The following is a 58,371-nucleotide window of genomic DNA, read 5'->3' on the forward strand; positions in this document are numbered from 1 at the left end:
ACCTGAGGGTTTTTTTTCCACAGACTAAGGTTAAGAAACTTTAAGTCCTGCCTCTCCCACATCCACCTTCTTTCCAGCTATGTGCTCCTGTTACTTTATTCTGCATTGACTCTGGCAGTGATTTAATCAACTTTCATGTAATGGACAACAAAACCAGAATTATGCAATAGCTCTTTACTGGGTTAGCAAGTTGAATTGGTATACCACATGAGCTGATGAATGCCAAAGATAGTGCAAAGTAGTAAGATATACCAAAGTAGGAAAAGATAAAGAAGAGCAGTGAGGAAAGATGAAAATGAAGACAAGACACCATCATACATCAACTATTAATTATTCTTTAGCATATTAAGAAATCACATATTTAAGAGGCTCTCTCCTTTGCAGTATCTCTAATATACATACTTCTGAACAATGAGTTACACATTTTGATTTTACAGAGATTTACATCCCTTGAGCACACAAATAAAGTACTACCTAAAGTGCAAGATGACAAGAGACTCAACCAATCAGCAAACTATAGCTATTCTAGTGTAGAGTGTATACAGTAGTTAAAAATCAGTTAGCATGTTCTTGTGGTGGTCGCGGTTTGTTTTTTTCTGGTGACTCTGGACCAACAGAACAGTATCTGCATTTTCTTCTGCTTGAGAGTAGCATTTACTAGCTGCATTTCTTGGCAAAACACAGAACACTGCTTATGACTGAGTATTTGGAGAGAACAGAGTTATCTATGGTGCAAAAAAACCCCAAACCTGACTTAAATGCTCTTCTGACATAAACCACTGTGAAGTCATTTATGATTTTTTGATCAGGGGAAAAGTGACATCAGTTGAACTTTTACTATATTACAGTAATGTTTGTCCCTCAAATTTGCAGCAAGCAAGAATCGAGGAAGTACTAAGATAGTACGAAGTTATCTTTAACTTTCTCCCCTGTGAATGAGGACACAGGAAGTTGAAACTAGCTTCAGAAGATGCCGACTCAAGGATTAAAGTCGGAGGTAGTGTAATAGGCCATGCCCACCAATTCACAGGCAAGCAACAGAGATAAGGGTCATAGCCTGACCAATCGCATCAACCACAAGAGGCGTGGAGGACGCCAGCGCGCTTGGTCCTTGCAAAGAGCATCCTCCTCCCGATCAGCGGACTGAACCGTCAGCAAGGGAGGGAGAACCGCCGCCACCGCCGGCCGTTCCCTCTCCTCTGTCCCCTCCCACAGGGCAGCGAAGCAGTTACCAAAGTGCCAGTACGGCAAGCAGACCCTCCCACTCTTCCTCTTTATTACCCTCTCTCCACCTCCGCCTGGCACACTAGATAAGTACCATACCTCCGTCTAGCCTTCTGCGCACCCGCTTTTCTACAGCCAATCGGAACCTGCCGGAGGCGTGACCAGGGCGGAAGGAGGTGGGTAGTGTACGGGCTTTGCCGCTGCCTCAGCGCCGAGGGTGTAGCGTGGGGGGAGTTGCTGTTTTCGCGGTGTGTGGTTGGGCCTGGGCTCCGCTCCTGGCGGCGGTGGTGGCTGCCCGTTGCCGTCGCAGCTATAGGGGTGGGGCTTTCTTCGCCGTTGCTACTTCCACTCCACCCGGCGTTTGAGGTGGGGGAGCTCCTTGTTCCCTACGCTGAGGGCCTGCGGGGCGGTAGGAGGTGTCGCCAGGCCTGGAGCTGCGGACCAGCTTCTGCAGGCGTCGCTCACGGAAGTAAAGCGGAGTGACGCCGTGAGCCGCGGCGAAGCGTGCTGCAGCCCCAGAGTGACGCGTCAGTTAGTTAGCTGGAGCTGTCGTGCGCTACCGCAAGTATAGGGCCTACGGGGCTGTCCGCGGTAGCGGAGGTGGTGCTCGAAACGGGAGTCGCAGCCCTGATGATGGCCCTGACGATAGAGCTGGGCTGCACTTTCAGGGTGGTCAGCTCGCGCTCGCCGATGTAGAGCGGAGGAGACGTGCGCAGGCGTGCAGCAGGCAGGAGGGTGAAAGGCAGGGCCGTTGGGTTGTGAAAGCGGTAACGGGAAAGGCAGAAAAGGAGAAATGGGTCGCGTGTTTGTATTTCTGTGCATGAAATGTGAACGGTCACGATCTGCACTGACTGAAGATGTCCCTTTAAAGGGAGCTTTAAAGGCCCCTTCCAACCCAAACTATTTTATGATTCTCTGATAATGCCGTTAGTACCTATAAACTATTGCTATCTCCCAGCCAGAGCGGAATTTTTGCTGTTATCTTCCTTTCATCACATGTAGATGCAGCAAAGTTTGTTAAGCAAACTCGTTTGCCACCCTTTGTAAACTATTAACTTTAAATATTTTATTTATTGGTGATGAAAAAGTAATTACATTCTGGCAAAAGTGCATAGAAAATAAAATACATTTTAACTTGCTGGACTTCCTTAATATTTCAGATGGTGTAGGAAGATTTTAAGCTGTAATGTTTATGGGCTGTGAATGCAGCCAATCAGTTTTTACCAAGTTTCAGTTTAAAAGAGCAAGCTTATACTCAAATTTAATAAAGTAGTCCCTAAAGTCCTCTAAATTGTAACCATGTTGCTATATTACAGAAAAGGTATGCATGACCATCTTTAGCCATGAAAGTGTCTTGCCTTTTTACCTGCCTGTACTGCCTGCCTTCTAGAAAAGTGGTTTAAAGACAAACTCTCTTGAGCACTAATTGTCTAGCTGGTTTTATTCCTGTTTGTCTTTCCAAAATATTTGCATTATATTGGCTATGAATCTGATACATTTCCTTTCAGTATCAGTAGGGAGACTTTCTGTTGGTTTTCTGGGACTTGGATTAATGACTAAACCATGATTCAGATTTTTAGCCTCATGACAAAAAAAACCCCCAACAGATAAAAAGCCTGATTCTGAATAGTGGTGAATTTCTTAGAATAAACAGAAAAAAAGAAACTCTTAAACAGAATCTGAGCTTCTCACATTAAGGTCTGCAAAACTAAGCTCATTACAAATCTGTACTGAGAGAGCTAGGTAAGATGAACACAACTTCATATCGGCACTAGCTTAACTGATAATTGTAAAATCTGTGCAGGTACTGTGAAGGGGGACAGATGGTCAGGATGTATATAATTATGTTCATGTGCAGATGTGTTATTATTATGGTATTCCTGAAACATAGGTTTATATAGCATATCTTTGCCTGCTTATGGAATAAGGGATCTTAGCAAGAAGGAAGAAAAGAGAATCAAAGGACAAAGCAGTTGCAACATTCATAGCCATCGTTGTGTTTAACATCTGACTTTTGTGCCTTTTTCTCTTAATTCCTATGCATTAAATAGCACCTTTATTTAGATTATACCCTTGTAATTTGAAATATCTGTACTCTGAATCCAAAATCAGAACCGTAGAATTTCCTGAGTTGGAAGGGACCCATGAGGATCATTGAGTCCACCTCTTAACTCCACACAGAGCAACCTAAAAGTTAAACCATATGTCAAAGAGCATTGTCCAAATGCTTCTTGAACACTGACAGGCTCGGGGCCATGACCACTTCCCTGAGGAGCTTGTTCCAGTGGTTCACCACTCTCTCAGTGACACACTTTTTTCTAATACCAAATCTGAACTTCCCCGACACAGCTTTATGCTATTTCCTCACATTCTGTGTCAGTTTCCTAGTGTTATTTCTGCTTATTATGAGATTTTTTTTTAAAGATTTTTTTCTTCATTTCATTTTTTGTAGTAAACATAATTATTCCTTATATTATAAGAAGTTTTGCAGCTCAAGCATCTTACCTTTTTATTTGATCTACTTTAGACTGTTAACCTGCCATTTTCTATGTTACCTGTTCAGGGCCTAGTTTTTTCGCCATTATAATCTGGCTGATCACCCATGTAAGCTATTTTTCAATTCTTGATCAGTTTTTGGAAATGGAATAATATATTATTGCTAACCTAATATAACTCATCAATCTATTAAAGTCATATCAGTTACTTTGAAATTAACATTAAGTGGTTTAATTTACTTTTTTTAGGGTATAAGAAAAAAGCTCAAAAGTAAAATTTGAAAAGCAGCAAGGCCAAATAAATGGAACCTCCTTTAAAATAACTTCCACAACTGGAGTCGGATTTCTTTTTCCCTGTTATCACCTTCAAAGCAACCAATTTGACACTTTTTGCTAGTAGGTCCAGTAATGTTTTCTTCTTTTTTTCTTATGAAATAAATGGCTTCAATAGGATGACTCAGAATAAATTTCAACTTATTGCAGTAATGGTAAAATTTGGACCTTAGAAACTCTGATGTCCAAATAAGCCATAAGCATGCAATGCTTAATAAATTGAAGCACACCGAGAAGTGTCTAAGATGAGAAGAACATTCCCCAGTCAACAGGATCAATGAAAAAATAGTATGGAACAATTTACATAGATTTCTCCTTACTCAGTCCATTTTTTACCTGTCAAGGGAGGTGTATCAGTCTTATAATGAGTGCAATGAGTAAATTGACAAGGACTAGCAGTTGGTTTTAGCTTGCCTGTAGCATGGAATATGCCAATTTCCTAGGATTATTCAGGACTGTAATGTAATGTATATCTTAAGTAAATCGGAAATACATTGTCTCAATCTTGCCTGCTCCGTTCCTGTGGAACATTATAGTTCTTGCCTTGGTATTTATCTGTAGGTCTTACATTTTTTAATAAAGATTCTGAGTTTTGTTGTGTATGTTCTGTGGACTTTTCTGGACTGGGTACTACTTTCACAGATGCCTATGACTGTGGAGAGCTAGGCTGGAGGAGCCAGTTTGTTTCTTTGGTTATGTCCGTATTGCTAAGTACGGCCAGAGGCTCTTTTCTACGCCTAGTGGCCTAAAATGTTCATATCCACAGTACCTCTGACCACATGTGGTGCTCTGGTAGCTCTAAGACAAAATAGTAATTTTATGGTTCTTTTTTTAGTTTGAAGTGTATGATAGGCTGCAGCACAGTCTTTTTATTATTTCATAGTGGTACTTTCACAAATTGGAAAAAAGAGTATGTTTTTTATGATTAAGTTGTGTCATGACGACATGTAGTGGAGAAGGGAGTGAAACCTTACAATTTTCTCTAGAGTCGCTGTTGGGAGTGGTCCCTGGTGTATGCTATCCCTTGAACTGTGTTCTGGCCTTATGTAGGAGAGTGCAAGTTGGTACAGTTGAAAACTGTAGCAGGAGGTGTGGTAGACTTTAGCTCTCTCCTTGGCCCTGCTTTATTTAGCAGTTTTAGAAGAGTGTTGTAATTAATTTCATAAACTCTGCACAAGCACCATAGCTGTCTGCGTCAAAAGAAGCATGACCAGCAGGTTGAGGGAGGTGATTCTGCCCCTCTACTCTGCTCTCATGAGACTGCCTGTGCAGTACAGTGTTCAGCTGTGAAGTCCTCAGTACAAGAAAGGCATGGAGCTGTTAGAGCATGTCCAAAGAAAGACCACGAAGATGACCAAAGGGCTGGAGGACCTCTCCTGTGAAGAAATGCTGAGAGGGTTGGAGTAGTTCAGCCTGGAGTAGAAAAGGCTCTGGGGAGACCTTATTGCGGCCTTTCAATATATAAAGGGGGCTAATAAGAAAGACTTTTTACCAAGGCCTGTAGTGACAGGACTAGGGCAACGGTTTTAAATTGAAAGATGGTAGATTTAGATAAGACATAAGTAAGAAAATTTTTATGACAAGGGTGGTGAGATGCTGGAACAGGTTGCGTAGAGAAGTTGTGGATGCCCTGTCATTGGAAGTGTTGAAGGTCAGGTTGGACGGGGTTTTGAGCAATCAGATCTAGTGAAAAAAGTGCCTGCCCATGGCAGGGGGGTTTTGGACTGGATGATCTTTGAAGGTTCCATTCAACCCAAATCATTCTATGGTTCTATACACCACTCAGATATATGTAAACATTTGAGATGATCTCCCTTGAGCCTTCTTTTCTAAACTAAGCCCCAGCTCTCTTGGTCTTTCCTCATTTAAGTAGCAGTACATTTCCTTGAACCAACCAATCTAACCTTTCATTTCAATAAAAAGGGATGATTTTGCAGACTGATGATACAAAGACAAAAATAATTTAGAGACCTGAGAAGTCATTTCAGAATTCTAAAATCTTTTCGTTGCAACACCAAGTGTATAGCCTACGGTGTTGTGTTTTGTGTCTAGAGAAAAGAAAAAATCTGGAATGTTGGGGATTTATTTCAGATCTGTATTCTCCATTGCGGTGAAGAATTAGTCAAAAATAAAGGTGAGGGTTTTTTTCCTTTTTTTGTCTTCTCTCTCTTCATTTTGGAGACAACAGAAAATTGGAAGTTGCTGCAGCTATGAAGTTCTGGTTGAGCCCTGTGTAATAGCGGTCAGGAGCGAGTAATGTTAGGACTACTCTATCAGGTTTGGGTCACTGAAAAGCCTCACATACAGTGATTAATTCCAGTGATTGTGTACATTAATTATTCAGCTGTTTTCTTCCACCAGTTAACCAGACACTATATAACTTTTAAAAAATCAATTTGTTCCTTAAAATAAGACCATCCGGACAGTGCAATCTTGCCAAGGCCATTTCTACACTTTTTGCAGGTGGCATTTACCAGCTGTGAATCAGAGTGTACCCTAGGGTCTGGAGCAGAACACTGAAAGATGTAAAACAGTTCAAGTCTTCACTGTCATATTGTGTTAAGCACCTGTACAGATCTGGGGACAGAATTTTCTAAAGAGTCTAGGGAAGGTAAGTGCTAGAATTCTTTTTAATTTCTATGAGTTTCATGTGCCTAATTCCTCTAAAATCTCTTAAAAATCTGAGTTTCATGACTGAAATCATACAATAAATTAGATGCCACTGACTTCCATTAAATTCTGACTTCAGTTTTAGTATTTATATATATTCATATACTTTATGTATATGTATATATACATGTGTGTATATATAAAAATATAAAGCTATAAAGTCCTTATCTTTTCTCATTGTTCTTTTCTCTTCTGAGTTCTTTGGCAATTTCAGTTGCCCACCAAAGAGAATACTTTGCTTTGGTAACCACGAATAAAAGTCTGTATGCTTTAGTGAATATGATTAAGATGAAGTCAGATTTGTTTAAAGGAATGAGTATAAAGAGTGAAGAGTAAATAACTAGAAAGTGATGAGATAACTGGAGTATTTTAACACATTTTTTTCTAAATATTTCTACTAGATAAAAGCCCAAATCAGCAGCATACCACAGTTTTGACTCCCTTTTTTAAGTGATTTGATGGAAGCTGTAGGCTGATTAAGGCTATTCATAACAAACTAAAGCAGGTCATAAGACATTTTGTGCCATGCTGTTTAAAGACAGGATGGGAAGGAAAAATATTTCTTACTGAAATTATGAAATAGCTTGTTAGAAACAAGTGCCACCCTAGAACCAGTTACCATAAAAATGCTTGGATTTTGTGCTCCTTGCAGCAAGGATTATCTGTTGCAAAGTCAGGAATTTGGGCTTGGTGACCACAATTTTTCTTTTGAAAAACTGTGAAATTTAAAAAGTCACATCTGTTCTTTTCATTTCTTAATTCTCAGTGATAAGACTTTACAGGTATCTTGCGTGTGCAGCAGTCAGGGAAGCATATGTGAAACCAATGTGAATACTGATAAATGCTTGTCATAGGTGTCTGCCAAAGCACTTAAAAATCTCTGCATAGAGTTCAGCTAAAATGCTTCATGCGGAGAAGCTTGTTTGTTTTCCGTTTCTTCATGCAAGTTTTACCATTCTATTCTGCAGAACTGACTGCTTACACCTACTTACCAGCAAACACAGATCTAGTCATTTGTGACTAGTGACTGTCTCATCTTCCACGTGAGAAGAATGTTTTTCTAATTTCTACTCAGTCTTAGGCTCATGCTCCAAGTCAACTGGACGCCATATTAAGCTCAGAGTTAACATCATTACTAGGAATGTTAATGCACCTTGCCTGTCTAAATTGGCTTAGTACATGGGCAAAATGATTGTGTGTCAGTCTATGGACATTAATGCTTATCTTCAAATCATTGTCCTTGCTATTACTGGGAGAATTATTTCACTCTTACAGTTTTCAATCATGCGTTTCCAACAGCAAGTTTAATTTCCAACATGAAAAAAAAAAAGCCAGGTGAAATAATGTATTTCTACACAATTTATGAATTTGATTACTTCAAGGACAATTGGGGGTTAATTGCTCTGACATATTAGGATCAGTGGTCTGTTCCAGAATTTCGCAGTGGTAATCAAGGAATTGTTTTCTTGCATGTATTACTACTCAATTTAGCAAAAGAGCCATTCAATAAATATCTGAATCATGTAACTAATTGGTACTCATCATTAAGGCACCTTAGTATTCTTTCATTTACATTCTTAGAATTAAAGTTATGTCTCATTAGGCAATAAGGTAACAAGCAAGAACTAATCTAGTAGTTTCAAGGATTTGAGTATCTCCTGTGTTTCCTAGCTTGCATACTTTACAGGGATACAAGATTAGCTGAAATTCATAGAATCATTTTGGTTGGAAAAGACCTTTAAGATCGTAAAGTCCAACCAATAACCTAACACCGCCAAGTCCACCACTAAACCATGTCCCTAAGCAGCACATCTACACATGTTTTAAATACCTCCAGGGATAGTGACTCAAACACTTCCCTGGGCAGCCTGTTCCAGTGCTTAACAACCCTTTTGGTGAAGGACTTTTTCCTAATATCCAATCTAAACCTCCCCGGCACAACTTCAGGCCATTTCCTCTTGTCCTATTGCTTGTTACTTGGGAGATGGGACCAACACCCACTTCACTACAACCTCCTTGTTGTAGAGAGCAATAAGGTCTCCCCTCAGCCTCCTTTTCTCCAGGCTAAACAACCCCAGTTCCCTCAGCCCCTCCTCATAAGGCTTGTGCTCTAAACCCTTCACCAGCTTAAACAAGTCGTTCTTCTGTGTCTTAAAAGCATATAGCCATTCCAGATGCTCTTCACTGAAAGCAAGCCTTTCATTTTCTAATAGGGTTATTTTTAATTTACCTGTTTCTACTGAGTATTTCCATTCTTTTCATGTCATCTAGAACTCTGCTTTACCTGAGACTCAACTGTCATTAGAAACCACAGAAATGATATTGAGAGCAAGTTTTTACTTATTTGATATTCGTATCTTGTCCTTTTTGTGGTTTTGAACAGGTGAGTGAGAAGTATTCAGTGTTTGAAATGGTGAATGTTGTTACTAATCAAAATGGAAGGAATGGATTTTGCTGCATGAATTAAAAAGAGAGAAAAATGTTTGTTCCTGCTCATTCTTACAGGTCAATGAGTTTAAAGCATATCACTAATAAATACATACATGATAAGAAGTAGGGTGACTAGGCAGGAACTAGCCTATTATAAATATATAAACATATATAAATATATAAACAGCAATCACATTCTTGTTTGTACTTGTGATGATAACTTTTAGTACACTAATGTAATTAATATAAAATGTGTTTGAATTCTGATGAAGCATGAAAAATTACCAATTACATTAATATTCATTACTAATGTGCTTTTTACAATCTCTTCTTCAGGTAGTGGCAGCTAATACATCATCCCTCTTGTATACCAGAATTGTTGGAGTTGGCTTACCTTTAATCTCATTATAGGTACCTGGATGACTTACCATTTTGTTTGTGATAACTCTTTGTATGTTGGATCATTATTATTTGTGTATTTCCATCTTATCTATATGATAAAATTCCTGTATTTTCCCATGTTTTTCATTCACAGTTAGGAGATTGACCTTTCTTTGTTCAGGAACTCACCATTAAACTTTCTTCGGCACACTTAGTGACTGTCACTTTTGTGTTTCTGTTTTTTCTAAGCTGTTGCTCCAGATTGCTGGTTCCCAGAAGCCAAATAAGGGAGCCCCTCTAATGACGTTAGTAGGTTTCAGGGTAAGTGTTCATTTATGGTCCACCTTTATATCAGATTTATAGGTTTCAACTTCCTAACCTTAGAGATTTACATAACATGTTTGTGTGACAGAACTGCAGGATCCTTGTCATGCACTTGCAACAAGTGAATCTAGAAACTCTGGAAGTAACTCGTTTCCAGAAGAGGGTAGCTATTTATCAGAGATCCCAGTGCTTCATTGCAGAACAAAGCTCAGCTGGGCACGCAGCTGACTCCCAGGGGAATCCCCAGTGCTAGTTTCATGAAATTCTGCTGATTCTACTTCTTCTGTAACCAGGGGTTTGGGACTACTTAGCATTCCCTGTCCCTACTTAAAATTGGTTAGTTGAAGTAAGGAGCTACTTTGAAATATTTGATAGCTGCTTGTGGCTCACATTGGCAATTTGGGATGTATAGCTTTTTTGCCAATATAATACCTGTAAGTAGTTTGAGAATTATTCTTAATATTCGATTATGCATTAGCATCTTTCATTTAATCAAATTTGTTTCATTGCAACCCATCACAACAGGTTTGGCAGAGAAGTCAGAATGATACGTGGTTTCAAAGTAATTCTCCCATTCATTCTTGTACTACAGTCAAAATATGTCATCTTCAACCTGATTTTTAAGCTAACATATTCATATTCACTAACATATTCGGTTCTTCTGAGAAGGGTGCAGATTATGTTGTAAGACACATAGTTTCTTTCATGACAGGTACAGTTCAATGTGTAAATGTCTTTAAGGAAATTAATTTGGCTGGTTTGGACTTTCATCTCTAACTTCAAGACAGCAAAAAGTTTAAAAGTTTTGCAACCATCTGAATAGACAAAGTTCTTAAGTCTAGCAGCTAGCAAGTTTTTAGTTCTGGCTCAAATAAATCCATGAGCTGATGTAAAGCTTGGCATTGAAACTTCTATGCTTCCAAGAGGCATGATGAGTTCATCCAATAGCTCACCACTACGAAACTCTTCTCTCCATCCCTGATCATATGATTCTTCCTTCTCATTTGCACAAGCTGTGGCACTAGCTAAATCTTTTTCTGAGCCAGTTCTATTCCTTAGGACTATCCATTTCCTCTTTTCCCTATGCAGAAATGGTCTGAGTGAGCTATAATCATAAGCCTGCACCATTCTGACAGATTTTAGGAAGAATTTCTGAGATTTAGAAGACTGGTGCAAAGAGTGGTGCGGAGAGTTACTTCTTTTCATATTGCTCACTCCCAGAGTAGTTTTGCACGTCATGCACTTACAGATTTTTTTTTTCTTATTACACATTCCAAAAACCTCTGCTTTGCTAAATGATCCATTAAAGTTAACAGGAGAGCAGTACTGCTTGCCAGCTGGTGACTGATATGCCTATGTAAAATGAGCTCCTAATAAATCTTCCAAAGGACAGAAAAAAATATCTAATTGATAAAGTCTTCTTGATAGGCATAGAACTGAAGATACCAGCACGGAAGGAATTGCATTTATTGTTTACTTGTTTCTGTATATGTCAGTGCTTAATGACTGCTTCATTAATGTATTTTCAGAATAAGTATGGAGGAAAAAAAAGTCTGTTTTTTAAATTGAGATCAATCCATTATGGTGAAGTTAAAAGAAACAGCTGAGGCAATCTAGTAACTGCAGCTTCTGAAAAGGCGTGTCCTTGCTCCTACCTGCTTCCAGCAACACATTTCTACCCGCTCCTTTGTACCAGCTTTATTGTTTGCTGGACCTTTCTGTGATTGATTCAACTTACACAAGGGTGTCTACCCAGCTAGAGCCAGGGTTACCTAGGTACCATTGAGTGTACAGCAGGGGCAAACAGCCATTCACCAGTGGTAAGCCTTTAGGTCTCCTGAGTTTGTCTTACATGAGTTCAGTCTGAGGACATTGTTTCTTCTAGACCACTGTGGCTATGCAAAGGCACATGACAAGATCATTTTAGTACTGTAGCCATGAAAATCTTTGTCCTGGATTCAGTTGCTTGGAAGAAGAACTGCATTCTCGGTACACTATTTTGCAAACAAATAGATGGAGTAGCGTGTGGATAGGTGTGGTTCTGTCACACTTCCCATGTTATGATGTGAAAAGTCCCTTTTTGATTCTCAGTTTCTCACTAGGTTCTCTGTTGAGTGATGGTCTAGGACAAAACACAATCTTAATGTTATACTTCCATGGGTGACCCTATTTTACTGGCATAGTAAATAATTATTAATGTTAGAAAATAAGGAAGGAAAACCCATAATGTGGCTTGGATAGATACGGGAATAGAGTATATTGAATAATTCTCATTTGCTTTTATGTTTTTAATTGAATGCAAATTTTAATATTGTGTCATTTTAATACAGACAAATTCCGCAGCATGTTTCTAATTTTATCAGTCCCTGAAATATTATGTCATTAAAATTATTATGAACAATAATAGGTTATTACAATTTATCTTTCCTACTTAATTTATGTCAAAAAGTTTATGTGTAAGAGGAATTATTTTAATCATAACCAATTGCAGATAAGATAATGTAATGAGATATGCTCATAGGTGTAAGTAAACTCCTCCCATTCTGATACATTAACATATAAAAAAAGACATCTCTCTTTCCTCAAAGGAGGTAAAAACCCAGTGGTAAGAAAAAGAGTAGGATAAATCTGGGTTAGAATTCTTACTTCCAGCACTGCATCAAGAAATAAAAGCTTGGGGCTACAGTGTTAAGGAATTTAGAGAAAAAGAACAAGTGGAGTTCAGCCAAAGAAACAGCCCATAGCTCTAAATGTTGTCAAAACTAATTTTTAAAAGGAGAAAGTTTGAGGGGTTTTTTTTAAAAACACGATCAAGATAACTGGAAGTAAAGCTTAGTCATATTGAGCAAAGGCTTATTATTGCACAGAACAGGGGTAACTGTTAACAGGAGAATTGTTGACAACAAAGGCGAGCAAGTTTAAACTGTCATCTGTGCTATTGGCCTTACTTTTGTGCAGTCTGGGGAACTAGCTGGAAGTGTCTTCCCTTGTGCACTTCAGTTAGGATGTTTGAATCATTCCAAGACAGGTTAAATTTCCAGATAGATGAAGCAGAAGTAACAGAAGTGATATTAAACACAAATTAAACATACTTGCTCTCAGTTGATATGACATTCATATACCATGTCACATTTCTCTCTGGATCCTAGTGGCTCTTGGATCTCATCTGGCTAGGGGAACTATTAGGTTCTTCCTTAGTTATTTCGAATACACATTCTTATGACATTGAAAGATTATTTGTAGTAGGTGTGAAACATTGTTTGAGTCAGTTGTTGCATATCAATTTAGAAGTTCTAGAGTAAGCTAGCTTCTCAAAAATGTATTGTATTTCTGCAAGTTCAATAATCTGAATTGGCTTTCCAAGGACTCAGATGAGCCCCAGTGCTGACAACAGGTAGTACATAAATGTGTATGTGACTGTGTGGAAGGAGAACTAAGAATTAGACCTATGTATTTCATCCAGATATACCAAAGCCTGAGATTAAAATGGAAAGGATCTCTTTCTTTGTGTTTCATCCAGTAGCTGTCAGAGGTTTCTTCTTTGGCACTCGCCTGACATCTCATTTTCCTCACGTTAATATGTGGGGCCTTAGTCAAGGGATTCTGAGTGCAGCATGTTAACCCTTACACTCAGTTTCTTCTTTAAAATATTCCTGGAGTTAAAGATTTAATCTTCTGAAATGAAAACTTACTTTCCTCCTTTTTCAAAATGAGCAAGTATCTTTTGCTAGTCCTGGTGTTCTCTTGTACTTGACTGTCCAGTGAACAGCTCCTTTTCTCCCTATGACTCATTGTGCATGTTTCATCATGAAGTGTGCTCTACACTGGATTTTATATTCTGTTACCATGCCTGTATAGAAGCAAACCCAATGGAAACATCTATATGTGACAGATCTGTGTAATCTGCTACTGTTTCCTGACTACACGTAATAATAATGAACCTCTTTGGAGTGATAGTGAGTGTGGTGTGATTGAGTCCTCAACTTCTCTAAAGCGTAATGTAATAAAAGGGAAGTAACCAACTATTTGCCATACAAAAATGAGCTTCCTGTGGCCTGTTCTGACTTGTTTCTTCAAATACTATTCTGAGATACAAGCTTTCCTGAGGAGTTTTCATTTGGAGTGTGACAAGTGGTTTGCTGATGCACAGCAGCCAGCAAAATTAACCTGATGAGCTGTGTTGAATGCCATGTCGGATCAGAGACTGAAAAGTGTGCCTTTTAATATTAAGAATGTTGCACTTCATTACAGACTAATGAGAAAATGAAATTATTGCTATTACATCATCAGAAGATGTATTTGAAACTGAATTGAAAATTGATCCTAAACTTGCTGTTGAAATAAAGTATTTTTTCGTTTTTCAGTCTTTTTATTTTTCCAAATTCAATGTGTGACTCCAAGATACCACTGAATTTGTTCTGATCACTGTTAACATGTCAGTTTCCTGTTAATTAGAATCACTAGATGTTTACTGTATCTCATTTGAATTAATCCAGTTTTGTTCTGCAGCAAACAGATTTGTCATTAATATCAGAGTTTTTCTCTTAGAACCAATCAAAATAACATTTTTTATTGTAATTTTACAGAAAAGAAAGCAATTAGAACTTTTCTTGCGTTCAACAGCTATCTAGATAAAATTATTTAAATTATTGACACAGTATAATGAAATACGAATATACCATTTTGCTATCTATACTTTTTCTAGTTACCATTTTGGAGTTCCATCATCGATCATGTAATACCATGCTCCAGTGACTGTCATCATTACTGTGTTTTTCTATCCTTGACCTTTTATTGATTTAATTGAGTTTAATTCATCATCAAGAACTAAATGTTTTAAAAGTGTTTGGTTTTGTAGATGAATCAGATGAATTCTTTTGGAATACCAACCTGTTCCAAAAAGCCAGCTGCTCAAATTCAGCATGTTCTCCAGTTGATGCTCATAGTGCTCCATCCTCCATGTCATATGTACTGTGCCAATGTATTTACACTGTATAGAAAATTAAGAAATACACACGTGTCCCCCTTACATTCATTCTAGAGGGAAAAATTACAAACTGCTAACCATTGTACTTTTCAGGAGTGCATTCTCAGCAGACAGTAGGGTATGACATAATTAATTTTTTGTGTGTGTGATTTGAGTGTGTTTCTTTTTCAATTAGTAATTAAAAACATGTTTTTTAAAAGGCTGTTTTAATTGACTCTGATACGCTTCTTTACATGTATGTTGTTATGAAATTGAAGAATGCTTAAACCCCATGAGTCTAAAACATAGCACTAAGAGAGAAATATATTTTATTTAAGACTTTTTTTTTTAAAAACGAATATATCACATGTGAATCCAGTGTAGTACTATTGCTTTTGGCTGCAATACATTATTAATCTCTAGTTCAATGATACTTTGAGAATTTTTTAGCTGAAACTGAGATTAGGAGCTATTTCCATCAGGCACATGATATATTTATCAACCTAAAGGAAAGATAATCTTCAGGTTTTTGAATTATTTAGATATGATGGGAATAGTTGCCCCCGTGATAACACTCTGCGTAAGAGAATCTTGCTCTTCAGTGTGCAGATTCAATCGTATGGAACGATTTTAGTGCATATAAGATTGCTTCGTAAGGAGACGAAGTCCTCCGTATCTGTGAAGCATGTGGGTAAAATACATGCTAAGGTATAGTATGTGTTTATTCTGCTCACAAAATACACAGAAGAGATCACTGGTGAGAGAAATTTAGAAATGCCAGTCCTTCATGTCACATGTAAATAAAGAAGCCTTTACTCTGATGTTTTTGCTGAGAGTTGAAGATGATGTTCACTGAGTTAATTATTAAAATAAATTTTAAAAAATCAACTTTTTTTAGAGCATCTTCTCTAGTAAACTTGCAAAATGAAAGTTGAGTTGTAGTATTTTGATATTTTGATACAGTCTGGGAAAGTCAGTATAGAAACTGACTTTCAAATACCTCAGTTTGATTTTTAATGTACTATTTATTCTTCATAGAAAGTACTGATAAGCGAAGTAGTTAAGCATAGGTGTGGCATACTGCCGTGTATAAATACAAGAAGTAGAACATGTTTTAAAACTTGTTCATGTAATATTGCATAACTCAACTCTCTGAGCTATTAAACTATTGCTTTTGTATCGCAATTAAATTTTCCTTGGTTACCTGTTAATATTTATCACATAATAGTTCTGCCCTGAAATGTTTACTTGTGAAAGAATGTGCTAATTTCAACCTTGTTTGAAAACAAAAGAAACTACACTCCACCTTTTTCATATTTACTAAACAAAAGGGGGAAAAGTAGTAACTGATCTGCTTTTTATTGTAGTGTCACTTGAATTGACACTCATAACAAGTATAAACAAACTAGCATTAAATCTGTAATCTGAACAACTAAGAGGCATGCTGTGTTCAGTGTCTTTTGGTTTGCAAATTATTACATGAAATAATTTCATACCATTGTATTTTGCCTTATGGTGTTTCTGGTGTTTATTAGAATAATGAATAAAGATCAGGCAGAATTGGACCTCTGTGAGGAAATCTCCAAATATTCTTAAATGTTACAGCAAGGAGTGGTGGTTACTCAGCAAATGATGCTCTGTTCTTTCAGTTGGTATGCAGTCAGTGTCATGGCGGGACACTTAGCGTTTTTTTCTTAAACAAATCCAAGGTCATGATTAAACCTGATCAGAAAATGGAAAGTATGTTCTGGAAAAAAAAAAAATTAATCAGATTCTTATGTGTACTGCTGACAACTGAAAACTTTCCACTCATCACCAAAAAGAGACCAATTTATGAGTCTCATGCAGCTAGTAAATTAAGTACTTTATTTCCTTGGGATACTGCACACTTCAGGTACTGCAGCATTTCAGTGTATAAATTTACATTCTGAGTGTATTTTTCCAATTTCTGATGATAGTCTCATTGGCTTATAGAGCATAATGTTAAGAACAGTGTGTCTGTAGTGTTTTCTAATTTCCCTACAGAACCTTTAATTATATATATTTGGATTAAACTTTTGAAGTAAAATAGTATTCAACTCAGAAGTGTTACATGTCTGTACAGTACAGACTTAAAATTTGAAAACAAATGGAATTTAAATAACAGGTGTTTGGCCTGTAGAAACCAGTGTTTAGCCAACATTACATTGGAATTTTATAGTGCAAGAGATAGGTACTAACATGTTTAAGATATCTCATTGATTATTTTTTTTGACCATTGGATGTTGGGCTTGTTGGGTCACTATTTTGAACTTCAGTACCAAACTTTTATTACAGCCCTAGAGTAGATGTCAAAAATTACCTCTGTGGAGCTTCCCCTCAGTGATCACCCAAGGTCCAGATGTACTCTTGACAAGTGAGCAACTCAGTGTTACTTTCGGAAAGAGAACCACCAAGCTTACTTGCAGTTTTCTCTGTCCAGTACTTTCTAGATGTGTTACTCTTTGTATACAGATGTCTATTAAGTGTAACATACAGCCTTTAATCTTTTCTCACACTAATTGCTTACATTTCTTATTTAAAAAAATGACAATTGAACTCTAAGTAAAAAGTAACATTTCTCTTCTAGACTGACTTTTTCAAAGGGTTTATGTGAAAACAGATTGTGAATCTCAAGTTTTACAGTTGGCGGAGCTGATCAGATGCTTTCTTGCTCCAGAAGGTAGCATGCCTTACAAGTTTTTTTCTCTTGCCCTGCTTTATTTTGTTCTGCCTTGTCCTAGGTCACATGTCTGTGCAGGTCTGGTGCTTGTCAGACTCCTGTGAACTGTTTTAACTTACTAGCAAGGCAGAAAACTGGCCTCTTTCTTGCTAAGCCAGATTTCTGTTACTTCACTCAGTTAAAGACACTCATGGAAAGGTCAGAAATCCACCACAGACAGAAGACATGAGACATGCTGGAGACAGGAAAATGAGGGGGTTGTAGGGAGAAGGGAGCAGAAACTCACTTGTTGGGAGCAGTGCACATCACTTTACCTTATCTTATATTGAGGCATCTCAAAATTGGATCTTCAAGTCTAAACCGTCATCGTAGACTGTGAAGACAGACCTCTCCACATGATGATTCACCTTGTAAGATAAATATCTAAGACGAGTTGTAGGAATAACTTTTTAAATTTCTTCCTCTTCATAGTTTACAAGGAGATCTTGTAGGCTAATACAGTATTCACATTCTCTCTAAACTTAAGAGAGATTAATCTTATTTTCCTGGCTTTGAATAAGTTTTAGAGTAGGATTTGACATAATGTTTTCTTTCATAATGTATTTTAGGGGAGGCTAAGAGTGCACACATGTTCAGTTACAATGGTTTAGCTGGTGAGTGGTCACTGGCTATGATCTGGTACCTCAGCAGCTTGAGGTCACTAGTCCTTATCCCCAGCCTCTGATGATAATATAGTCTGCATTGGCAGGAAGAACAGTTTCTGAGGTCGGCTGCTGTAAATTTCTTGTTCATTATTGTTGACCCTGGGAACAAGTTTTGATAGGAATAGTATATGACACAAAATAGAACTGTGAGGTGAATTGAGAACTGGCTGAATGGCAGAGCTCAGAGGGTTGTGATAAGCGGTGCAATCTACTTGGAGGCGGTGTGTCCGAAGGGTCAGTGCTTGGTCCAGTCTTATTCAAACGTATTCATCAATGACCTGGACGAGGAAACAGAGTGTACCCTCAACAAGTTTGCTGATGATATAAAACTGGGAGGAGTGGCCAACGCACCAGAAGGCTGCACTGCCATTCAGTGAGACCTGGACAGGCTGGAGAACTGGGTAAAGAGGAACCTAATGAACTTCAACAAGGGCAAGTGTAGGGTCCTGCACCTAGGGAGGAATAACCCCATGCACCAGTACATGTAAGGGGTTGACCTGCTGGGAAGCAGCTCTCTGGAGAAGGACCTGGGAATCTTGGTGGACAAGTTAACCATGAGCCAGCAATGTGACCTTGTGGCCAAGAAGGCCAGTGGTATCCTGGGGTACATTGAGAAGAGTGTGGCCAGCAGGTCGAGGGAGGTTATCCTCCCCCTCTAGTCCGCCCTGGGGAGGCCACATCTGGAGTTCTGTGTCCAGTTCTGGGCTCCCCGGTTCAAGAAAGACAGGGAACTACTGGAGACAGTCCAGCGGACAGCTGTGACGATGATCAGGGGACTGGAGCATCTCTTGTATGAGGAAAGGCTGAGAGAGCTGGGTCTGTTTAGCCTGGAGAAGTCAAGACTGAGAGGGGATCTTTTCAATGCTTATAAATATCTAAAGGGTGGATGTCTAGAGGAGGGGGCTAGGCTCTTCTCAATGGTGCCCAGTGACAGGACAAGGGGCAATGAGCACCGACTGGAACACAGAAAGTTCCATCTGAATATGAGAAAAAACTTCTACACTTTGAGGGTGGCTGAGCACTGGAACAGGCTGCCCAGAGAGGTTGTGGAGTCTCCTTCTCTGGAGATACTGAAACCCTGCCTGGGTGTGATCCTGTGCAACCTGATCTAGGTGATCCTGCTGTAGCAGAGGGGTTGGACTAGATGATCTCTAGAGGTCCCTTCCAACCCCTACCGTTCTGTGATTCTATATTAAAAGACATCTGCAACAGATGTTGTTGTCGTAAAGAGATGTTACAGGTCAAGTGGAAGAGTAGAGATGGTAGGCAGCACAGTAGCAGTCAGCGCAGCTGCATGGTGCAGAGTATGGGCATGAAATTTATTACAATTAACTTGGCATCTTAGAAGCAAGCTTTAACAACAGTTCTGAAATGGAGCTGAGCAAAATTTGTTTTGTTTATACTTCCTTACCTGTAATCTATCTATATCTAAGCTGACAGCCCCTGATAATATTCTTGTAACAGTTTTTGTATGTGATAAGATACTGAGGATTTATTTCCAGAAAGAATATTGTACTCTGGATCCCTTGCTGTCAGTATAATGTAATTTCTGTGTTGTAATAATTTCTCCAATAGATGGCAGTAGCTGCTTATTGGCTGATAAATTAACACCATTCATAGTACAGTATATAAAGCAGTAAAACCCAAATATGTTCATATAGAGGTACTTAACGCATAACTGACACTTAATTATGTATGTTAGAAGTGTCACCTGTTTTCCATATTTGAACATGAAACCTTTCTGAATATTTTCCTTTTGAGTCTCTTGGTTTGCTCAGAATTACGTGATAGTGCAAAACTAATAAAACTATTACAGGGCTAATAAAGGTTAAGGACAAGTGTATCTCAGAGCATGCTTAGTTCTGAGGTCGTTAGGGTTTTTCTACATTTGAAATCTCTTGTGGGTTACTTTGAGTTGGTTCATCTTACAACATCTTACATTCAAATTAGAATGCTTTATTGTAAATTATCTGGCATTAAATTGTGCTTTTATGATTGGAATTTTACTTAAATAATATTACAAGTTTACTTGCACCAAAACCAGTATGGATGATTCTACATTGTGAAACATGCCATGTTGCAAGACTTCCAAAATCTGCCATTGTTTTTCTACCATGTTTTGCTGCTTCTAGTTCTTCCATGTTGCCTCTTCTGTCCTGGAGTCATGGTAGAGAGATGATTGTTGAGCTATTTAAACATTAATCTGAAGACTTTTACAGGATCATGCCTAATTCATTAGGAGTTCACAAACCAGAGCACTTCGTGCTTCATCTGCCATATATGATGTTGGCTGGGGTCATATACTGAGAAGCTTGGAGTGGAGACTTTTTTTCACTGAATGATCTGCATTATTTTAACTGATCTGCAGTTATATAAACAATCACCATTATGCAGATGAAGGAATACATGGAATGAATTCAGGTTTTAGTAAATATCTCATAAGTAGATTTTGGATTAGAATTACCATGGTCTGCTACTTCTATGAAGTCTGATGGTATCTTGCTAACTAGGCTGTGGCAGTCTCAGTAACACAAATACAAGAATGTCAGATACATTGGATCTGATAAACCCTGACAGAGACATGGAGAACTAGAAGACCCTGAAAAACATGAAAAACACTGAAGAATGAACCTGAACGACAAGTAGAGGACAAAACCCGTGCATGGAGCCAAATCCACTAAATAGAAATTGATACAATGGAATATAACTTCAGTGTAGATGGGTAGGGAAGTTTCAATAATTTAATGACACTAACTCATTTTTCCAGTCTGTTTCATGGATTAAGTGCCTTTCTTACCACCTTGCCTACTCCCTAAATGTTATTCACCTGTCCTGCATACTACTTGTTACCACTTCCCTATTTCTGTAGGTACATACAAACAGAAAGTGTCCCACTCTGTCCCCGATCATGGTGCTTCATCTCTTCACTTGTGCCTAGTTGACTCTTAATTCCCTGAAAAGGGTGATATGACTGTTTTAAAGAAAGATGTACAGAGAAAGACTCAGTAAATGATATCTTGGAGAGAATGAAAGAGCACACATAACTCTCAGCTTTTCACTAAGACACTGTCGTTATGTAGCTTTACAATATTCACAGGAACAGCCAGCCACACATTAATTTCTCCAGGTTAGCAAAGCAACCAGCTTTTATTGTGATGCTTCATATGACACCTGGGGAGTAGCAATGCACATGAGGAAGCTAACTTTTTCTGCTTTTTGCCATATAGCTCTAATACCATGAAAAAGAAAGGGTAAGGAGAGGGAAAGGATAGAGAATGATGCTGCAAACAACTTCCTTGAAATATATAGCAAGGTAATCTTTTGAATGTACATAGTGTTATGAAAGCCTAGGCAAGATTTTTGTAAGAATACTGTTAAATTTTTGATACTGCTATGAGTTGAATAAAAAAGAGTTGACTTTTTCTTCTCATTGTTTTGGGTCATGGATCCTCCTTTTATATCATCATCATCATAACGTAGTCAAAGATTCTGAAATAATATGGAAACTTGTTATAAGAACTGAATTACAATCTATGCATGAATGTACAGCAAAAATAACACTAAATGTGATAACACTTATCAAATCTGATTAAACTGTGATACCAGTACACTGAGCCAAGAAGACACGTAACATTCTTAAGACATGTCCTCTATGAAAAAATGTGTACTGATAAAAAGTTGAAATTAGTATCAGTGTATGAGTACAATACATCCCTCATTTTTCGAATTTCTATCATTCCACTGAGTCCTCCTTTCTGACTTACCAAGCTTGCTTTTCCCTGGTCCCTTGTGCAAGATTCTCTCTTGCTTTCCTGAGCTTCTGCAGAACACATCGAGCATCAATCAAAAGGAAATTTATTTTTTTTTACCTTTGGAATCTCTTTCAGTCTTTTAGATGTGCCACTGTATTCTATTTGCGTGTTTTCTATATATCTCATTACTGTGGGTGAACTTTCCATACACAGACCAAACACTGACATGCCATGGAGAAACATTTTTCTCTGTTTAGGAACCTTAGGGTATAGAGTAAAAGAACTCAAATCTTTGTACAATCAATAGCCGCCTTTGCTTTAGAGACTGCCAGCTATGTAAAACCATTTGTAACAATCAATATAGATAAAAGATACAGCTTCGGTTGTTGTACGATTCTTGGATAGATTCACGTCTCTATTATGACAGCCCTAACGTTTGAGCTACTTCTATGCCAAATGAATTCGTAATCACCAGGATGGTAAAATAACCACTGTCATGCTTTTCTGTCTTGAGGTTGTTCTCTTGTATGGGAGGGAATATCTGCAGCTACAGGACAGACTAATCAGGAAGTTCTAAGAAAGTGGGTTTGAGATCCTACAGTTCTGCAGCCATTTTGTGTCTGTTTTTTTGTTGCACTAGTGAGTAGTATTTGACTGAGCCCAAAGCCACTGCCTTCCTTTGCAGGTGATCCTGATTCACAAGTTAATCTCCGCTTTGTATATGTTGGCAACAACTACCTGCGTTCATCACAATTTGCTCCATACTGCCTGCCTTCACTTTGAAAAAGAGATAGGGTTGTGTGGTGGGTTGACCCTGCCTGGAGGCCAGGTGCCCACCAGAGCCGCTCTCTCACTCCCCTCCTTCACTAGACAGGGGAGAAAAAAGGTATAACGAAAAGCTTGTGGGTCGAGATAAGGACAGGGAGAGATCACTCACTAATTATCGTCACGAGCAAAACAGACCGAACTTAGAGAGGGAATACATCTAATTTATTACTAAGCAAAACAGAGTAGAGGAATGAGAAATAAAATCAAATCTTAAAACACCTCCCCCCACCCTCCGATCTGCCCGGGCTCAACTTCACTCCTGGCTTCAACCTCCGCCCCCCTCAGCGGCACAGGGGGACGGGGAGTGGGGGTTACGGTCAGTTCATCACATGTTGTTTCTGCCGCTTCTTCATCCTCAGGGGGAGGACTCCTCTCATCATTCCCCTGCTCCAGCATGGAGTCCCTCTCATGCGAGACAGTCCTTCATGAACTTCTCCAACGTGAGTCTCTCCCATGGGCTACAGTCCTTCATGAACTGCTCCAGTGTGGGTCTCTCCCATGGGGTGCAGACCTTCAGGAGCAAACTGCTCCAGCGTGGGGTCCCCCACGGGGTCACAAGTCCTGCCAGCAAACCTGCTCTGGCGTGGGCTCCTCTCCATGGGTCCACAGGTCCTGCCAGGAGCTTGCTCCAGCGTGGGCTTCCCATGGGCCACAGCCTCCTTCAGGTGCTTCCACCTGCTGTGGCGTGGGGTCCTCCACGGGCTGCAGGTGGAATCTCTACACCCCCTCATCCTTCCTCCATGGGCTGCAGGGGGACAGCCTGCTTCACCATGGCCTTCACCACGGGCTGCAGGGGGATCTCTGCTCTGGCGCCTGGAGCACCTCCTCCCCCTCCTTCTTCACTGACCTTGGTGTCTGCAGAGTTTCTTACATCTTCTCACTCCTCTCTCCGACTGCAAAAGCTCTCTAACTGTTTTTCTCCTTAAATATGTTATCACAGAGGTGCTGATTGGCTTGGCCTTGGCCAGCGGCAGGTCCATCTTAGAGCCGGCTGGCATTGGCTCTGTCAGACACAGGGGAAGCTTCTAGCAGCTTCTCACAGAAGCCACCCCTGTAGCACCCCCGCCCCGCTACCAAAACCTTGCCACGCAAACCCGACACAGGTTGTGAAACCAAGATGGTAATAAGACCAATAGAAGAGAAACTTTGCTAATGACAGAGGGGCTTCAAGGTTGAATGAAGTTGCAACATAAGTACGGTTGGTCAGGCCCACTGGGAAGTGCACAACTAACTTTGTTCCTTATATTCCAAAGATTGACTGTGAGATAAACATTACTTAGTGTGAATCAGAATTAAAAATTCTGCCTTAGTGCAGGAATGCTATAAATGCAACTATGCCATAAGAACATTTCCTTACATAGTAATTTGAAGCTTTAATTCTGGTTCTTTGCCCTTAAAAAATCAATCTATGGCAGCTCTGAGTAGTTTTATGTTATAAAAAGATGGGTTATTTATGTCAATCTCTGTATCCAACTAGCCCCAAGGTGTGTAAACTTAATGAACAGGCTCTAGCAGCAAAAATCTTTGCAAAGTTTTTCAGAGTTTTCCTCTAATATTTTCCACATGAGGAAAAGACATACACATAACAGAGTGCTATGGGGTATAACCAACAAATAATTATGGTCTATGAGTGATTGGAAGGCAGTCAAGGATACCATGCTGAGTCTATCTTCCCAATATTGTCTCTTGCTCCCTGCTATAGCATTTTTCAATAGATTTGAAGCAATTAGTATTGATCATATATGTGTAAATTGTGTCATTTACAGTCCACTGTCAGCATACTGCTACATAGTTATTTAAAAATAGTCAGGCACATTTGGGCCAGTGTGAAAAGTAGTTAAGATGGTATTGTTTCTCCTTCATTGACAGGAAGTCTGGAGGTGCTTATGGTTGGGACAGGAAACTGACAATTTCTATGCCAGAGCAGCTGTCTTGTTCCTATAGCCTTTGCAAATGGAACTGGAGCCTATTTAATCCCAATTTTTTCTTGACCACAGAGAATTCTCTTGGGATAGTTCATAGATCAACATTTGCTTCTGGGACTGTGCCATTCAGCTTGAATGTAGATTCAGCAGGTATTATACAAGTGAAAACAGCTTGGCTGGCAACAGTTGCAGACTGAGTGAAATGACAGGGGGGATGAAGGAACTTTTGCCTCAGTAAAACAAGGTATTTCACTAATCAGCCAATATAACCGTGAGGGCATGGTCTTTAATCAGCAAAGAAACAAATGAGAAATCTTTTGGGGAAATGCTGATTCCTGAAAATAGTAGATTTGACATGTATGAGGAGAAGTCACTAGTATCCTTTCAGGAGTAAGGAAAATTCCTGCTTTTTTTTCACCGATAGAAAAAAAGTTTATTTTATTTGAAAGAAGAATTGTTGAAATAGTTTAGTAATTCAGTTAGTTTGTGAAATCAAAAAGCAGCCAAGGAATACTGCTTGATCAACAAAGTAGTGCTTTTCTTTAATTCCACATCTGACATATTCACAATGGTGCCACACAGATTAGAAGTATATTAGAATTTAAAGATTTAGTCTGTCTACATCTCTATGTGAATGTGAAATGTAAGATTTTGAATTTTGTTTAATTATAAGCAAGATAATAATTCCAAAAACTATACAAGCTTAACAAGACTGATCAAACGTGTTATCAGATTTTTTTCCTGAGAACTTTTGAGGTTTTGACCTTTATTTTTCCATCCTTTAACAAAAGGCAAAGCCTTTTGAGCATTTCTCTGCATAAAATGTCTACTTTTGAAGCAGTTGTTCTTGATTTGGTACTCTGTAAGCAGAAGAGATCCAGCAGCCCAGACATCTCTCCTAGAAAGAAACTTGGGATTCTAATGGAAACATTTCACCTACATTGGGACTTGATGAATTACAGCGTTGGAAATTTGTCACTCAGCTGCAACTGGAAGGCATGAGGTTTGGGGTGGGGGGGAACTGGTAAGTTTGGTATAAGCCATGTTTTCTAAATAAGGTTCTTCCCTACTATGTTGTCTTCTCACAAAATCATGTATTGCGGGAAGTTCTCATTCCCATATACTAAAAGACCTCCTAAAATATACAAATTAGTTCCATTTTAACATGTGTGTTTAACTAGCTTAAAACATAATGCATTTAAAACTTTCTCATGAACTACATCTCATCATTGCTAAATTTGCACAGACTAGCTTCTGCTGATCTACCATCTTTTCTGAGGGTTTCAGTGCAAGCTGTGTGAATTGTTACAGAGTGCAGTCTTGAGACTACAGTATCGATTAAAATATTAAAATGGCTATGTTCTTACATTCTAGAATCAGGAATATAATTTGCTGATGTCTAGTAAGACAATTGGTAACACATTCAGTGATTCAGATTCAGATAGTAAAACTCCCTGCTGCAGAGTTTAATACTTACAAAAAGAAAATACATAAATATCAGTAACAGGAAACTGCTCTTGTGGAAACACTGTTATATCCTCTGCAATAATTAAGAGGTAGGAAATACTTACGATTTTACTCACATGTGCACATACAGACACATCCCCTTGTATGAGAGTTTAAATGTCCCTAGAATTCTTGCAGTTTTGGCTCAATTTGATTCAGTTACAAGCTTTGAATACCCCACCTAACTTGCGGGAAATCCTTTCTCTGTGTTTACAGACTTTTTTTGTGTGTTTACTTCATGCAAACTGAGAACAATGGTGGCGCTTTTTTTAATGCTTTTTATCTTTTGGAATTGTTAGGGGTCCCACCGTTCTGCAGTCACTAGGTCACTTAACAGATAGCTTAGCTTTTCCCAGTTGTGTGTATAGTAATAGAGTAACTCTGCTTTGATACTTAAAGTCAGGCATCTTTAAAGCTGTCGTCTTTTTGGAAAAGATAAAACTAATTTCCTTTTCAAACACAGCTTTTCAGATTATATAACTTTACCAAAACACCCTAGCTAGCTTTACCAAGGTGCATAGTAATGGCAGAGGGATGTGGTTTCAGTCCTTGCATCTGGTCACGCAGTATCCTGGCACGTCCTGTATCCTGCCATGTGTCCTGCATTAAGTTAAATGACAGGGACGTGCGTCTGCATTGACAGCACATAACTGCAAGACCACAAACAGACCCCTATTATAACCATCCCTCCTTAAGGCCTGTAGTTTCATAAGCAATGACTGGGACAGGGGGCAAAGCTGGTCTGGTCTCAGCTCAGTTTTTGAGGTAGTCAGTAAATTTAGGCAAACCACTTTATCTTGATTTTCAAATTATAATGATTAAGACTTCTTTCCACAGCACATTCAAAAATTCCGTGTAAGATCTATGTAAGAGTATTGTTAAGCTTCTCATTTTGTAAAAACCTGAGCTCTAAGTATCCTCATCTGATCTGGCAATCACAAACTCTGTTTATCCCAGGGACTTTGTAGTTTATGTTAGATAAAATATAGGCATAGGAAGAGACAGAAATATATCACTCGGACACCTAGATTTTTTTTCATTTTGATTTTTAATTGAATTGTAAATTAAAATGTAAATTTGGCTAAAAGTTGATGATGTGATGTGTATATATGATGAATGGGGAAATGTTTGTGTTCAGAACTTAACATTGATAAAAGAATGTTTACAAGTCATACCAATAACCTTGCAAGAAAGAATTTGTTCAATTTTAAAAAAAATTATTTATTGCAAGTAGTCATATGTGTAGTGCTAGAACCTAGCTCATGAAACAGAACTTTAAATTCTTTTTCATTCAGGTGTTGATGAGTAGTACTATGAAAATTGTCTAGGAAAATGAAAGATGATCTTAAAGACTTTCTAAACCATTAGTTCTCCGCTAGAAGGTAACTCATGTACTTTGTAGCACAATCCAAATAGCTGGACAGCTAATATGTAAGGGTGACCCATGTCTTTTGCTTGTAGTTCAGTTTAATTATGACAGAAAAGCATCCTTCTGAGAGATATGTTATTTAAAATACAATACAATGTAATGAATATAATATACATTTTTACTGCATAAAAAATAACTTGGTAAATGCTGCTGTTAGATTTCTTAAACCTGATGTGCTACCTACTCAAGTTATACCTTTGTTTGTGTAGTAGTGACCGGGGAAACTTTTTCCTTTATTGATGCTTTTTCCTTTAGATATGATATTATGTGGGTTTAAGTATGTCTTAACTGATTTTGAATCCAATCTGTTATTTCTGCCAGGTTATTTTTCCTCGTTTGTAGCATTTCATAAATGTGCTCGGTAGACCCAAAATCTAGGTCTTGTGTGGTTTTCCACATATGTAGTCTGCTGGTGTTTTTGTTGTTTGTTCAATTCTTCATTACCAAGTCTGAAGCAATGCCAAACAGTAGTGAAGAGATGTAATCCTTTGTCAACCTCGTGATTCCACATGGAAGTATTCTGTTATCTGGTGGTTAAAACTCTACAGGTCACTTTACACATCTGAACATGATGATATTGATGGCCAAACTGGATTTCCATAGAGCTGAAAGTCCACACTGTAGATATTTGCAGGATAATGCCTTCTGAAAAGAAACAGAATAGGTGTTGGGGTTAGCTGACTGTTCTGTGCATACATCTTTAAATATCCTTCGTGTGAATACCTGCTAATACACAATATGTTTAATATGCAGTAAAAAGTATAACAGTATCTCTGTTTTCAACTTTCTGTGAGCTTTGCATGCTGCACATGATGCCTTTGCATCATGCAGCAGAAGGCTCTTTGTGCAACAGGGATTACCAAGATCTCTCTCTAGTTGCAGTCAGTGAAATATCCTTTGCTAGATATTTTATCAAAGGTTACAAGTGTCCTTGAGTGAGCGTTGTGCCCCTTTTTCAGATTTTACTCAACAGTTCTGTCAGTTTTAATGGTAGGGAGGCTGCTTTAAAATCAGTGTTCTGACTTGAGTTTCTCCTTTTGCTTCTCTGTTTATCAGTTTCTTGATTATAGTCTGTATTTCCATTGGACTGATGGTTCGTGTAGTTCAGCAAAATCAAGTAGTGTGCTGTTAGTGGACTGTGAGAATTCCTTTGAAATGCTGTGCCCATCCACTTACCTGCTTTATCTCAATTATGAGTAAGTTGATGCTGACCGAATAATTGGATATTCCCAACACATAAATGCAACCTGACCTCTCTCACATATAATAAGGCCCTGACTCCTTCAAGACTATTTTAAGTGTTTGGGTTATACTGCAAGCAGAGATGCACTTGCAACATGATGCTTTCCATGGCGTGCTTAATAAATGGCTTATTACTTCAGGTAGACTCACCCAGATAATGGTGCAATACAATGGAATCTTACTTTGACTGTAAAGCATATCCTTCTGTCCAAAGCCTGAAACTTTGTATGTGTCTTCATCACAGAGTGCAGCTTTACATAGCAAAGTTGGAGCTAGTTCTGAGTAAGCTGGTAGATCTACAGAGGGCAGCTCAATGCCATACAGAGATACTAGACTTGATTCTCAAAGCAATATAATTACATCATCTCAGACTCCACTCTCAATAGCATATCCTTCTTCCCAGTAAGAGTAATTTAGACAGCAACAGAGCTCTACACTGAGGTGGCCTCAATGATAGTTTTGAATTAGCATAAGTATCTTGATAAGTGTGCCCTGTGCTGCATAGAGGTATTCTATACTGCAATGTTGATATATTGTGTCATCTTGTTTTGTTGAGCATATATAGCAGAGGGATATGGGATAAAAGGGTAAAATTTTCCTAACTAATCCAAGTCTGCTTGTAATTTTGACTTGAATTAAAATGTTTCCTGGAACATGTCTGAAAAGAAACATGCTGCTTCATTTCACTGCTGATAAATTAATAATTAGTCTTTTTCCCAACAAACGACGAGTCAGCTTTCACAACCCTGAAAAGGGCAGAAACCACCTTAATTTTATTAAGGGTGCAACCCGCTATCTCCTCAGTGTTGAGCACAGGTCTGTTCTCTGCTCTTTGCCCTGAAAACAGTATGGTAGTTGTGCTATACTCAGACTATATATAGCACTTAAGAGATATCAAGGGTTGACCTTGACCTCAGAGCCCTTACAGATACTTAAGCTTTAAGGAATCACCTGATGGAACCTAAGAGGCTTTTAGCCCATTTGCTTCTTTCTGAAATTTTTATTATCAATGCTTAAGGAGATACACTTAATGAATATCTTTCTGTAGTATTTTATGTGCATTTATTTAAAAAGTCAGTGGAGACAATGGGTGCTTTGATGGTTATGTGTAACTGTGTTTCTCTGTATTGAATATTTATTTTGACAGTGATCCCCCATTAACAATAAAACCTCTTTCCCTCTCTTTTTCCCCACCTAAGCTCTTTATAATGAGCACAAAAAATTGCAAGTTTTTTCTCCATTTTTTAGGAAAAATTACCAATACAGTCCTGGATTACCTGAAGTACATTACAAAATAAACTGCCAATGGTTGACTTGCATGCTATGGGCATTTGTTGTAAAAGAAAACTAAGCAAAGTTTATGCTATTCTATGTCCACACAAGATTTTGTTATGCAAAAATTATGTAGCCATGATGTGTGATAGTAGAATCGATAACACAGTGCTTTATTCCAGTAATAAGCTTTTCCTACAATAATAAGTTCAGTTACAATAAGCTTTTTTGGGGCGGGGGGAGAGTGTGTGAGAGTGAGAGTGTGTGTGTGTGTGTGAGAAATTGGTGTCACATTGCAGCTGAGACCTCTGTCTCCCTGCTCTCAGTTGTGTAGTTCCCTCTGCCCAGTTTTTTTGTGATACTCCTTTGATCACATGATAAGCTGACTCAATTCACTAACCAAGCAAAAATATGTGTGTGTTTAGCTTAAGTTCACAGTGCAGGCAGACAAGTGCCAAAGTTAACAGAAGGTGAAAACAGTGTTTGATTAGAAAAGGAAGATGGAGGAAAGAGGAAGTGAGATGTCTCCTTTTGAGTGATGAAAAATTATTAATTTGGCTCACTGTAATATAAACCCATATTTAGCTATACAAGTAGACTGCAAGTACAGTGACTGTTCTGCAGAGACAAGGATTATATCAATAAAGAGCATGTTCTAATGCACATTTTTCATTTCTTTAACTTGTGTGCTTGAGAATTTATAAAATACCTTCATTTGCAGAATGGCTCACAGTCATTAATAAGAACAGGCACAGTTTGAATGTAGCTCTTCTTCTGGAGGAAAGTTACACATAACTGTTGAAGTAGTTTGGTTAAAATCTTGTTTTATCATCTACATCTGATATATACAGCAGTGTTTTACATTCACCAATTGCCAGTGAAAAAAGGTGTGAATTAAATGACTCATTAGGCTACATATTGCTAAACTCTGTTTCTAACAAAACTTGAAATAAATGCCAAAATTGTTAGACAAATTTCAGATGACAAATTCTTTGCTTGCAAACAATTTCAGCTCAAAATTCAGTCAAGCTAGTACAGAATATGCTTTAATATCCTAAAGAGTAAATGCAGTTTGTCAGAAAAGAGGAAGAATATCTGCTGAAGTTCTGTTTCTAAAAATTATTTCCAGAATTATTTTTTTTTATTTTATTGTTGTTCACAAATCATTTGCATGTCCAAAGTAGAGAAGACCTTTGTTTGAGTAGCCCTAGCATTGCCAGCAGAATAATCGTAAGAAAATTCTAAGGTGAGTGTGACTGTTCACTCAGCTCCTGTTCAGATTTTGTCTAAGCCAGCCTATGCTATGCCCTGATGTATGCTGGGAGCAGCACCATTAGCGCAAAGTGAGGGCAAAATGTAAGCAGGATACGGAGGCCAGAAATGGCTAAAGGTCATTATGCAGCCACTATCATCTACAGCTTGCAGTCTCCTGCAACCATAATCCTTGTATTAGCAATTGTCTGGCAGTTTCTTCAGAATCTGCTAAAACTGGATGGAAATAAAGTAATCTTCCCAAAATGTTTTTGAGATGGATCCAACAGCAGCTGGACTTCCAAGACTTTCATGCTTCTCGATGGATACGGGGGGATGACCACACCTTGATGAAGGAGAAAGGATGAGCTCTCTCACCATCAGCTAGGTAACTATTTTGTTCATAGGTGCACGAGTTGCAAGTTATGAGCTGCAAGTTCTGAATTAGAGAACTTGTGAGGTAGAAACCTCATGAATTAAGTAATGAATTAATAAATTCATGTGTTAGACTGATCTGTACAAAGGGGATTGGCCCATATTTGTTAGCTTTCTTTCCTCATGAGCTCATAAAATACAGTTTAATTTACAGAGTACATTGACCTGTACATTTGAGAGATTCAAACAGGCAGTGACAGATGAGCCAAGAAGGACACTGGGACATTTGGCCTCACATTAGAAAAATCACTAGCAAATGGGGAAGAGGAGATACATGTTACAGAGGGATATAAATGTTGAAATGTGCTGGACAGATCTGTTCGAGCCTGACCAAGTCCCACTGTGTCCTGGTGTGATACTTGTGTCCTGATAGGACAGATAGCCAGATAGGACTATATAGAGCACCGCTGTTTCAGTCAGTAGAATTACAGATCAAATTCCCAAGCTTATACGTTAATCACTTTAGGGACAACATGGCTGGAAAGTCAGAAACAGAAATTTAGCAAAGAATTTTAGCAAATTTTAGCAAAAAAATTTTTTAGCAAAGTCATCTCATCTTTAAAACACTTAGAGATGCACCTTATCCTAGTCTGATTTCACTTTCTGTGTGAGCCCAGATTCTCAGTATCTTAGATTGGCAAAGCTCTCTTGCCTGCAAAACATTGCTTCCTTTATTTCTGCTTTAATTTGCCATCCCATTGCTTCTCAAGCATAGTCCTTCATTAAGGCATTAAGCTTTCCTGCAGTGTGACAATTGTCAATAATACAGCATATTAATTGTTGCAGACAACCTAATATATATGTTCAGCATAAAATGCAAACTGGCATTTATAATATTATTCAGTTTTTTCTCCCTCTGTCCTAACCTCTTCTAGTCAAAACCATTTTTATAGTTTATTACAAGATGTCTATATGTACTTTCTGAAAGCACTAAATTCTGTCAATTCAGAACACTCAATTTGAATTTTACTTATTATTCAAAAGTATATACTTCAAGTATATAAACATTAAAATAAAAGTAGAGTGATTATTGCCTGACAATACATTTTTTCCTTATACACCTCTATAAGAGAAAAACATTAAAGCAGTACAATAATAGGCTGAATTTTGATGTCTGCTAATCTCAAGATGGCCAATCAATAAAGGAAATGCTGTCTTTTTGGAGTTTGAACAGTGATCTGATGATTTGCCTAATGGAAGAATCTTGTTTTTAAGGTTACCACTCCATTGTATGCTATCAGATCAGACAAAGTTTAACATATTACTTCCTGTCACGCACCAGGTCTGGTATGGGGAAAGGATTTAGGTGCTTATAGGAAGAGAATTAAATGGAATAACATCCCACTCATCCAACTGCTTTTGGTATCTAGATTTATACCTGAAGGGAATCTGAAACCAAAACACAGAGTGTATTGCACTTTTTCTAGTCACTGATACAACCATAATAAAGATATTGCACATGAATAACAATGGCAATGTATTACGTACATTTTGGATTCAGAAAAGGGTCATCTCCCTGTGTTTCATTTTAGAAATTCAGAAGTTTTAGAACTGGTTCGACTGAAGGTGCATTCATCAAGAATGGTCCTACTCTGGGAATGCCCAGGCTTTTAAGTTCTCCCACTTCAGCTGAGTTGGTAAACTCTTGAAAATAAATAACAATGGTGTCGTTCCTCACTTTTTGTCAGTGGAGATCAACAGTCTACAGAAAAACAAAACAATAATCAAAAGGTTTCAAATTATCTAATTATAAAGCCTGTCCTCACCTGTTGGCTGCTGTTCACTTTCTTAACTATTTCAATGCCGTAATTGTCCTAGTTATCCAGTTGCCATGAAGTCTGTGTGATAGATAAGACAGCAGTTTCAATCAATCTAAAATATATTTTGTATTCGCACAAATATATACATACACATATATATAAAAAACAAAACAATGTCAGCTTTTATTCATACCAGTTAGTTCCCTTCTGCTATTCCTTTTACAGATTTAGAAGGAAATTAAATTATAATATCAGACCATGTACTTTTCCATGTATTGTTAGGTCAAAACTTTAACACATCCTGCCACATTGTACTTTAGACTTCATGCCCACACTTCACTATTTAGCTCATCAGCTATTTTCAAGCATCAAAGGACTGTGTAACATAAGAAAAAGAACTGAAAGGATCAGTAAAAAGAACAAGGCAGGCCTAAAACCTTATGTACAATTGTAATAATGAGTCAACATCGTGCATCGTGAAGGGCACTACACCTAGAAAGGACAAGATCAGTATTAAAATATTTGGTGTTTAAATATGTTCCTTAAACATAACCTGTGCTGGGGTGAAGCCTAGAAGTGATGAGGATTTTGGATCCCATTTTATTTGGGCTGAATTTTCCCCAGGAACACATTCTGCAAGTCCATAAAGGAGCTGAGATCAGAATTAGTAGAGAGCAGTTCAGAAGAGTGAGAATGTCTAAAACTAGTGGCAGATACTAACTTCCAACAAAACTTGCTGTAATAGGAACAAGCGAGAGAAAATAGTTCTTCATCTTAGTTTGACCCTGTCAGTCAGCAGAAGTGTGAGAGAAGGAGCCTAAAGTCAGCTTTTTATTCAAGGAAATATTTGTTTATCTGTAAGGCTTATTGCACTAAAACTTTATCCAGTCTGCTCCAGGAGCACAGTATAGAAATCATAGTTCTGCTTTCACTCCTTTTACCTCAAAGATAGCAATGCATGTGGATTATTGCAAATGAAAAAATACAATGAAGGCAAAGTATGTCAGGTTTAATAGAAAAAGAATGTGAAGCACATATACTGTCTTTGTGGTAAAATAGAAGCAATTTTTTTCTTCATCACAGTCTTTGTCCAGGAGAATTTTTAAATGTTGGTTACTTTGAAAGTGAAAACCAAGCAAGGAAGTAAATAAAGTAAAAATACAGGGAAAGCAAATTTTTAGATGCTATGTCTGGCTAAGGTTGGAAAAAATCTTAGTTAAAGAAGGACTTCCAGGATTCAAAATATTTTATACGTTCCAGTGGAATCTGCAACCTTTTATAACCTTTCTCTGTTATTTTTAAATAATTATCTTTTCCTAGGATTTTACAAACTTTTAGCTACTTTTATATATAATTAAAATAAAGTCCAGCATCTAAAGTCTTGGTTTTAAAGTTATTTGTATGAAATAATTTAAATGAGCGCAATAAGTATGCTTTTCTTCCCTCCAGACCTTGTTTGGTCACCCTTTACCATCAGTAAGTACTGCCTTCTATTCTTTTGCCTACAACTAGCTAAAAAATGAATTAGAAGCAGTAAATATAATTCATATACAAAAGATGAGCTAAGCACCAAAAGGAAAGTACCAGGTCTTGTGAAGGCCAGAATGTCTACATAAATTCAGTCAGAGATTCAGTTCTCTGGTGACTTGTCTGGACTAGGTACTCAGAAAAGTAATTGGGAAGAAAGACCCTCTCATACACACTTTCTTTTCTTTCTCTGTGCAGGCTACCTGCCATGTCAACATCCACAACCATCTCAGAGCATGGAGGCAGACAGAAAACATGGAGGAGAAACAGTCTAAGCTTTACATCAGACATGCCCCAAGATGATGGCCAGCATTGATTGAGTAGTAAATTATTACCCCCTTGAAGCAATGAGGAAACGATGTATATGTTTTGTCCCTGAGGTGTGTCTCTAGGACATAGTGCCTTCTGTGACTCCCACTCCCATAATGAAGGTTAAAAACCAACCTTTGCTTAGGGCTGTGCCCAAAGGTATAGTCTACCTTTGGGAAGCAGATTCAGGCTTTTATTTCTGGCCTTCTGTATGTAGTCAGCCAAGATAAGTAGTGTGGGAGAGTGTATGTATCAGTGGAGGCCCTGTCCTCTGTTGTAGTCATGCTAGGCAAAGGCTGACTAGTATTCAGATATTACTGAATCAGCTTTGCATCATTGTACTTGGTTGTGGGTGAAACGTTGAGGCTTCTGGGGCTCTAGTTTCACAGAAATGCAGATGACGTCATAGTTTTGTTGCTGCTTTTGCTTTCCCAGAGGTGAGCTGAGCTTTCAATTTCAATGAGGCAGACAACCAATGCAAAATGATAGTGAGCAGATCAGGCTGCAGAAAACTTTCCGTTTATAAGACTTATTCTGTAAGAGATTGTATGTTCATTAAAGCAGTCATGATTTGGGCGATGGTCTTTCGATCCTGCTCTGCTTCCTGTATGTATGTGGTTGTGGAAGCTATATGTATTTTCATGTCTAGACTTTTCCAATATTCTCTCAGATTTGAATTTGGCTGCTAATGCACATGTAGTAGTATATCTCAGGGCCATTATACAGTGCTGTTGGTTTCTACATAACACGTAGGAAATGCTTCTAGGAGTGTTTCATTGACTCTGTATGTGGCCAAATAAAGCTCTAAGATAATGTGAATACATCTACCAGTACTATTTGTTACTTAGGATATTCAGTAAATATTACTTGTTTGCCATAATTTTCTACAAGGCTTCTGTGCTGTATTCCTACATTATATGAATTTTACAGTGCAATATGTCTGCCTTAAACTAGGAAGTATGTATAGACTTCTCACTTGCTTCAACACTCATTTCATCCTGCTAATTCTGTAGTTCAAGGCTACTGGGTGGCTCGGGGCAGTGTCCTGGTTTTGGCAGGGACAGAGTTAATTTTCTTCCTAGCATAGAATCATAGAATGGTTTGGGTTGGATGGGGCCTCCAAGATCATCTAGTTCCACCCGCCCTGACACGGGCAGGGACACCCTCCACTAGACCAGGCTGTCCAAAGCCCCATCCAACCTGGCCTTGAACACTTCCAGGGAGGGGGCTTCCACAACCTCCCTGGGCAACCTGTTCCAGTGCCTCACCACCCTCACAGGAAAGAGTTTCTTCCTAACATCTAATCTAAATCGACCCTCCTTCAGCTTAAACCCATTACCCCTTGTCCTGTCACTACACTCCCTGATAAACAGTCCCTGACCATCTTTCCTGAAGGCCCCCTGTCAGGTACTGGAAGGCCACAATTAGATCTCCCTGGAGCCTTCTCTTCTCCAGGCTGAGCAACCCCAACTCTCTCAGCCTGTCCTCATAGGAGAGGTGCTCCAGCCCTCTGATCATCTTCGCGGCCCTCCTCTGGACTCGCTCCTACAGCTCAATATCTTTATTTTACTGGGGACCCCAGAAAAGGATGCAGTACTCCAGGTGGGGTCTCACGAGAGCAGAGTAGAGGGGGAGAATCGCCTCCCTTGACCGGCTGGTCATGCTTTTTTTGATGCAGCACAGGACACGGTTGGCTTTCTGGGCTGCAGGCGCATTGCCAGCTCATGTTGAGCTTTTCATCAATCTACACTCCCAAGTCCTTCTCCTCAGGGCTACTCTGAATCCATTCTCCACCCAGCCTGTAGTTGTGCTTGGGATTGTGCCAACCCACGTGCAGGACCTTGCACTTGGCCTTGTTGAACTTCATGTGGTTTGCACAGGCCCACCTCTCCAGCCTGTCAAGGTCCCTCTGGATGGCATCCCTTCCTTCCAGCATGTTGACTGCACCACACAGCTTGGTGTCATCAGCAAGCTTGTTGAGGGTGCACATGATCCCACTGTCCATGTGGCTGACAAAGATGTTAAACCCCTGAGGAGCACCACTCGTCACTGGTCTCCACTTGGACATCGAGTCACGGACCGCAACTCTTTGAGTGTGACCATCCAATCAATTCCTTATCCACTGAGTGGTCCATCCGTCAAATCCAAGTCTCTCCAATTTAGAGACAAGGATGTCGTGTGGGACAGTGTCAAATGCTTTGCACAAGCAGCTGGTATAGTGTTGTGTTTTTGATTTAGGAGGAGAATAATGTTGATAACACACTGATGTTTTTAGTTGTTGCCAAGCAGTCACGGCCTTTTCAGCTTCTCATACAGGCCTGCCAACGAGAAGGTGGGGGGCACCCAAGAAGCTGGGAGGGGACACAGCCAGGGCAGCTGACCCAAACTGACCAAAGGGATATTCCATACCATATGACATCATGCTCCAAATATAACTGCAGGGTTGGCCAGGAGGTGGGGCAGCTCAGGACCTAGCTGAACATCAGCTTTGGGTGATGAGAAATTGTGCTGCTCATCATTTCTTTTGTATATTATTTTATCATGATTGTTGATGTTGTTATTATTATTATCTTCCTTTTCTGTCCTATTAAACTGTCTTTATCTCACCCCATGAGTTTTACTTTTTTTTTTTGCCATTTTCAATTCTCTCCCCCATCCCACTGGGAGTGAGGAGTGTGGGCGAAAGGCTGTGTGGTTGTTTTAGCTGCTGGCTGGGTTAAACCACAACAGGCAGTCATTAGGAAATCCTACATATTATCTGCAGTATCACTAGCAATTTGCTGGACATCCTGAATTAGTGGTCACTGGAGGCAGTAGTGTGATCTTTTTTCAGTTTGCATATCTCCACCAGGATAAGTTGTTAAACTTCAGGGCACATCGTAAGTCTTTTTCTTGAGGAAGTAGAGTGGAGCGGATTTCAGATAACGTCATATCTTCTTGTATTAACAATCAAGGAACTTACAGGATACAAACAGATATGATTAATACTGAAATGAGCAGCCCAGAGCTTCCTGAAAGTGGTTATTAAGCCTCCACACATGTATATTACTTTAGTTTATTCAGAGAGATGCCCAGGTAAGAGCCAAAGGTATTGATGTGGCCCTTTGCTCTCCCTGGTTAATGATAGGCTATGGCTAATAGAACTCCCTGGTTCATCAGAAATACCAATATTCCCGTGTCCTGAAATACAGAAGGTAGTGAAGTGTTAAACAATTATGCACAGTGGTAGATGATAATGCAAGAAGAGAGACATGTTCCTAATGGGTTAATATCCATGCACTAGTCTGTTACAGCAGCTGGAGAGCAATTTCCTATTCTTTTGTCTTGGCTATGGTTACTAATATCCCCATTTTTTATGGTCTATCTCACTTCGAGGTCAAAATAATTATTAAACAACTAAGTAACCCCATTTGGCAAATGCTCTTTATAGGAAGTGTGTCCACAAATATAAAAGGGTGAGAGGGGATGAATAAGTATACCTTGTACCTGTTTGTGCAGATTTGCTGAAATGCCAGCAGAAGCCCACACAAAATTGGGCTGTTAATCATCTGTTAATAGCCCTGTCACAAGGAAGAGTGTGTATGTGTCTACGAAGTGTGAGTAATTTTTTAAAAGTGACCCACTCCACAAGAACCTTCATAACAGTTAAATGTGGTTTAACAACAAAGACACCTGTCTTCCTTTGTCCTCCTTTGGTAAATTACTGACCAATTACTAACATGTCCTGTAAGAACATATTGCGTCTGCCAATCTTTGTTCAGGGGTCTGGGTACTAGCTTTAAGAAAGTCCGTTATGTGTTTTGTCTAGTTTCTGTGTGGTTTTGTTCCTGTAGAATTAATGTGCTGAAGTATTTTTCCTCCTGGGCATAGTGTAAAGACAACCATATATGTTCTGTACAAGTGATTCCAACTTGCTTGTTAATGATTGGTTCACAGGAGTAAGACACACAGGCACTAGAAGTGAAATACAGCACAGAGTCTGAATAAATAGACTCTCTGCTTGTACCAAAGTGCAGTTCTGCTGTCTGCACCACACATTGCTGAAAGCAGATGCGTTGAGGAGCACAATGCAGGGACACACTGAGAATTCTGAATGGCATTAGCTGATCTTGTTTGTTTGGCCTTGGAAGCCAGAAAGTGGCAGTAATAGCCCTGAAGCAATGCAAAGTAAAGGCTCATGGTAGGAAACTGATCCCAGTGAGATGCAGAACATTGGCAGATTTTTTCCAAGTGATGCAAGCAGACTCAGAAACCACAGCCTGAAACTCAGCTGACTGCTACCATGGTGTTCCAAGGCAAGCAGTTGTGTGTCTTCTCTGTCTGATAGAAACTTTTTCTTTTTTTCCTTTTTCTTTTTGCAAATGTATAGGAAAAGCACTCACTGGTATTCCTGTGTATCTGTTCTATAGTTTGAGAAAATACTTCTCCCTCCTAGCTGCAGATTCCCTCAGTCGCTACATATGTCAAGATACTTTTACATTATTACTTTAGGGTAAAGGTTTGAGTGTACATGAACACCAAGATCAATGTGCTTTAAGTCATCTAGGCTTATCAGAGCCAAATGACTTAATTTGAAGTTATTTCAGTCAAAATCTCTGTCCAATTATAGTACTTCTATAATATCCATCTAAAGTTATGTTAAAAGATATATTGACTTAGATTGTGGTCATTTGAGCTTTTATTGTGTTAAAGCAAGACAGGGGAAACATTACCGCTGAAAAGGGTGTAAGTGCATGGTTCTTCGTGTTCACTCATTTCTGTTGTAGCAGACCATCTATGCACCCCTCTTTCTTTAGTGGCAGTATTTTCTTTATCTACTGTTCTGGCTCAAAATTCTGACTTGACTATTCTCTCAGATGAGTAGGAGAGCATCAGAGTTTCAGGAGCAACAAAATTTACCTCTGGAAAAGCAAAAATATACTACAGGAAATTTGAGCTAGTTTTAAAATGAAAAGCTAGTAGACTGAAATGGATAAGTGAACAGTGACTATCATGTAGCTGTACTTAGTATTGTTTATGCTATAAGACCCTTTTGTTGTGATCAATGAGTAATGGAAGGAAAGATAATATTAATTTTCTAATGTTATTGTTTTCATTGCAATATTCAGTTTTAAAATTTTAATGATCATATAAAATTCTTCCTTTCATTGCCTTGATCCTTTTATTACTGATTGCTGTCTTGTTGTTCAAGAAAACAGGAATGTTCTTGTCTAGAAACGCTTTACTCATTTTTTCTGTTTAAAAATGTCTACCTGACAAGATCAGATTGGACAGCTGTGATAGGTATGCAATTTGAACTATTCTAGGAGTGGCAGCTACAAGGAGTTTGAACAACAAAGTCTATTAAAGACAAGTCCTCATGGCTATGACTAAACCAGCTGAGAAATAAAAAATAAAAGTGAACTCTTCACAAAATTCAGCAAAGTGTGCTAACAGGACAGCTGAATTATCTTGCTTTCATTAATAGCTGCTCTTAATGGGCTCCTGAGCCACCATACATGTGAACCACAGCTGTAGAAGACATAGTCAGCAGAGCCGAATTGCTTAATGCTAACAAAAGTAATTCAATTCCAGCTTCTGACATAGATGCAAATTCCCTTTCAGTGTATATCATGGGGGAAGTAGAAGTTCTGCAGTGTCACTCCAGAACTGTGGAGCTTCAGCCTCTAGCATTACAGAATCTACCATCACTGACCTACTGTGAGACGAGATTCATTCCAGGTACAAGAATCAGTATAGACTTGAAAAAGAAGAGCACTTGTTCCCAGTAAGACAACTTCATGAAGAGGCATCAAGACATGAAGTGTGTGCTAGAACCATGGCCCTAGGCTCAGCTTACTACACGCATCTGTTTCTATTTCAGGGCATTTCCTTGCTGTTCCACATAAAAATAACTCATCCAGAGTTTCACTGTGCTCTTCTTTTGCCCTGTGCTCACCATGTCCCTGTTTTTCATCATGGGTGTTTCCAATTTTCTTCATCACTCACACTGCTTATACTGTGGCTTCCCTTAATACCTAAAAACAGGGTCTCTGACTTTCCCTCATTTATATCTTCTCTCATTATTAGAAGTTCTGTAAATGAGCATCCTGTGGTTGCACCTTGATAGTAAAAGCTGGGGCCATTCATACTAAGAATTTTCCCTAAAACTTGGGAAGTGAGAAAGTAAGAATAATTATATTCAGTTAGTCACATATATCCAGGCTGACAAAACCAGAAATGCCAGCAAGTAAGAGCTTGCCAGCTTTTACTATACATGCTGCATAGTTATTTCATTGTTAAATAATGACATTGTGGTCATTTCTGCATCCGTATCTCAGATAGTCACCGTTCACAGCTGACACCCTTTGGTTCTTCAGTATTTGAGGAGATGCAATAGAAGAATAAACTCAGATCCCCACTATCCTTAGCAGGCAGTGTTCTCTTTTCCATAGCAGCAGAGAAGCATGCTGCCATGGCATGCTTTTCCTGGGATCTCTCAGGGAAATTTCACAGATGTTTCTCACTCCCTGGTACAGCCTCTTCACACTACACTTAGTAACATACCTTGCAGTGAAACAAAAATTTGTCAGAAAATATTGACTTCTTGATCCAGAATATCAATACGGTTTTGTTTCTTTGCCACTGAATGTCCTGGGAGTCTAATCTCCCTCTCCACACTGAGGACCTTAAGTCTGAGTATAGGTTTCATTGGTCTGTGGCTTCTGGGTAGCCTGCATACTGGATCTACCCTGAGGACAGTTGATGATTCCCACCCAGGTTGCTGCAGTTGCCCAGAGAAATTGTCATTCCTGTCAATTCTGATTAATAATTTGTTAGAAGAATACTGAAAGCTACATGAACTTTAAATTCCCAGAGCAGCTGCAGGGCACCTGGGGCACTTTCCTTAGAATTTCAGGTTCTGAAAATACAACTAACTAAATAAAATGGCAGACCTTTTCAGACCAAATGTAAACAAGAGTAAGCAAATCCTGTTTTTTGGTGAACTTGTCAACTCCTTGTACTTCACACCTCCTTCAGCACAGACTGCATTTTAGCAGACATAGTCTAGACACCAACATTTTGAAATTAACTCAGTCTCTGATATGATAAACCTTAGCTCACTTCTTTCTTCATATGTTACTGTACCAGAATAACAAGTTGTACTTGAATAGAGACCTATTGTAAATTGGAAGAATTATGGGATGTGCATTAGGAGATTAACATTCTGAATTAATACAATGTAAGCTTGTTTTCCAAATATATCTGTTCCTAATGATCAGTGTAATTTCATTTATTGTCCTGTGTATTACAATTAGTAATAGGAAAACATTTTTTCTACTCTACCCAGTGGAATGATGCTAGAACACTTTGATTCTAAATCAATTATGCTTGCCAAAAATGAAAAATGTTCAGAGCAATCGGCGTCAGACCAATTTATCCCACTCATCCAGTGTTTACAAAAATTAGTGAAAACAGAAATGGAACCTGGGTCCTAGTCAGGTATCACTTTTTATCAGAATCTACCTTATTAATAGTTCAATACTGAAAAGCCAACACTCATGGCAGGAAAAAAAATATAAAACTATTAGTTGTCCTTTAAAACTCTTTTTTAGGGCAAATTATTTCAGCAGTAATAATAGATCAACTCAGAGAATAAAGAAAGGCAATGATTACTTTGCATATGACGACCATTTCCATCTTTGTTATTTATATTTAAATGCAACATGAATTATTTTCAAAGCAAATTCAATAACTATAATTCCAAGAGGACTGAACTGCTTATGAGAAAATGGTTTACTTGAAAAAAAAAAAAAAGTGAGTGATGAAAATGTTAGAATGTCTGAATTACTGATTTTGAACAATTCAGAATTAAATTATTTGTTTTGAAGAGTAATTTTAATTTTGCATTTGTTTTATGCAAAAAACTGAGGCTAAGTAACTTGGAAAGTAAATTTTTAAGGTAATTTTTTTTTCTAGAGTGAAGAATTTCAGTTTTATTGGAAATTTTTTTCAATTTTTTATGATTTTCTGTTGTGATTTCACCCAAACCGACACTTTTTTTACTTTGATTCTAGTGATATAGCCACTGAATGAAAAAAAAAAAATATTTGCACTGCTCTAAGTACATGCTTTCAGAAGCAAGTAGAAAATAAAAATATAAACCACAAATGTGTTTGCTGCAGTTGAATTTCACAAGTTTTTATCACGCCACAAACTGCAGTCAGGTTGAGAAAAAAAAGTAGGACTTTTGAGTTTGAACACAGGGCATAAAAAATATTATGAAGGTGCAGTTTGGCATTACTCCTCTCTACAATGATGGCAGCCCTTAAGTCCTGAAGAAAATTACTTTACAAACCAGTATGGATACCAGAGTATCTGGCCAGATGGGGTTATCTACTTCAAGATCAAATTAGGCTTCTGAACTAACCTCACACTTACGGTTTTGGATTAGGATGATCACTAAATTGTTATGAATTTAGGAAAATTCTGATCAGAGTGGGTTAAAAATTTTTGTGAATTATAAAGATCTGGGCTTGAAATTATACTCATGACAATAATATAGAATGTGGCTAAAGAAATAATCAGACAGGTAATGTGCCCACTGCAAACAGTGCTTTGCATGCACTGTAGTTGTAACCATATAATATAAAATGGAAACTTCCAAGCTAGTAGCTGGGTGATGTGTTGCTATATTGCATTAGAGAACCTAGAAAATGTCTTCTGTCACTCCCAGTAAGTCTGCAAAAGATTCAGTTAAATAAGCCCATATGTCTGTTCCTTATACTCAAGGTCTTATATACAAATTATTTGTCATCAACATGCCAAAGTGCAGACACATAAAACAAATACAAAACATTGCTCAATGATGAGCATCCTATGATAATAGGATAATTTTTGTTTCTCCAACCATAATGTTTGTACTGTTCATATGTATAAAATAAGGTATCTTTCCTTAAAAGCTCTCATTTTGTCTGAGCTTTTGAGGTTATTTCCTTATCTATGCTAAATCAATTAATTTCATGTAGCCCACTTGGTGATTTCAAAGAGTTCCTATACCTTACACTCACTCCTTCATGTATGATTTTAAAATATTGGATCTTTCGCTTATTCTGTTGTGGGATTTTTTTAAATTTTCTTTAGCTATTGGAATTAAATAACTGAAAGCAAAAGCAAACATTTCTTAATAGTTGGATTAAAATAATTCTTTTTCCTTTTCTCAGCTTTCAATTTCATGTTATGTCAATGTTTCATTTGTTCTGTAGTCCTTATAGAATCTTCCCATGTATAGCTATACTGTATGTTAAAAAAAAATAGAAACATAGAAAAACCCTCTCTCAAGTGTATTCAATGCCAATAAGAAAAACAGAAAAAAAAGCTCTAATGTTTAGATACCTTTATGTTCCCAGGCAGAAGACTAGCTAATTCCACAAGTACAAATACTGCTGTCTGCCTTCCCAGAATCCCAGGTGCAGAATAACCATTTGCATTTCTGCCATCAGCTATCAATTTGCATAAAAAAACGTATTTTCTATAGAAAGTATTTTAATGTTCATGTTGGAATGTTTTCGATACAAGAGCAAGTACAATAAAGCAAGTTTTCTGGGAAAAAAACGTAACAGTAAAGTCAAGATCTGTAGTAGTTGGGGCTTTTTTAATGGAATCACGTGGTTTCTGCTAAAACATTTCAAATATGCTAGATAACAATATGACTTCTAAATGATAACATGCAGGAGGCAAAAAAAAATCCTGCAAGTAAACATATCTTTTTGCTAAGTGTGTATTCCCCACTCCTCTGTAATATCTTTGGTGGGTCACTTTATTTGATTTCCTAAAGCAACACAATTTACAAAGGCCCCCAAGAGGGAAAAGAATGACTGAGATTATATTAAGCTTTGCGTTTGATATATGGGAAGTTACTCATAGCTGTAAGGAAGAACAACATGTAGAAGTGGCTTTGTTGTTGTTGCATTTGTTACATTGCCAAGATTAGAGTTTATTGAGGATTATAGTTCAGCTTGCAAACTAAAGCAATGTCTTATTTGATCTAAAATAAGATCATACTGTCATCAGTTCAAAAGAAAATACAAGTCATTTTTATATAACTGTGAAATTGCAAAGAGATTTTAGCTTTTCCAAATAGTGCTTCTGAAAACAAGTTTTCAGCTGATACCTTTTTCTTGGTAGCAATTGATTGAAAACTGTTGAATCAGTAGAAATCAAGCCTTAATCTCCCTCCTTAAGAGAAGTAGATGTGTATACCACTCCCTGGTTAAAGATGCTTTAATTTCAAATGTATCTAAACTTAAATTGTAATAACTTCCAATTTAATACATTTAAAAACATGCAAGTGATTTTATGTTACAGAAACTAGTCAGGGAAAGATAAAACTGTGAGGAACTTCAGAGGAACTGACTTAGCAATGACGAAAGTCAGTGTTGATTAAGGCAAAATATTTGACTGGGGACAGGGGGGATTGAACTACCACTCATAAAATTCTAAACAAATCCTATCATCAGTACAGGTTGTATGTAAATAATTTTTGTGAACTCAAAAAAACCCCCAACCAACTAATAACCCTGGCAAGCATGTAGGAGTAATAAGGATGTTAGAATTTAAAACAAAAAGAAAAAGACATGATGTATGGAAACCAATGAGAAAATGACAGAAGGTAAAATTACAACCTTATTTAGAATATTTTGTTCAGCATCTATAACTTCAGTCCACATTCTTCTTGTTTAATTGTAAGAGTATCATTGAGATGGCTAAATTTTGAAAGTAGTTCCCCTTAACCCTACTTTGAATATACAAGCATAAACAGGCACCTCCACAGGGTAATTAATTTTTGTTTTAGAATTTCCTGAGTTTCCCTTTGGACAGCCTGTATCTTTCTATTGAATACATAATACTGAAGTGAATGTGGTCCTAACTTCAGTGAGGTATATAATGTAAAGTTAAATTAACCTGTATCCATATCTGAAATACCAAAGTGGTAGTTCAGAATGAGGCAACACTGAGAAAGCTGGGAAGCATGGGGGAAAAAAATCTTGCATCTAAGGAACAAGTGGAAAGAATTAAATGGTTGGAGAGGAGAGTGGGTAAGAGAGTATATGGTAATTGCACATGGTAAAATAACACAGGAAATAAGGCGGAATCTTTTGTTCTTCCTATCACATAACAGGAACAAGGAAATATTCTGTGAAATTGTAGGATAATAAATTCAAAAGTCATGAACAGAAAAAAAATCTCTCAGTGCATCATTATAATCATAGAAATCAGAGGTGGGAACAACAAAGATGCTCATGGGTGCCACATTATTTCCAGTAAATAATAAAATCACTGAATGCTCTGTTCTGTAAATCTAATTTCTGTCTTTTTATTTTTTAAGTACTCTCCAGGTGTAAATGCTTACTTATTTTATGACAATGTCTCTTGCTTATATAGATCCTAATAATTCCAAATATTGTGTGAACTCAACCCCTCATGATGATTTTAGATTTTTAAAACTATATTGCTCGTACACTACTGCATTCTATTTCAGAAACTTTCTGACCTTTCAGAAACTTCCCATATAATGAGAAACTGACACTGTTTAGCTTCTTTTTCCTTTGTTAGATTATTTTCTAGATCATGAAGTTTCACACTAAATGTTACTGGTGAGCACCACTGTTAGAGCTAAATGTGATATGACCATAAGAATGTAAGAGAAGTCACCCTGATTCAAACCACTCACCTAGTTCTCTGACAGTGGTAAATACCTGATACCTAGTAAGGAGTTCAAAAACAGGGTAAGTATGCCTCTGGTATGTTTTCCTGGAAGGAAACTGTCAATTTATTGCTGGAATTTTGTTTGAATTTTGGTTTCCAATTCCTATTACAATTCTGACCAACTTGCAGTTTTTGAAGGTGTCTTGGAAGTAGCTAAATGGGACTGACTTCTTTCTCTGTAGATTAGAGAATATCAAAAGTATTTCAGTGACTTCCACTGAAATACTTTTGGGCCTCTTCCTCTTTCCTCTCACCTACAGCCTACAAACCATTATAAACATAGTTCCATTGATAGAACTGAAAAGTAAATAAGATTTTAGGAATAGTGTCTCATATTAATATCATCAGCTAAATTATGAAACACCTATCTACACATAAAGAAAGCAAAATGTAATCTGCCATAATTTATTATGGGAAAGAAAGAAAAGGCATTTGCTCAAGAGAAAAATGAGAAACAGGGATGTTTGTTTACTAATATTTCTTGTAGATCTATCACCATTGATAATCAAGAGTATCAAAACTTATCTAAAGATTATAAATACAAGTATAAATAAGGAGACGATATGACAAGCAATTTGATACATCCTTAAATCTGGTGATCAGCCTGTAGTATTCAAGGATACGTACCCTTATGCAGTATCTAGATCCAAATTAATTAATTAATGCAATTAGATCATTTGATATACAACACAGATACGTTTTTATCTCATGCTGTTTACATTTTGATGACTGCTTTTTAATGCCACTAAGGTTATATATAATGATCTAAAGTGACACAACAGACACATTGTGACGTTTTCCTTTCTTTTAGCAATTTGAGACCTCTGTGCAAGTAGGGACAGAAAGCCAATTTTTTATAACATTTAGTTATAAAAGAAAGTAAAAATGGACATGTAAAAGTAGATTGAGGAAGTTTTCAATTTGTTTAAGAGAAGAAAAAAGTAAAGCATGTAGAATGTTGAGATTATAGTTTAAAATGTTTTCAGAATGAGTAGAAAAAATTATTTTACTGAATCCCAGTAAGGAAAGTATTAGCTGTACTTCTCAGTATATCTTCAAATGAAAAGTATAATAATGCACTGTTTCCTATCCTGTATTAATATTAATATCAAGAGCAGTAAGCTGTAAATTTCTTTGGATCCCTACAATAATGTTTGATGCTTGCTTTGCTAAGCACCTAATAACTCTAGCGGCAGTTTTTGCAGCCAGTGAGAGGAGTGAGAAGATGCGAGAAACTTGGCAGACACCAAAGTCAGTGAAGAAGGAGGGGGAGGAGGTGGGTCCAGGCTCCGGAGCAGAGATCCCCCTGCAGCCCGTGGAGAAGACCATGGTGAAGCAGGCTGTCCCCCTGCAGCCCATGGAGGAAGGATGAGGGGGTGTAGAGATTCCACCCGCAGCCCGTGGAGGACCCCACGCCAGAGCAGGTGGATGCATCTGAAGGAGGCTGTGACCCTGTGGGAAGCCTGCACTGGAGCAAGCTCCTGGCAGGACCTGTGGAGAGAGGAGAGAGGAGCCCAGGCTGGAGCAGGTTTGCTGGCAGGACTTGTGACCCTGTGGGGGGCCCACACTGGAGCAGTCTGGTCCTGAAGGTTTGCACCCCGTGGGAGAGACCCACGCTGGAGCAGTTTGTGAAGAACTGCAGCCAGTGGGAAGGACTCACGTTGGAGAAGTTCATGGAGGACTATCTCCCGTGGTGGGGACCCCACGCTGGAGCAAGGGAAGAGTGTGAGGAGTCCTCCCCTGAGGAGGAAGGAGTGGCAGAGACAGCATGTGATGAACTGACCACAACCACCATTCCCCATCCCCCTGTGCCGCTGAGGGGGGAGTAGGTAGAGAAATTGGGAGTGAAGTTAAGCCCAGGAAGAAGGGAGGGGTGGGGGAAGGTGTTTTAAGATTTGGCTTTATTTCTCATTGCTCTGTTTTGCTCAGCAATAAATTAGATTAATTTTTTTCTAAGTTGAGTCTGTTTTGCCCATGACGTTAATTGGTGAACGATCTCTCCCTGTCCTTATCTCAACCCATGAACCTCTCATTATATTTTGTCTCCCCTGTCCAGCTGAGGAGGGGAGTGATAGAGCAGCTTTGGTAGGTACCTGGCCTTCAGCCAGGATCAACCCACCACAAAGCCCAAGTGTGGTGCTGATTTCCAAAGTGTGGCATCATAAAAAACATTCTCGCAGGGAAAACACTGACGGATGTATTTGTAATTTTTGAGCTACCTTGGCAAAATCTTAGTGCTTTATTTAATATTTTTTTCATTCATAGCAGGCCTACTGTTTATGATTCATTATCAAATATAGTCCTGAGAGGAACACTTTTTGGCAAAAAATCAATAGTAGGCTTCTCCATGTCAAGAAAACTGTGCTTTCAATGAATTAAATGACAGCCTTATATTTTTTTAATGAAAGAATTTTTTTTTTTTTTTAAATTTCTTTTGTAGAAGGTGATTGAAAAGATGGAAGATTAGGGAACACAAGGGAGTAAAAGAATCCTAAGTTATTTGCTTATATTGCAATTCAATTAAACTTCTCACCATTGCCAAAAGGGCTTTGGCTTGCGTCTACTTGTTTCTCTTTTCCCTGCTCTGGGACACATGGCCTTGATTTCTTCTCTTGCCCACACTGTGGAGCTTATTAGACATTCAGTGGACCAGTTCACTTTACTAACTCAGTAGTAAACCATTCTGGTATTTTTTTACTGGTCTATGAGAATGACGTCAGGGATGGTTCTGTTGACTGTTAAAGCCAGCACAAGGTAAGTGGCAAGCTGCAGTAGTGAAGAAGTAGAAACAGATGCAAACTATGAGGCCGTCCCATTCTGATGATATCACAGACTCACAGAATGGTTGAGGTTGGAATGTAACTCTGGAGGTCATGTGGTACAACTCCCCTGCTCAACCAGGGCGACCTACAGCTGGTTGCCCAGGTCTACATCCAGATGACTTTTGAATATCTCCAAGGATGGAGACTCCGCAACCCTTCTGGGCAACCTGTGCCAGTGCTTAGCCACCCTCACAGTGAAAAAGTGTTTCCTGATGTTCAGAGGGAAACTCCCATGTTCCAGTTTGTGACCATTGCCTCTGGTCCTGTCACTGGGCACCACTAAAAAGAGCCTGGCTCCGTCCTCTTTGCACCCTCCCTTCAGCTATTTTATATATGGATGAGGTTCCCCCTTGAGCCTTCTGTTCTTCAGGCTAAACAATCTCAGCTCTCTCAGCTATTCCTTACAGATGAGATGTTCCAGTCCCTTAATGAGTTGAGTCCTAAATGAGTTGTCAAAATTTCTGCTTCTCAATGATGAGATGTTAGGTAAGCTCACCACATCATTTGAAACTGCAGGCTCAGTTCATTGAAGAAGCAAAACAAAGCTTGATGCCTATTCTCAAATCCAACTCCAAACTTTCTCACATATCTTAAAATTTTATAGGAAATCACAGTTCTCCAGCCTAGTTCTTCAACCTGATCATAGCAACTTTTGCTGACTCTGTGGTTTTCCCAAACTGTCATAAACTCTAATTTGGTTTAAGATTCAAGTTTTATGAAAGCCTGTTTTTAGAGTTGCTGGCTCTATATTTAGACAACTAAATATATAAAAATTGAAATAGCTAAAACAATTGAGCTGAAAATTTTCAAAGAATGTGAACCTAATGAAAGCTGATTTTATTTAACTTAGGATAAATGTTTTAGATTTTTTTTAAGCTAATAATCATGGGGCGGAAAATTTGCCTCATTTGTTAATGTATACCATGCTGCAACAGCATTGCATGTTCCTTCAGACCATACATAACTGGAAGTTTGTAATGTATAAGCAGCAGAGTTAGAGGTACAGAGATGGTGTTCATATTTTAGGACATGCAAGTATTTACCACAACTTCATGCAGGAATATCACATTCTCAGTGTTCTGTTTGTCAAGGTGCTAAGCTATTGTTTGTAGACTGCAATGATCTGTGGAGAGAACTACTATTGAAAAAGCGGGGAGAGAATCAGGCTGGAAGGAGGGCAAAAGAGGAATACCTCAAGGTTACACTTTAGGGTCCATCTTGTTTAATGTTTTCATCAATGCTTTTGGCATCCACAACTGATTTACTGATGATCCAAAGTTTGGAATCGCCAGCCATACAGAGGAAGATTGTATTGAAAGGACATGATGACACTGAGGACTCAAGTAATATTAACATAATGAAATTCCACACTGTGAGATGAAAGATTGCAATAGCAACAAAACAATCATCAGTAAACTAGAAGCTCATTCATTGGAAAGCAGTGGAAAACAGTAGGACTTGGATATATTACTTGATTTCAGGATGAGTATTGTGATTGGTTCCAGGATGTAGCCATTAAAAGCAAATACCATTCTGGTGTGTTTCAGGCCATATGTTTCAGAGATGATGAGGAAGTGTTGTTGCCAGCCTACAAGGTTTAGTAAAACCTCACTTGTGTGTTTCCTGGTAAGCTCTGTTCAAGAAGGATTAATTCAATATTCTTTTCAAAGAAGGACTGCTCAGGTGGTTAGGGAAAGGAGACCCTGTTGTATAAATGCAAACTAGCTTAGGTTAACCTAGTTTGGGTTAAAAGAAATACTGAAAGAAAGTATGATTATTTTTATAGGTTAAAAAAGATCAGAAGAAGAAACAATGGTAAAGGACAACACTCACACAAAAATAAATAGGTTGTGAACCTTCTGATGAAATATAGGCTACGAATTATATGAATATTCCTAATCAGCAGAAAGTATTTGAGATAACATTTTCAGGACAATGTGTGGTAAATTTATGCAGGAAATACACAATGTGATGCCTGTAATCTCAGGATTGGTGACCAGGGCAGCCCTCATAGTCTCATAGTCATGTATCTCTCTTCAGCATTATCTGCATTTCCATGCATTCTTCTTCACTTTTTAGGACTAGGACAGTACATAAAGCTTGATGATGTCCTGAACTGAGATTAGGCTGGTGAGGACCTTTCAGAAAAAGTACCTCTGATTTTAGCATCACCTTACTTCAGGACTGCAGTGGACTGAAAGCAGAAATGGCTTATCTAAAGGTTCAGCAAGACAACAGAAGGAAAACAGTAAGATGTGCAACCAAGGGGCAAGTGATAGGATTGAATCCTTAGTCCCAGACACAAATTTTCCACTAACTCCCAAAGATGTGATCCATCCCTATGTCATCATATTGAACAGTGGCTACAGCAGTTAAACTTTAGAAAGGTTTCCCAAATGACTTGTTTACTGTGTGGATTCTTATTTTCATGTAGCAGATAAAATTAACAACTCTCCTCTGCAACTGTGCGGTTTATTTTTCTGTATTTCCAAAAGTGTGACTTTGTAGGAAACAGCAGATTAAAATACATCAGTCTGACAAAACCTGGATCCACTGCATAATTTTATTTGTACAGCTTCATGAGAGTAATGTTCCAATCAGTTTCTTTCTTGTTTTCACTTTAAAGTTATCATGATAAAATTACTTATTTCGATATATTATTTGATTCTAAAAAGAATTCTTCAAAATAACTCTGATGAAGGCTTCCAGGTACCAGAAATTTGTCAAAGCAGATTGATGCAGTTATTAAATAGGATAGTGTCAAATTATTTTGCATGTTTAGAAAATATCCCTCTTCCTGTTTACATATTCATTTACTGATCTTAGTTTATGGCTGCTATTGTGGTTATGTGGAAGTGCATGTCATGTATATGCTGCACCTCATGGCCTTTGGAACTTCAGTGAGATAAGCAGCAATCCAGTTCAGATTCCCTCTACTTCAAAGAATCTCTGTCACTTTTTACAAAAGTCCATCTCTTCCCATTCCACTCCCTACTGTCTAGCTGACTACAAAACATGTACTGCATTCCTTTTAAATTAACATTTGAAATACCACATGCAAACTTCTTCAAATAGACTGTAATGTCTATCACAGTTAGTGCAAAGATTTGTGTACTAATATAAAGTTTTTAAAAGCCCAAACTAGCTTTCAAGTTTTTTTTACTCAAAAATTGAAGTTTCAACAATTGTTTTTGCTTCAGTGTAGAAAAAAATTAAATCAGGACCATCTTAATTTCTTCTGAGTCATGATCAATATCAGGGCATTCACCTGAAATATACGAGATTCAAGATTATGTCTTTGCACTGAATTAGGCAGATTATTGATATTATCATTGGCTCTGAAGGTTTTCCTTCCTCTGTGGCTTTGACCAGGAATAACATTCTGATAATTTGAAAACATCCTAAAGAAAGGTTCATAAAAATATGTATGGTCTGATTAAATGTTTTGATTTTAATAAACTGGAATTATCCAACAAAACTCCCCACCACCTCTAATGCATCATTCTTAAATATCTGCAGGTTTTAAACCATGCATCAACAAGGAAGTACTGACTGTTATTTATGCCTTTTTGTTGATCAAATTGCCATAATCAATACTTTAAGCCATAAATTCTGTTGGCAGATTTTGTTTGCTTCACAATTAATTCAATTATTTGACTCTTTGGTTTATCTATTTTAAGTTCAAAGTAGCTGCTAATTATTACATTATTATTGTTGCACATCAGCCAAGGTTCACTGTTTTATTTATCACAGTTTAGATAAAGAAAAAAAGAAGAAAAAAAAGTAAGATTTTGCTCTCACCAACTCTCAACTGCCTTCTAAAAATATTTCAGAGGAAAGCTCCTTTATGTGTAATGACAGAGGAGAGGCTTAGATTGGGCGTTTTGACGTTAGGAGGCATCAGGAAGGTAGGAGCAGCTTTAAACAAGCATCGGATCCAAGAAGGTCCGGGAAGCCCCTTCCCCACAGGTTACTGGATGCCCTCAAGCCCAGGCAGACTGCAGGGTCGCTCCCTCTGCTGGAATAGGATTCAGATCGCAACAGGTAAGTAAATTTACTCATGTTGCTGAGCTTGCACATACTGGTTAAACCATCCACATCCACTCCATGGCCTACCAATAGAAACAAGCGTGAATCACTATATGACAGTGGCTGCTGCCAGCTGTGCAGACCTCAGCATGTAATTTATAAAGGGCAGGGAACAGGAGACACTTTGGTTCAGTTGGGGGTGAGGGTTCTTGTGTCTCTGCCAAAAGAGGAGCTCTGGCGATGACATATTGAGTTCTGTAGCTGGTATAGGTGAAACCATCTGGACTTTTTAATGTGAACATGCACACACTAAGCTAGGCAGGGGAGGTATGAACCATGGATTTCAGAGAGGCATGGTATATGGAGAATCAGGAAAAGGAAAGATTCCCTCTCTATAGGTCAACCAAAATTTAAGATCAAGAAGCATCTGAGTCTAGATATAAAGCCAAGAATTGAATGTAAAATTATTGTGCTAGAAATTCAAATTATTCTACTTAGCTGCCTTTGTTATTTAAGGGTCTTTTTCTTTCCCCCCCCCCCTAAGCAATTCAGCTGTTTGTTTTGCTTTCCCTCTCAGGTTAAGCTACAGAAAGCTGAATACCTGTACATGGAAACAGTTCAGAGAGATGCACTTTTATTTCCTTTTTTTACCCACTTGATCTCTGAAATAAGTAGTTATGGTTTCTGACACAGTCTTCACCCCAGCATTTTTAACAGAGAGCAAAATGACAATTGATTTTTAAAGATCAGCAAATACAATCTCCCTTATGACTAGGAAAACTAGTAGTGACTTGTGTCTTGAGTCTAGTATATGCATTTGTGTTAGTCAGGCTGATGTGTACCTGGAAGTATGTGGGGTGAAAAATAACAAAGCTGAATTTGAAGGGATAGAGAGTCATGGGAGCTTAAGTACTGGGATGGAACATCATACACAAATAGCACTTTGAGGGTTCCTTAGCTGTCAGTAAATGGTGAATATTGTTGAAAGACATGCATGAAAAGGAAGGAGAGCAGAAATCAGGAGTTCAGAGAAATAGAGTAAGATGCCAAAAACAAACATGGGAATGCAAACAGTACAAGAAAGTGTGGAAGATGCAGACTGTCATAAATGAAAATCTTTGTGGTCATCTTTGACTAGTAGCAAGCCCAGGAGAGTCCTAATACCGTAGAAGAATCTTCATTGAAATTGGAACATAAAGACAGAGGACTTACAATGCACATGGCATTTTATAAAAGTACTTTTTTTTTTTTCTGAACATAATATGATAAAATATATTGGGCATCTGGTGCTATGTAACAATTTATTTCCCTGTCTCAGTCCCTTTTAACTGTTCATAACAATGACACTTACACAGATATAATCCCTTATGGAGGGCGCCATCCTTGACTGAGGTCATAGGCGGAGTTAATGTTTGTTACTTGTACCCTCCCACGCCTATTAGATTAGCTGCTAATCTAGTATAAATGTGGGGGTTCATTAAAAACAATAATAGCAAAACCAAAACCAAGACAGAATCTGCCTGAAATGTCTCCCATTTTCAAAAAGATGTGAGGCTAAAAATGAGGGATCTGGTAAAAATCCCCTCCACTTACTGTCTTTAAATTCAGTCATGTCTTGAAATGAATCATGAAAAATTCAGGTAATTTCCTCTGCCATGCTACTTCCCAGCCAAATCCATTTTCACTTACCTCTCTGATTCCTTCATCCTCACCCTAGTCTTCATTTTGTTTACTTAAACTGGCAGTAATGTATGTGGGCTGAATTAATACATTGCTTTTCAAAGTGATTTCAGAGTTTCCTATTAGGCATGGTGTAACATAATGCTCTGCAACATTACTCAATCCAGCAATATTTTTCCAACTCCTTGCGGCATAAACTTGCACAGCTGCACTCATTTCACTTGCAGAGAAGTTGGCAAAATGTCAGCTGTTAAACTAAGTAAATTCACATAGTTGTGCATTCATCTTCATATAAACCACATAAATTTTCACCAAATCATACAGTTATATTGGTACAATGCCATTTGCAACAATTACTGTTCTATTTAACTACAAGTACAGTTGGAATTATGACATACAAATACACACTGGAACCATATTCCTTTCAAAATCTTAACTTGCTTATGCATTTAATAGACATTAATATAAAAAAGAGGACATTTCCCTGAGGAAAGACAGGATTGATAGTAAGTCATTTGTGATGGTTTATGTTGCATCATGAGATTTTTCACAGTTCATTTGCCAATTCTTCGCTACTTAGATTTATTTATTTTCCATTATGAAAGTTCTGGCTTCCATAGGCATGTACTTCTGTATTTCACCTCAGCTTAAACACATTAGTTGTAAATGCTAATATTGAAAGTTAATTGTAACTTCCACCTCCAAGTTAGTACAACTGAAATCCTGTGTGTGCTTTCTAGAGAAAACGAATATAATTTTAAAGATTTCAGTTTATCCATTGTCTTTTTTTTTTTACTGAAATTGTCTTTTACCTCAGCTTTTAAAAAAATCTTAAAGAAGCAATCTTTAATTTAATCTTAAAGAAGTAATCTTTACTTAAAGAAGTAATCTTTACAGGACACAGATCATGTGAAGGATGTATAAGATACTACTAATTATTTTATCTAAGCAGTTATTTACACAACATTTCCAGAAGTGACAATGTTGGAGTTCATTCAGTTGGAAAAAAAAAAAAAAACAACAAACCCAAACCAAACAAAAAAAAACCCCCAAACTTCAGGACACAAAGCCATTATTTTACAGTAAGTAGAAATCTTTCTTGTGTGATCTTTTTGGAGAGTCAGGAAATATCAGCTGTTGTGTGATATGATATCTTTATTGCAAACATAGTACTCAAGCCAATGCTTTTTTTTGTTACTGATACAGAATGAGGTCATAGGAAACTATATAAGGGCTTCCTTCAAGAAAATGGAATCTATTAATAAATACAGAAAAGCAAATGTATCGTTGTACAACTATATATTCTGTACATGCATTCATGTATATTCAGTGTACTGTTGGTTTAGCACGTATTCATGTAGCTACAGGAGATTCATGATTGCTAGTTCCTTCCTCTGTCCTCTCTGTGTCATTCTAACACACTAATGAATTGCACAAGAATTCCCTGATATGTACAGTCATTTGATATCCAGCCTACTTAAAAAAATTCCATAAGCAGTCGGATGATATGAAAAATGTCACAGATACACCTTGAACCAAAGGGTCAACAAAACCAGTGTTGAACAAAAACACAGTGTTGGCATTTTAACAGTGTTGTAAACCTTGTTCTGAGAAGATTTTGTGACAAGCAAAAATATGTACTTTTGTAGCAGTTTGGACCAAGGCCTTAAAAATATTTACAAATTCTAAAATTCTCACAACATCCCTTTAAGGTACGTTGCTAGGCATTATACTTTCAACTGTGGAGCATATTAACATAGGCTTGTTTGTGCTAAGATGGTACTTCCAATATTTTTTGTTTGCTGATACTGTTTTACCTCCACCAGGAAACCCAGAATTGTCATATAACTTGGTTGCTGTCTTCACTATTGTCATGGTTAGAAGATTACCTAAGGGCAATCAGAAGCATGATCTTGGCTGGAGCTCCTCCAAGTGAAGTGTAGACCTTTGCTTATCTGCAGGAAAGATCCGCTGGAGAAGGCTTTCTCATTTTTCTAGCACAGCTGCAGGTATTCTTGATCTATGATACATTTGTCCTAACAACATGATTAGCTTCAATACTTTCAATAGTAAGGTTTATTTCTAACCCAGTTATCATTTTGTGGAACTAGATTTGGGAAGAATCACATATATAAGATAGGACACTGTAGCAGTTGTGGTGCCCTTTTATCAGCTGCAGCTGAAATGTTTAACTGTGATGTGATTGTACTGAAATAAGTTGTGATAATAAAAACAGTGCTGACAGCTTGTCTCTACTAAAATGCATTGTTCTCCTAATATCAGCAAGTAGAACTGACATTAACAACTAAGAACTACTACTATCCACAGGGATCAGCAATAGGTTACACATGATCAGCAGCTACTTACTTCCAACTCTAGTTTTCTCTCTATAATGGCAATGCACAAAAATGCATTGGCCAGAGCAAGTTTTAGAACCTTTAAAAAAAACTTGTGAGGAAATTCTAAAGGACTTTTGGGTGCCTGAGTCATAGTCCAAAAAAGATAAAGGTAAAAATAACATAGATAGAATTTCAGTTGTTAGACACTGAAATATTCTTCAAGTCTTTGTCTATAACATTTCCTAAATGTAAAGAAAATACTTTGCTGTTATGCTTCCTAAAAAAAAAG

The 58,371-nt window shown here is 38.1% G+C and overlaps 1 long non-coding RNA gene across 3 annotated transcripts; it reads left to right on the forward strand.

Annotated features, from left to right (window-relative positions):
• Nucleotides 1-1,257: 1,257 nt before the first annotated feature.
• Nucleotides 1,258-36,660, forward strand: LOC129203537 (uncharacterized). 3 transcript variants are annotated; one of them, XR_008576068.1, is made up of 5 exons: nt 1,258-1,400; nt 6,516-6,663; nt 9,783-9,854; nt 31,711-31,821; nt 35,354-36,660. It is a non-coding gene; the product is annotated as an uncharacterized LOC129203537 (long non-coding RNA). The 3 variants fall into 3 exon arrangements; XR_008576067.1 differs by lacking the exon at nt 1,258-1,400 and adding an exon at nt 1,467-1,789; XR_008576066.1 differs by lacking the exon at nt 1,258-1,400 and adding an exon at nt 1,469-1,590.
• Nucleotides 36,661-58,371: the final 21,711 nt, after the last annotated feature.

This window comes from Grus americana, chromosome 2 (assembly GCF_028858705.1).
Source record: "Grus americana isolate bGruAme1 chromosome 2, bGruAme1.mat, whole genome shotgun sequence".
In the NCBI taxonomy this organism is placed as follows: domain Eukaryota; kingdom Metazoa; phylum Chordata; class Aves; order Gruiformes; family Gruidae; genus Grus; species Grus americana.